At 60.3% G+C, this 67,839-nt stretch overlaps 3 protein-coding genes across 7 annotated transcripts in view; all 3 read left to right on the plus strand.

Annotated features, from left to right (window-relative positions):
* SAMD10 (sterile alpha motif domain containing 10) overlaps positions 1–3,422 on the plus strand; it is an 8,720-nt gene extending 5,298 nt beyond the window's left edge. The window contains exons 4-6 of the mRNA XM_086474602.1: positions 739–907; positions 2,022–2,162; positions 3,358–3,422. Coding sequence (XP_086330728.1) covers positions 739–907; positions 2,022–2,162; positions 3,358–3,422 — 375 coding nt within the window. The remainder of the gene's footprint in view (positions 1–738; positions 908–2,021; positions 2,163–3,357) is intronic.
* A 15,884-nt stretch (positions 3,423–19,306) lies between these two features.
* On the plus strand, positions 19,307–45,791 carry ZNF512B (zinc finger protein 512B). Of its 2 annotated transcripts, none has more exons than XM_086474574.1 (16): positions 19,307–19,427; positions 23,306–23,385; positions 24,181–24,309; positions 24,651–24,823; positions 24,989–25,242; positions 26,009–26,080; positions 27,815–27,958; positions 29,339–29,463; positions 31,939–32,031; positions 32,883–32,981; positions 33,702–33,989; positions 34,620–34,811; positions 41,546–41,647; positions 42,684–42,746; positions 45,060–45,158; positions 45,498–45,791. In XM_086474574.1, exons 1-16 carry the CDS (start codon positions 19,307–19,309, stop codon positions 45,789–45,791), a joined length of 2,328 nt encoding a protein of 775 aa, XP_086330700.1. The 2 variants fall into 2 exon arrangements, with proteins under 2 accessions (XP_086330700.1, XP_086330701.1); XM_086474575.1 differs by having other exon boundaries at positions 27,815–27,949.
* Positions 45,792–51,981: 6,190 nt separating this feature from the next.
* UCKL1 (uridine-cytidine kinase 1 like 1) overlaps positions 51,982–67,839 on the plus strand; it is a 22,875-nt gene continuing 7,017 nt past the window's right edge. Inside the window, exons 1-8 of one of the 4 annotated variants that reach the window (XM_086474581.1) lie at positions 51,982–52,031; positions 60,688–60,881; positions 61,514–61,620; positions 61,831–62,001; positions 62,234–62,305; positions 63,493–63,682; positions 64,148–64,209; positions 65,579–65,595. In XM_086474581.1, coding sequence (XP_086330707.1) covers positions 51,982–52,031; positions 60,688–60,881; positions 61,514–61,620; positions 61,831–62,001; positions 62,234–62,305; positions 63,493–63,682; positions 64,148–64,209; positions 65,579–65,595 — 863 coding nt within the window. Of the gene's footprint in view, positions 52,032–56,510; positions 56,579–60,687; positions 60,882–61,513; positions 61,621–61,830; positions 62,002–62,233; positions 62,306–63,492; positions 63,683–64,147; positions 64,210–65,578; positions 65,596–67,839 lie in introns of those variants that run through there. The other 3 variants (XM_086474582.1, XM_086474583.1, XM_086474584.1) reach the window with 3 other exon arrangements.

Genomic DNA, 67,839 nt, shown 5'->3' on the forward strand with positions numbered 1-67,839 from the left:
GTACTGGCAAGGGGTGAGGGTGTGTGGCAGAGGTCTCCAGGAGGTGGAGGGTGGCCAGGGCATGCTGGGGCACTGAGGACTGCCACCTCAGTTTATCCCAGGCGTCTCTGGGCATGGCAGCACCCCGAGAAAGGGCTGCAGGGTTCAGTGGTGGCTTTAGATGCCCGTGAGGCTGCAGGATTTTGTCATGGCCGATCAGCTCAGGGTTGAAGGAGGATGAGATGGAGAGAAAAGGAGATTCCCTCCTGCTCCAGGGCACCAGCTGGCTGCTGGCTGCCTCCCGGGGGGACTTCTGGTGGGGATGGCTTTGCCCCGGTACCTGCTGTCCCCTGGGATGTCGCTGGCCCCATCCCCACTGAGAGCTGCCAACAAGTGCCACTCTCTGCCTGGCAAGGGGTGGGGGGGGACCCTGAGGACCCCTGGGACATCTCCCAAGCCTGTGTGATGCTCTGCTGGGCTGGGAGATGCGCAGGGGAGGGGGGCTGGTGCTCTCACTGCAACAGGAGGGCCGGGGAGCTCCTGGGTGTGGGGTCTATTAGGGCAGGAACCCCATCTCGACCTCCCATCCCCGCTCCCCCCGCCTCCAGAGGGTGCAAAGCCAAAGTCTGCCAGCGTCACCACCGTCCTGTACCACCACCCAGCATCTCCCCCATCCCCGTGGGCTGACCTCCCCGCCGAGGCATCTTCCTCCTCACGTGGCCAAATCCTGCTAACCCCTTCCCCTCCCGCTTCCCGCAGGGCCGTGCCTGCGACCACTACGGCATCTACCACACCAGCCCCACGCTGGGCAGCCTGGCCAAGCCGGTGGTGCTCTGGACCCAGCAGGATGTGTGCAAATGGCTGAAGAAGCACTGCCCGCATAACTATCTCATCTACGTCGAGGCGTTCTCCCACCACGCCATCACAGGTATGGTCGACACAATTAACTCCCAGTGCTAATTGCCCTCAGCACGTGCTCCTGAGAAATAGCTGTTGGGAGGTTTGTGGCTTGCAAGGCAGATGCACCCCCTTATTTCTGCCCCCTCTCCCCACGGAGGTGCAGGTGGGGTGAGAGCTGCCCCACGGCACCAGGCACGGGGTGGGCAGGAGGCATTTGCCACCCGGGTGAGCTCCGGGACGGGCTGGAGGTTGTTTAAGATGAGCATAGGGGAGATTGTGGTTTGTAAGATGGGGAAGAGTCTTCTCCTCACCTAGACTAACATAACAGGAATATTTTAAATACTGAAAATCTGTGCAGAAGAGGAAAGATCTCTGCCCAGCTGGAGCCCAAGTTGCTTCCTTCGGGTCTGAATCCAACACCCAGTCCTTGGAGGAGGCTTACCTCTAGGACCTGCTCCCTCCCCTTTGCCCCCTGGGGACAGTGGCTTTAACCTCTACATCTGAGCATCATCCCTTTCCAACCTCGACCTATGCATGGCCAAGCAGAGCTCAGCCAGGGCCAGGAGAAAGCGGTGGGGAAGGGAGCGCCGGAGCTGCCCGGGAGGGATGCAAAGCCCTAATGCAAGAGCTCAGCCAGCCCTTGCGTGGGAAACAAAGGCAGCATTAGCAAATGTACGCTGGGAAACAAGGACAAAAGCTGGTTGTAAATCCGTCATCTAATAGCCCCCGGACTGGAGGAGAGTGGCTTGCCGGGGTCGGCGGTGGCAACGCTAATGCATTTTGATGGGTACCCCCATTTCCCCGGGACGGCCAGCCCGCGTGGGGACCGTGCGCTCGGGAAAACATCCCCTGATGCGGGAGGTGGAGCGGAGAAATGGAAAGCTGCTGCCTGCGGGGATGGGTTACGTGATGGCCGGAGCCGGTCCCTGTCCTGAGGCTGGGAACCTCGAGCTGCCACCCGGTGCTCTCCGAAAGCGGCGCCACCTGTGAGGCTTCCCCATCCCTGCGGGTCCGGGTGGTGAAAGAGCGTTTTAGGACTTCTCCCCTTTCCCCCTCCTTGTTCCCGTGTGAAGATGGGCTCCCATTGGAGTTGCACTTGTGCGGCGTCCCCGGCACGCCGCTGAGCGAAGCCGTGTTTGCAGGTCGGGCGCTGCTGCGGCTGAACGGGGAGAAGCTGCAGCGCATGGGCATCGCGCACGAGGCGCAGCGGCAGGAGGTCCTGCAGCAGGTCCTGCAGCTCCAGGTGCGCGAGGAGGTGCGAAACCTGCAGCTGCTCAGCCAAGGTAGGGCTGGAGGGAGGCCGAGCGGGGAGGGGAGGCCACAAAACCCAACCCCAGGGGAGGTCGTGCCCCTCCTGCAGCCATCCGGGCAAGCAGAGCGGTGGGTGGGTGGCCACCAAAGCCAGAGGCACCCACCTGCGCGGCGCTGGGGCGAGCGCAGCCCACGGCGTGGCTGGGATGGGGTGCGGAGCACAGGGTGGGGTGAGCGGAGAGGGGTTGGGGTGCACAGGGCTGAGTTTTGGTGCATGGGGACAGGCAGGGGTGCAGGGTTTGTGGTGCACTGGGATGGGTCGTGGTGCCCTGGGACGGGCTGCAGCGCACAGGGACAGGCTGTGGTGCACTGGTGGTGGTGCACTGGGATGGGTGGTGGTGCACTGGGATGGGTCGTGGTGCCCTGGGACGGGCTGCAGCGCACAGGGACAGGCTGTGGTGCACTGGTGGTGGTGCACTGGGATGGGTGGTGGTGCACTGGGATGGTCGTGGTGCACTGGGATGGGTCATGGTGCACAGGGACAGGCTGCAGCACACGGGCTGCGGTGCACGGGCGGTGGTGCACAGGGACGGGCTGTGGTGCACTGGTGGTGGTGCACTGGGGCGGGTTGTGGTGCACAGGCTGTGCTGCATGGGTGGTGGTGCACAGGGACGGGCTGTGGTGCACTGTTCGTGGTGCACTGGGGTGGGTCGTGGTGCACAAGGACAGGCTGCAGTGCACAGGGACAGGCTGCAGCGCACGGGCTGCGGTGCACTGACAGTGGTGCACAGGGATGGGCTGTGGTGCACTGGTGGTGGTGCACTGGGATGGGTCGAGGTGCACAGGGACAAGCTGCAGCACACAGGCTGTGGTGCACGGTTCGTGGCGCACTGGGGTGGGTCGTGGTGCACGGGTGGTGGTGCACGGGCGGTGGTGCACAGGGACAGGCTGTGGTGCAAGGGTGGTGGTGCACGGGTGGTGGTGCACAGCGGCGAGTTGTGATGCACTGGTGGTGGTGCTCAGGGCCAGGTTGTGGCGCTCAGGGCCGGGCTGTGGTGCACAGCTCAACATCCATTAGTGGCATTTTGCACGGAAAGGATGGGAGTCTCCGGGGCTGGCAGTGGGTGAGCTGGAACGTGCCACCCTGCAGGCTGTTTATTCCTTCCTCTCCCCACTTGTTCCAGCTTCTTTTGGAAATGTCTCCTAGCTGATCCGTCTGTTTGGCAGATTGCACCAACACTGTGAACCGAGCACCTCTGGGATGGGCTGTGCAGCGCCGATACGAGACCTGAACCACACGCTTGGAATACGAAGAGACAGCTTCCCAGCCACTCCGGGGCTTCTCTCCTTCTTCTTCTCTCTCTTTCTTTTTTTATGCATACATTTCTGTGCAGAGATGGGAGGTTTCCTCCAGCAGATGTGGCTCTTGGCTAGAGGAAAATTAGCAAAATGGCCACTGGAACAGATGAACTTTTGCCCACCTGAGCCTGAGGGTTCACAGGGAAAACGATGGCAAAAAGGAGACGGCGACAGGCAGGACTCAGCATCGCGGACAAATCGAGTGCTGTTACTCCCGGGACAGCTCAGAGCCATGCACAGGATGGCGAAGCCTTATGCACTTGGGTGACATCCCAGCACCCAGAGGCTCATGTCCATACCTCGGAGCTTATTTAGGGAGCTTTAGTTCTCTCTTCAGACTGGGCTGTCTTCCAGTGTCCTAGGAGGTAACGTTATCAGTAGCAAACAAGATGACCTGACCAGCCAAAAGAAATTAAAAGCGGGGCCAAGCCACCAGCACCCGGCCCTACTTGGTGAGTGAAAAAGGGAGCTGAGTCATCGGAGCTGGAAAATCCGGGAGCAAAGGCAGGGTGGACGCGCTGGGAGGATGCCGTGGCCGGGAGGAAGCTGTGCCAGGAGCTCGTCCTTCATCCGCCCTCGTTTGCAGGCAGACGGGGGAACCGATGCAGCGGCCGGGTGGGAGCAGCCAGGGATGCTGCTGGGTGGTGGCTGGGGGGAGGCTGGGGACTCCCGGGTGCCACGTGCCCCCGGTCCCGGTGCCCAGTTGTGCTCTCTGCGGCGCCTTCTGCGCTCCCACCAGCCCTTTGCAGAGCTCTGCTCCGCCGGGCGTTTGCAAACGCTCATCCCGACCTCCTGCCCCGGGGGTGGTGATGGTGCCACCGAACCCAGGCACCATCCTGGTGACCCAGCTCGTCATTAAGGTGAAGCAACTGTTACACCCCACCGCCCCCACCCGAACCCCTCCTGTCCGGAGCCACAGTCCGCTCACGCAGGCAGGTAAGGAACAACCGAGGATTTAGGGACAGGGTGGATGCTGACACCTCCCCACGTCCCCCCTGCGGTGATGAGGGCAGGACTGTGGGGCTGGAGGGGATCCCAAAACGGCAGCACCCCAAAGCCCCTGGGGCTTCGGAGCTGGCAGGGATGCCGAGGCAGGTCGCGGTGGCACCCCCGGCCGGGTGCCCACCCACCACCCCCCTGCTCCTCTGCTGGTAATAAAATAAGAGACTGTTATTTTACTTTGCTGCTCTCCTGACTCTTCCCATGCCTGAACGGGTTTAATCCCTCCAGCCCTTCCCAGGGATGCTCAGGACATGTCTCCAGCCCTAAATCCCCCGGGACAAGCACCTCCATGGGGGACAGGGGTCCCAACTGCGGGAACAAACCTCAGCCTGGGGGTTTTGCCAGTATTTAAATTCCCTCCCCCACCTCCACAGAACCACTGAGAATTAAGCAGCTGGTAATCTTTGCTGGTGGGCGGCTGGACGGGGGCGGTGGGGGGGGATTTGGGGTTGTAGGTACCACTCCAGCGCAGACAGTGGCTCGTGGCAAAGCGAAGGTCTCCGAAGCTCGTCTGTGAGTGGCATTACCGCAGCTCCCGAGCTGTGCTAAGCGGGATGGGAGGGCACGGGGCTGCCGGCAGGGTTAGGGCAGCCGGCAGCGGAGCCTGGGGCTGGCACGGGGCAGCGGCAGCCCGGTGTCATCCCTGTCCCATCGCGGCGACACTGCTCACCAGCGAAGGAGCTGGGAGATTTCCACGGGAGTGGGATCAAAGAGGAGCTGAAAACAAGTTGTTGCCCATGGCTAGCAAAAATGGGGATTGCACCCCAAGGGGTTTTTTGCCTCTCCTCTGAAATCCCCAAGGAAAGCTGTCCCCAGAGTCCTACGGGAGGTCTCAAGGTGTCAGTGGGGTAGAAGGAGGGCAAGATCCCCCCCAGGGCTTGGACCCCTGAGTGACGCCTGAGGCTGGATGCGGGGGTTTCAAGCCAGCGCCTGGCTTGGGGAAGGATGTGGCAGGGCCCGGGCGGGATGCGGGATGCGGGATGCGGGATGCATGGAGCCTCCTCAGGCTCCAGCTGCGGTGGCCGTGCTGTGCCCCTGGGGTGGGTTGTACACGGCCCAGGTGACGGAAAGGTCTCAGAAACAAAATCTCGTGCTCAAACCATTTTGGTTTGGATAACGGATTTGCCAAACGGTGCTCGGATCCAAGCAGGTGAATTCTTTCTCCTGCACCAGGGGGATTTCCATGACACCGGCATTGCCGAAGGAGTTTGTGACTCTCATCCGCCACCCTCAGAGCAGAGGTTTGGTGCTGGGCTGAAGGCAAAGCCTCCAATTCCCAAAATTCCTCCAAATTTCCCCAATCCAAATTTCCTCCAACTCAGAGAAAGGCATCACCCCGTCAGTGCCTTCAATGGAGTGACCCTGGCCGCAGCGGCCGCCCTCTCCCCTCTCTGCATGTGGGTCAGCTCTGCCAGACCCCACCAGCAGGTCATTCCCTTTGGAGCTTTGCTGTGGTGGGGGCAGAGGGAGGGCTGTGACCCCCAAGATCCATCCGCAGGGAACTGGCTTTGGGGCTTCACTGTGCACAGCCCCTGGCAGCCCGAGGACACAGAAATGGGAATTTCCTTCTCTGTCCGTACTGACCTTTTCAAAAATGCAGCAAAATTGGCTCTTCTCCCCTCGCTAGAACCTCACGAGCAACAACACTGGGGGAATTTAGTGAATTTTAAGAAAAAGAAAGAAAACAACCAGAAAAAAACCCAAACATCTCTGCAGCAGCAGCGCTCTCAGCCATGGGCTCTGCATCGACGGCCACGATGGAGCCACGCACCCATCCTGGCCGGAGCAGGATCCACCTTTGCTCCTCGTTACCCCCGTAGGTGGAGAGCAGAGCCCTGCACAGGATGAGACCCCGTCCCCTCCTGACGGAGCCACGTAGCAAACTATTGAACTTTTGATCCTGGATGGATCAGAGCTAAATAAAACCCAAGCGAGGCAACCCGTGGCCAAGCACTGGGTTGATACCCCCCACCATGGGTTTAGCCCCGGCTGTGGGTACCGGGGAGGGGCAGCAGGAGCAGTGGTGGGGACAGAGGGAGCTGTGGGGTGGCCGGGGAGCGGGCAGCACCCCCGAGAGCAGACGGTGGCTGCTGGGTGTCTGGCTGTGGGTGAGGCGCATCGTTAGAGGGAGATGCTGAGCTTCTCTCCAGAGCTTCGGAGCTGCACAGGGGAGAAACGCCTTCTCCAGGCTCCAGCTCCGGGCTGGGCTCCTGCAGCAAGTTGGGTGGTGGTTTTGCTCGAAACGCAGCCGGAGCTGCCCCTGACCCCCCTGCAAAGGCAGGGTGCCCCCCACCCAGGTCCTGTCCCGAAGCCTGGCTGCCCCTTGCTGTGCTCCCGAGGGCGTGGGTGGCCGTGGGACCCCCTCCCCGTGCCATGTCCACCCGTGCCAGGCTGTGCTCCAGCTCCTCAACCGCACAGAGGAACAGGGGCACAGAAGAAAGCAGAAACCCCCGAAGCCCGGCCCTGTTGGGGTGTCCCTGAGACCCACCTGGGCTTGGCGAGACCTGGCAGGACGGAGCTGGAGGAGACGGGTGAAACGATGTTCGTGGGGCAGGCGGGACGATGCCCTCCTGCCCCCCAGCCCCCTGCCTTCGCAGGGTCTGGGCTGCCTGCGCCTTCGTCCCGGTGAGGATGGCGACGCTGAGAGCGGAACATCCTTCCAGGCTGGCTCTGGACCGCTGCTCTGGCTCTGGATCAGTGTCTGGTGCCATCGTCCAAGGGGTGCCCAGGGCTAGACTCTGCCCAGGGCAGCAGGGACACACCTAGAGCAGCCCTGAGCGTGGCTTTGCCTTCAGTGGCTCTGGGCACGCAGCAAAATCCGTCTGCACGGCAGCACCAAGGAAGCACCGTCCTCCCCACGGGCTCCTGTGCCAGCACCTGGGCGGGTGGGTGCTGCACAGGACCCCTAGGCGCTGGAGGGAGGTGGGTGCTCGGGCTCCTCTCCGGACTGAGAGGCGGCTTGGTCACTCCTCAGCTTTTGCTGAGCAAGAAAAATACCTTATATTTGACTAGCACTTATCTGCCAGTGGTATTTCAGGCGCTGGCCCAAAACAAACAGCGCCAGACAATAAGACGCAGATGAATCGGGCGCAGATTCATGCAATATTAAAACCAGACAACAATTAAAGTAAACAGAAAACACCAGCGAGCACAAATCAATCCCATGCAGCGGGCAGGAGGATGCCGGCAGCGGCACCGGGGTGAGGGGGCAGGCGGCGGCAGCTATCGGAGAGCACGCGACTTTGCCGTCCCTGATTAACTTTTTCTGCTCGCGGCAGTATTTTGCAATAAGCAGGACAATGCACTGCTGGCATCAGAAGTGATGTTCAGCATCATCTTGTCTTATAAAGGAAGAATCCAGCAATCCCTTCCCAGCGATAGAGGCAGGTTGCAGATTATAGCAAGGTTTTCAAGGAGGAAAAAAAAAAAAAAAAAAGCCAACACAGTTGCACATAGAAAATGCGTGCCTAATTTGTCCAAGTAATTACCGAGCCCAGCTTGATGATACAGAGACCTCCAGCTCTGAAATGCTGCTGATTGCATCTCTGATTCAGGAAACGATCCCCATTCCCCCAACACTGACATTCACGCTCGGCTGTGAACACAGCCTGCGATTTCCCCGGCTGCAGGGGGTTCGAGGACACGGTTTGCTGAGCAGGGAGGGATGGCAGCGCCTGCCACGGGCTCTGCTGAACCGAGGCCGGTATGAATCTGAACACCAGTCCCCAGTAGATTACACGCTTGATGTCGTTAGGACCTTGTCCTCCCATCGGGTGTCCAGGGGGGATTACAAACCACCTCGAATCATCGCTTTTTTGGCGCTTTCAGGCAGCTCCTTATGAAGTTTCTTGCACTGGAGACCTGTGGGCACCTGAATGTGTCACAGCAGGATGGCAGGCGGGGGAAAAGGAGGGATTCCAGTCACTGGTGGCACATGCTACGTGTCAGGGCCACACAAGCCCCAGGGAAGGAGAGCAGGGTGTGGGGTGGGGGGCGCACAGCAGGCTGGTAGGGCTGCATGGGCGCTGGTATCAACCAGAGCACCTCGGGGAGGTGTGAGCTGGGGGAGACGCCGGCACGTGGCCGGGGCACAGCGAAACGGCTGCTGCTGGGATGCTCCGTCAGCCACCTCCCGGCGCTGGCAAACCTCCGGCTGCCTTGTCCCGGAGCCCTGCTGCCCATCTCGGCTGGCTGGTGCTGGAGGACAGGATGGGGCTTGGGGACACGCAGGGTCTCGCGGCGATCTCGGCATGTCCTCGCTGCACATCCAGGGCTAATCAATCTTAATTCATTGCTAATGAACTTGAGAACAGTGTTGGGATGGATCAGGTGCCGCTCAGGGTGAGATGGATAATATAATTAAGATTTCCTCAAAGGTCCCGTCTTTCTTACCTTGTTAATTAAGCTGATGCGGGGCCCTCCACGCAGAATGCATAATGAGAGGCTGCCAGTGATGGAGCTGGCTATTAGCGGGAGATGGAGCTGGGAGAAACACCGACCTTAACCACAGGGCTGGGGACATTTGGGCAACTCTTTGGGCGTTTGGTTCCCGCCAGAGCAGCCGAGAGCTGATCTCTGCTGAGAAACCACCTCGTCCTTCGCACCACAAACACGTTTGGACGGCGCAGGGCAGAGCACTGAAGCACAGGGATGCAGGTGGAGATGGAGGGGCTCATCCTTCCCTGGGACAGAGCTTATGGCTTCCTGAAGCGCTGGCCGTGGCACGAGGAGCAGGGCATCCTTTGCAGGAAGATGGGAGCAGCCCCGTGGCCTCGAGGAGCGGCTCTCGCACCGTGCTGGAGCGTGCAGCGCGGGGAGGAGGGGACCCTGCTCCGCTCCCGATGGCCCAGGCACGTTTTTGGCACTTGCACTCTGGTGGTGACTGACGACGACGAATTAATGGCCTCCTAAGAAGGGTGACATTTCCCTTAATTAGAAAGTATCAGAGCAGGGATAATTGCTTCATTTCTTTTTTTTTTTTTCCCCCCCTATATTCCATCCTTTATTTTTGGGTCCTCAACCTCAGAGCCAGAAAAACTCCCAGGTCCAGCCAGGGCGCCGTGGCGCCGGGGAGGATGGAGAGGGCTGGGTGCAGGAAGGGCTGCGGAGCCGCCGCTTTCGCTGGGGCAGCGCCACGCTTGCAGCAGCGCCAGGCACCGGCAGCGCCCGGGCAGGGTCGGAGCAGGTGCCCAGGCCCACGGGACAGCCCAGCGCAGGGGTCTGGCAGGGCTGGAGGAAGGGCAAGGTGGTGTTTGCAGGTTGGAAAGTCGCAAGCGATGACCCGAGGGAGGGCAGGCAGCGAGCGGTAGGAGAGGGGCAGCAGCGACTGCTTGAAGCCCGGCCCAGGGCGGGCAGCAGGGCTGAGATAAATAATTTGTCCTGAAATGAATATCATTGGGGTTGTCCAGCGCTGCTCCCCAGCCTGGATGCACGAGCGGCTTTGCTGCAAAAACAAGCCCTGCAGGAACAAGTGGAAACACTCGCAGCATTTCGCTTGGGTGCTTTTTGGAAAGGGAAAGTTTCGGGCTTGGTTTTGACACACTTCCAGGCTGCGTGTTTGCACGGGCCGTTAGCGGGGGAGTCCAGAAAAAAAACCTCCAAACCCCCCAACCAAAATGAGCCGCTTCGCTTTCCCATCAGAGGGGGAAACCAAGGGGGATTTGGGGGGGTTTGTAACCGCACAGCTTTGCGACCGAGCCCGCGGTCCCCCAGTCCTGTCCCACACCCCCGCATCACCCCCGCTGCCCCCATGGCACCCCAGGGACCTGACCCCCCCCCCCGGCTCAGGGCTGGCTCCCCACGGGAGATGCCCCCACACTGATACGACCCTGTAAATAATAAATACCAGCCTCAGGGCTGCTCTGGGAGCTTCATTTCTCTCTGCAGGCAGGAGCTTTTCCTCCGTTAACCTTCCCTCTTTTCACTGCAGCCATTTTGCTTTCTCGCCATATCTAAAATTAAATCTGTCAGGATTTTCTCTCTCTCTTTTTTTATTTTTTTTTTTTTTACCTTCTGCTTATATTTGCTGAGTGCATTCAAGCACAGGGAGGCGAGGGGGGGGGGAAATCGTAAAATAAAAAAAACCTATTGGCATAATTCATGGCTCGCACAGTCATCGCGGGCTCCGGTTTCCAATCAGAGGCCCGGGCTGCGGAGCCAGCGTGCCGGGGAGGAGGGCTGGGGCTGGCCCGGATGCTGCTTCACCAACCAGCTGCGATTCTCTCTTTGTTCTGGCATCGCTCTGCTCCAGCCAAACCAGCCACCGCACAGCCTGCGGGTGCGGGAGAGCTGAGGGGCTTCGGGTCCCCCCCCACTCCGAGGGTAACAGGGGATGGAGCAGCCGCTGAGCGGGTTTGCAGGCTCCAGACCCGGCTGCGATCTGGGGATAACGCCTTAGGAGAGGTGGAAGTGCCGGGACCCTCACCCCGGATCTGGTGATCGTGGTCATGTCCTTTCGCTCGCCCGTCTCTGCGCCTGGTGCAGGAGGCTCAGCAGACGTGGGCTGAAGTCTGGGCTCCCAGTCCCTCCCAGTCCCATGCGCTGAGCAACCCACCACCCCGCCCCTGCAGAGATGCTGGTGCTGGCCTCGCGCAGCCCCACGCCCACAGCGCTTAGCAGGAGTTTTTGAGATGTCTCCAGAGCCAGCAGTGTGTGGAAGAGGCTCTGCAAACCCCACATCCATTTTATTCTAACACTATTAGCGGTTTAAAAGGCGCTGCTGCAGCCCCTCGAGTGAATATATGTTTTAAAGCTCCTCATTGTGTCAGTGCCAGCCCCAGTCTGGGCCAGGGGCATGGTCCTGGCTTCAGGAATGAACAACCCACAGTCCAAAATGATCCCAACATCCCCAGGAGGATTTGCAGCCAGAAAATCAGATTATTTCCTGCTTTTCCTGTTAGAAATGGTTTTTTGCTCATTTCTGGTGGTTCTAACTCTTGCCCAAGAGTGTCTACAAGCCAGAGTTGACCCTCACTGGGGGTTCCCGAGATCAGCACTGGGTGACAGGTGGGGGTCACCACACTGGCTGCATCCCAGCAGACACAGGGGCAGCTCTGGGGAGACCCAGGGCAGCCCCAGGGAAACCTTCTGCTCGACACCAGCACGAGAGGCCGGGGAAGAGATGTTGGGAGCGCACGTAGGATGGCAGCACCTCGCTGCGCAGGCCAGGGACAGCTCGGATGGCGGCGGTGGGTGCTTCAGGAGGGCCAGGGTCTCCGGAGGGATGGAGAGCCCCATCTGTGCCTCCCTGGGGGCCGCAGGGTCCTCTTGGTGACACTCGGGTGCCCTCACTGAGCCGAGGGAAGCGGCAAGAGGAGGGAAGGGACACACGTGCTTCCCCTGGGTGACACGCCGCTGGGTCGCCCCATTTCACCCCTTGCCCATCGTGGGGGGACGAGGCCAGGGTCGCCAGCCCTGGTCAAAGCTGCCTTGAATACGCCCCAATTTTCCCTGCCCTCCTGAGAAGGCAGAGGGTCCCACCCTGCCCGCACCGCTGCCTGCAGCCCCTGCCCTCTGCTCAGCCTGCCGCGGGGACGGGGCAGAGGCCATGCAACGGAGCAGCCGCACCAAATGACACGGTGTCTGTGGGAAGCCCGATAAGGCGGTCTGCACACCAAGACTGATCTGATCCTGGCTATATAATTGCTTTTTACCCCCCTCTCCCCTTCCTTGGGTCAATATCAGTTTAATTTACATGCTCGACAGCTTGGGCTGCTTCATCCCCCGCTGCCAAACACCTTCTCTGGCGTTTATGGCCGCGGCGTGCGCCGGGCTGCCTCCGCTCTGCCTCCTCCTGCCTTGGATGGAAGGAACGGTGAGAACAGTGGCCCAGGGGCCAGAGCACCGGGGAATCACGGCTCGGCACGTGTGGCCTCATCATCCCCACAGCATCACGCCGGTCTGTGAGGACGAGCTCTCATCCGCAACCCGCCCCTGCGATGAAGGTGTAAGAGGAGACGCGATGGTTTCCCACGAACACGTGGAGAACGGCAGCATTTCTGCCCCCGCCGCTCTTCCTTCTCCTCCTCCTCCTCCTCCTGCCCTTCACAGCACAGCTCTTCCACACCGATACAACTCTACACGTGAAACAAAGCGCTCCTCAGCATCTGTTCTATATTTGCAGTTCTTTTCAAGTCCATTCCTTGGCCCCCTCCACTCAGCGGGGCCTGAAAATAGCAACAATGGTTGCCTTTATATCACATTATTTCAGAGTTTCTCTACCTCACCCAGCCCATGGCTGGCTGCTCCCCAAGCCTCTGTGTAACCCCCAGGGTGGCCGAGCTCCCTGGCACCTCCGTCTCACCCTCACCCCCCTCCTTGAGATGCAAAATTGCGCTTTGCAGATGCAGAAAACGACAGCGGTGGCACTCCTGCACGCTCGTGTGCATGCATGCACGCGTGTCCACGTCGGCCGTCGGGATGCTGCAGGGACGAGCGGAGGCAACTGGGCATCGTTTGCAGCCTTGTAGCGAGGAGGAGACTTTGAAGGTGCTGCCTGGTCCCAGCGGGCAGGTGAAGCTGCCTGACAGCCCTAAACAGGCAGCTGCCTTCCTGCCTGCTGCAGGTTAACAGCTCTCCCAGCAGGCAGCTCGCCGGCTGGGAAGCAAAGCCGCCTCGGATATGCCTCATTTTATACAAAGAAGGTGGGCTGTGCCTATCCCTCCCACCCCGCTGATCACCCTCCGCTCCGCCGATAATAATACCTGGCAATTACACAAAGCTTTCCCTGCTCTCCGCAGACATTAATACAGCTCTTTACCCGCGATGGAGACAAAGAGGGGAACCGTGAGGAAACTCCCAACTTGCGTTGGGCTTGGTTCTTTTTCCGCTTCAATGTCGCGTGGCCGCGCCACGAGGCCTCCCAATTCCCGGTGGCACCGCGTGAGCCACGCGCCGGTGATGGTGCCGCAGGGCGGCCCCCACAGCGACGGCTGCTCTGGGTTTTGCTCTCACATGGCAAAATTGGTCTGGTTTTCCTGAATTTCTGGGCTGCTGCAGCCACTCAGGTGGCGGTGCTGGATCCCGGCGTGACTGTGCATTCCCGGTGCCGGTAATCGAGGCTGGCGCTGCCTTGTAGCACCTTCCCAAGCGCCACCGGCTCTGCAGAGGTGACCCCCCGAGCCTGGGAGCTGGGAAAACCAGATTGTCCTGCAGGCACCGTGCCGGCCTCGCACTCAGCCTCAGTCCCTGGAAGTTGGGGTGGCTTCGCGAAGGGACCTGGAGCCTCCTTCCAGCTGCCTGAACCCTGGGGTTAGGGCAGGGATGAACAGGCAGGGTATCCTTGAGGGCAGGATGATGGGCAGGGCAACACGGAGGAAAGGATGATGGGCAGGACACCCTGCCTGTACCTTGGAGGAGAGGATGACAGACAGGACGCCCTGCCTGCAGCCTGGAGGGCAGGATGATGGGCAGGACACCCTGTAGGAGAGGATGACAGGCAGGACGCCCTGCCTGCAGCCTGGAGGGCAGGATGATGGGCAGGACACCCTGTAGGAGAGGATGACAGGCAGGACGCCCTGCCTGCAGCCTGGAGGGCAGGATGATGGGCAGGACACCCTGTAGGAGAGGATGACAGGCAGGACGTCCTGCCTGCAGCCTGGAGGGCAGGATGATGGGCAGGACACCCTGTAGGAGAGGATGACAGGCAGGACTCCCTGCCTGCAGCCTAGAGGGCAGGATGATGGGCAGGACAACGTGGAGGGCAGGATGACAGGCGGGGCACTCTGCCCGCACCCTGGAGGGCAGGACTACGGGCAGGACACCCTACCCGCACCCCGGGCAGGCACAGCAGCCCTTCCTGCCCGCGGGCGGAGCGGGTCGGGGAGCAGGCGGGAGCGGAGCGCTGCCCTGCCCTGCCCTGCCCTGCCCTGCCCTGCCCTGCCCTGCCCTGCCCTGCCCTGCCCTGCCCGCACCGGGGCCGGGCAGCCCCCGCCCCGGGTCAAGCCGGGCCGGGCCGGGGGGCGCTGCCCGGTCCCGCCCTTCCCGGAGCCGTGTCCCCGCCCGGCCCCGGCCCCGGCCCCGGCTCCGTCGGCGGAGCCACGCGAGATCCGCGCGGCGCGGGGCCGGCGCGGGCCGGCGGCGGTGGCGGGGCGCGGGGCGGGCCGGGCCGGGCGGGGCGGGGAGCGCGCATGAGCCGCGGCGGCGGCGGCGGCGGCGGCGGCGGCGGCGGCGACGGGCGGGCGGGAGCGCGGCAGCGGAGCGCGGCGCCGCCGCGGGTGTGGGCGCGCCGGGGAGCCCCGCACGGCGGCCCGCAGCCGGGGGCGGCGGGCGGTACCGCCTCGCCGGTCGGGGGGGGCGCCCGGCCCTGCGCTCCCCGCACCGCGGCCCGCCGCCGCCGAGGTAAGCACCGAGCTGCGGCCCGGCCCGGCCCCGCCGGCACACACCCCCCTCCCTCCCCCGCCCCAACCCCCGGCCCGCCGCGGCGGGGACCCCCCTGCGCCCCGCTCCGCTCCGCCCGCCGCCGCGTCGCCATTTTGCCGCTTGCTCTTCCCCCTCCCGGCGGCTCGGCCGGGCCGGGCCCTCCTCGCCGGCCCTCGCTGGGCCCCGGCCCGCGGGGGTGAGCCCCGACCACCTCCCGGGGATGGGGCTGCCGGGCCCGGGGAGGCGACAGGCCGCGGGACGGTCCGGCCGGCTGACAGGCGGCGAGGCGGTCCCCGCTGAGGCCCGGGGAGGTGACAGGCCCGGGGCGGCCCTGCCTGCACGGTGGCGGGTGGGAGCAGGGGTGACAGCGAGGTGGGGCTGATGAGGGGACAGGGGGGATGGCACAGCCAGGCCCCGGGAGGTGACAGCAGGACCAGGCAGGGCAGAGCTCCCCGTGTCCGCTCGCTCCCCCGGGGATGCCCGGGATAGGGGGACACCCCGGTCCCCACCTTCGGCACGGCGAGGTCTCATTGTCTGCCGGGTGTGTGTGTGCGGTTTTCCCCTTTGCTTTTGTGCCTGGGCACGGGCGAGGGAGAGGGACTGGCTAACAGGCTTCAAAGAGAAACTTTACACCATCAAAAAAACCTCACCCGTGCCCAAACCGAGCTGCTCGGCGGGAGCACGGTGACCTCACGCCCTGGGGTGAGCCGTTCCCTTCCAGGGACAGCCTCGCCGGAGACAGCCATCAGCTGCTGGGCTTCGCTTGGCGTGGGCGATGGTGAGGGGCTGCACCGCACGCCGCCGGAGCCCCCCTGGTCCCTGACGGTGCCCAAGGATGCAGGGGCTCGTGGTGCTTCCGCCCGCCACATGGTTCCCTCTCGGGGAAACCTCCAGCGAGGGCAATTCTGCTCCCTCCCGAGGAAACCTCTCTCGCCGCTTCCTCGTCTTTATTCCCGGGAAGTTTCTCCGCAGCTGCCGTTCGGCCCCGAGTTCACGGGAGGGAGCACGGCTCCTCCGGCAGCGGCAGGGACGGCAGTGCCCTTTGGCGCCCGTCATCTGCGTTGGCCTCGTCGCCTCTCTGCCTGCGTCCTGCCTCACCGGGGCGCTGCGGGCAGGGGCGGGCAGCTCGCTCGCCTTTTTGGCGTTGGCTACGTCTGGAGCCGTCGGTGAATTATTGATGATAAGTGGAGCGGATCGACGGGTGATCAGGCCGGTCGGCGTGCGGCACGGTGCGTCCGTAGCGATGGGACCGGGGCGGGAGTCCTGGCAGGAGAATTCGAGGTCAGGACGCCCGGGTGACTTTCCCCCACGGGTGACTTTCCCCCTTGTAGCCTTAAGGACGTCGTGGGGCTGAGAGGGCGCAGCCATCCCTGGCTGCGTACGTGCTCCTGCGGACCCCATCCAACGTCATGGATGGGCTTTTATACAAGGAATTCTTTCCCCTTTTCCAGTTTATGCCCGATTTCCAGGCTGTGCCCAGCCCGCAGAGCCTGACAGCTCCAGAGCAGGGATCTGTCATGGAGGGAAAGAGCCTGTCCCTGCTGGGAGTAGCTGGGATGTTGCTGTCCCTTGTCAGACCCGGCAGAGGAGCACGTGGCCGTGCCGGGCTGCGGGTGGTTTGGGAGCGCGTGGCGGCTTCCCAGGCTTTGCTCCCACCTTCCCATGGCCATGGGCTTCCTCCTCGCCCCCGCTCCTGGCACTGCTGGCTTGACCTCCACTCACCCCGTGCTGGCTCCTGTGTCAACATGGGCTTTTTTTTCCGGAGCTAGAGTGGGATGCTCTGAAAACGCTGTGGCAAACTTCGAAGAAGGTACCTGAAGCCGAGCTGGAGGCTTCACCAGCGAAGGCGCTGCCAGCCCAGACCTTCCCACACCACGTCCTAGCCCTGCTCACCGGCAGGACCTGCCGATGTCGTTTCCCGTTGCCTTTTGCAAAAGGGTTTTCACCAAAACCATAATGAAAGCATGGAAGGGCACGGGATGTTGCCCAGTTTCAGTGTGTGTTGCTCAAAAACAAGGGAGAAGTTTGGACATTACAAAAAAAAAAAAAAAAAAAAAAAAAAAAAGAAGCAACAATGGGCTGATTTTTGCTCTCTGGCTCCGGGGCAATTCCTCTGGGATCCCTGGGGTTGTATCAGTGGCCAAGGAGCAGAGTTTGGCTCTCGCTAAGTGGTTTATGGGATTTTTATTTTTCATTTAGCTAAAAAATAAGAAGGGGGGAAAAAAATTCAACGAAGCATAGAAAAACAAAAGATGTTCAAAACCTCCGAAGCTGGCCAGAAAGGATCCCTTTGAGGGGACAGATGTGTTAAGGGGAACGAGAAGCGTCCAGCTGTGGGAGCAGGGCTGAGCTGGGCACCTCCAACGTGGCGGTGGTTTCGGGAAGGGAGCATCGAGGGGTGGTGGTCAGCACCACCCCAGCTCCCGTGGTTTGGTGTGCGCTGCCACGGGGTGTGCAGGGCACGGGAGGTGGGCGCCTCGGCCACCGACGGGGTCTGCCCTGCGTGTCGCCCTTTGCGAGGCGTCCTCGAGCTGCCCAGCGAGGCAGACACGGAGGTTTTATGGTCTGTCGCCCGTCCGACGGCAGCCCTGCGTGCCTGCGCCGGGGCGTCTCGCTGCTCGGGGAGCAAGCGTGCCGGTGGGTGCCGTTTGGGGGTGGAGGGGGGGCTCCAGCGCTGGCCCTGTCCCGCTGGGATGTGCGCCGGGCCCAAGGTTGGATAAAGGCACCAGTGGTGTGGGTTTCCCCTTGGTTTTCACCCCGTTGTAAAGCACAGGGATGGTGTCTGCGGCTTCCAGTTCGCTGGGTTTTCGTGAGTCTTTTTTTTTTTTTTCTTTTTTTTTCTTTGGTTTCTTTCTTCTTCGAGCAACTTGACTGAGGATTGCTCAGAGGAGCAGCGGTGCCAGGCAGCGGCACAGGAAGGAAGGGGACTGGCACGTTCGTCCCCAGAAGGATCGGGGACAGTAGCAGTGCCCACGTGGGTGAGAGTGGAGCCATGATTTGGGAAGGGGCCGCAGGGACCCCTCCCTGTGCCTGCTCCGGAGACCAGCCATCCCCAGGAAGGAGCCGCTGGCTGTCAGGCTGCAGCTCCTACCCAGGTCTCCCACCGAAAGAGCCCGAATTAGCTGGATAAACGATCCCTGTGTTGAGCACCAAATGCCAGAGAACGTGTCTCCAAGGCTGGAATTTCTCACTTGATCCGATTAACTTTTGTGTCCACGCAAACAACCCCATGTGTGTCACCAGCCCGACGCGCGCCGGAGGCTTCTGCCAGTTCTTCTTGGAGCATCTGGGCCGCAGGCGATCCTGCACGGGAAATCCCCAGGGACACCTCGAAAAGGACTGCTGGACCCTCATGTCCCACGTGTCGGTGGCCCAACCGGTGATGTGGGCACACGGGAGACGCTCCCCCAACCTCCACCGTCCCTCTGGGCGTGAGGACGGGCGGGATGAGTCTGGATGCTCAGGGCATCGACTCCATTGAGTTAAACGATGCTGAACGTGATCTCGTGGGAGGAATTGGAGGTGACGAGTCAAATCTGTTTGAAAAACGTGTGTGTGTGTGGTGGAGAGACGTGTTGAGCGAAGGTGAAGAAGGCATCAGTTGGCACTTCCCTTAGTCACGCTGCTCGTGCCTGGCTGAGCATCAGCGTCGCTTCCCGACCAAGGTCTCCGGGCTGTGATGGTCCAGGGAATCGCCTCCCAAGGGCGTGATGCTCCCGTTGCAGAGGCTCAGAGGACTCCTTGCCCCCGGGGCCGTACGTGGCATCTCTCCCTGCAGCCCCCGTCCCTGGACGTGTCTTTGCTTGTGCTGCCGGAGGGGAAGAAGGTGCCTGAAACCAAGCGGGGGCAGAGCCAGCCGCACCGTCGGCTTCGTCCTGGCAGCGCCGAAGCGGAGGGGTGTCCTGCTGCCCGCTTCCGTCAGGAGCAAGATTGGGCCTTCTGCGATAATTCCTGATGTTCATTATTTATAGAGAAGCCAAATTGAATTATTAATACGGAAAATTCAGATAACATTAACAATTCTCAGTTTATAACAGTTTCCCATTAATAAGGAAAATTGGAAATTTATCACTACATCTGTTCATTAAAACTCACTATTTTTTTTTTCCTTTTGGTGTCTTAAATGAAAGCAGAGAAATAAACGAAGAGGAAAAGCCATTTATTCGCTACGTCTCTGGGCAAAGTCAGCCCATAATTTTTAATAAAGTCTTTGCCGTTCTATGTGGAAGGGAAACCAGCCTGTAATGAAAGCAGCTTTTCAGCCATGTCTGTGGCGTTGCTCGACCGTAGAACAAATACTCGGCAACACGTCCCGTTTCTTCTCTTTGTGGGAGCCCTTAAGCTGCGTGATAGTTGTCTGATTTCCCTCCCACCCCAGCAGATCTCCTTGCTTTCAGCATGTGTTGCTCCTGGCTCCGAGGAGTGAATTTTAACGCCTCCCCTGCTTCTTTCAGAGATGGCGGATTCCTATACCTGTAAAGCCGGAAGGAAAACCGCAGGCTCTAACAAACCCGCTGCCAGCAAAGAAAGCAGGACGGAGACGAGGATAAACCCGCCAGCAGAGCTGCCCAAGCTCGGTAAGGAGCCGGGTTTTTCTTTCTGCGGAGGTGGATGGGGCAGAAGGGACAAGCCCAGGGGTTGGGGGGCGGCTGCCAAAACGAGGGGGCGCGGGAGTGTCGGCTCTCAGCGTGCCTCTCCTCCTCGTTTCGACCCACGGCGAGAGCTGGGCTGGGCCAAAACCCAAAAAAGCCCCAGACCCTCGGGGCTGCAGAGAGCTGATCCCTGGGAGCGGGAGGGGAGGGATGGAGACGGCTTCTCCCTTTCGACAGGCGTGCGTCTGGCTTAACGAGGTGGGTGTCTCGCCGCCTCTCTGTCGTGTTGGGAGCTAAGTGTTACATCAAAGGATGGAAAGGCTTAAATGAGTTCAGACCATCTGCTGTCTCCCGTGTCGCGGCCCCCGGGATGGAGGCTTGCGAGCGTACGAGCCCCGGGGGACCCGCTTGCTCAGGGCTGTCACTCTGATGGATAGCTGATTTCTCTATCCGGGAATCTCCAGGCTCGAGGAGATTTTTTTTCCTCCTGTCTGTTTACGCTGGGCAGATCCCTTCTGCGGGCCCGGCGAGGCTCTCGCTGCCTTTACCTTGCTCACGGCAGCCCTGGACACCGAAGGCTGCCTGTACCCCTGCAAGGGTCGGGCTCCAGAGATGTGTCTCTGACCAGGCATCCAAAATCAGTGGCCTCGTGGGGGAAATGCATGTGCCCTAAATCTTTCCCAAATGCCCCTCTTCCCTTGAGGGGCTTGAAGCCGTAATTGCTAGCAGAGGGGTGTAACTTATTGCTAAGGGGAATGAACTCCAGCTGTCTGCAGTATGAACATACCTCTGTTCAGGAGAACGTTTTTCCCTGCGCCACATCTTCTCAGCACCTTCGAAAGTAGAAAAGCCCTTTTTTTTTTAAGCCCTTCCTTCTGGTTTAGATGGACTGAAAGCAATAAAGTGGAGTGAAGGACACTCCACGGTGAAGGTGTTTCGTTGCTCTCCCTGGGAAAGTGCTGGAGGTGGACGTGCCTGTCGGGGTTCACTTCATTGGGGTGAATTAGGCTTGATGTGGACTGGAAAGATGGGGGCCTCTCCTGCAGTCACTTTGCTCCCTCCAGTGCAGCAGCGTGGTTGGCGCAGGGAGCATCCTTTCCAAGCCAGGTCTTGGTCCAGAGAAGCCTCGAGTCCATCAGCAGGCCATCCTTGGTCCCCGTTTCTAAAAAGCACGACTTTCCACCCAGCTGACTTATCCCAAAACTGCTGCCGGGCGCACAGCCATGGTGCCAGTAACACTGGGCAAAACCAGTGGGTTCGTGTCTCCTGCCAGCACCTGTAAGGGTCAGGGTTTAGCCCAGCTGGTGGCTTGGTAGCCAGGAGTGAGATGTTGGGAGAGGAGACATGTTTTCTGCTTCTCCCATCCCTGTCCTCGCTGTCCCCAGCCAGCAGCTGATCAGCGAGGGCGTTGCAGGGCAGCCAGGCTGGGAGCTCTTGTGTTTGACGTGAAATGCCCCCCAAAAGTTTGGAAACTTGTGGAAGTTGTGAAAAGGAGAGGAGAGCTTTCACCCGAGCTTCTGCACGAAGGTGTGCAACCCTGGGTGTGCTGGGCAGAGCCACCTGGAGGGGCAGGGACGTGCTGCTGTGGGACAGGTTGAATTTGGAATATTTCGGAGTGTTGAGGAGAGAAAGCGAAAAACAGGGAGAGCAATAAGCAGGTAATTGCAATGTTGGGAGCTTTTGCTGCAAATCCTGTATCATTTGGTGGTTTTTCATGAACTCCCAGCTCGTGGAGTCCCTTGATGTGCAAGAAACGTAGCTCTGTTCCACGTGTAGGTGAGGCCGTGGCTTCCAGGAGGAAAAGCCTGGTCTAAGTGTGCACTTAGGAGCCTTGGAGAAAACACAGCATGCCGAGGGCAGCTGCGAGGCACAGACATCCTTCTTGGGCTCTCAGCAGGAATTTCGAAAGGAAGCCTGCGCCGTTGCTCCAGAACTAGCACGGTTTGGGGCCAAGCTTGCAAAACCCTCTCCTTTCCCTAGGGCCACGAGCCATTTGGGGCAGGAGCCAGGCAGGTAGGAGTCCAAACCGAATGGGGTGTTTTCGGGACAGTTTAGAGGCTGCCTTGCAGCGGGGGGCAGGTAAGTGGCTTTTTAGGGACTTGTTCTTATAGTCCATAAAGACTATATATAGTCACCACCTCCTGCAGACGAGGCCTTCTGGGCTGGAGGGATTCCCAAGGGATGCTACATCACCAAGGGATGCTTTTACGCGTATCGGAGTGGAGTGAACCAGCTGGCCTGACTTCAGGGGACTGAAAGTAAATGTGCCAACTGTCTTGTTTGCTATTTTACCCCTGGCTGCTGGGGGCAGAAGGCATGAAAAGGGAGAGAGTGTGTGGTTTTGGCAGTGCCTTTGTAGGTAACTGCTTGGCTTTCTGCTTGATCTCTCTCCCTTGTTCCAAAAAAATCCTGGATTGGCTCGAGTACAGCCAGTGCCAGGCTTGGAGCTGACCTCCAGTTTCTCAGGAGCTGGAGGGATTGCTGGCTCGACTTCCTCAACTTCCAGCCTCTTCTTCTTACCTGATTTTCACCAGGTTCAGTTTAGTTTGTTTTAATCTCCTAGCTGTTCTGGGGTTTCCTTCTTGGGGATGCTTTTTGGCTTGTTTCTGTTCTAGTAACAAATGGCTTTTATTCCATTGTTAAATGGAATAAACATTTATTTATTTGTCCCATTCAAAATAAATGTCCATTTACTAATTCCTCCCGTTCACTAAGCCCTCCCAGATCTCAGCCTCAGTTTTCTGTACACGATGTTTCCCGTTGGCCGCTCACATCTGTCCATTTTGTCTTTGGGTTACACTGACTCCCAGCATTACTTAAAATTATGGGTTAGCCCTCAAAACGCAGCTTAAGGCCTGCTGGAGTGCAGAGCCAGGGGGGGACGGCATGAAGGGAGCGGGGTGACGGGAGGTTGGCTGTGAAAGCAGATTGATTTGGTGAACTGCCCTCACCCCTTGCGTACCAACCCCCGTGAAAGCTGTCGTGGTGTCTGTACTGCTTTGCTCAATGCATTTTGGGTGCAAAGTAGGTGAAATCAGGGAGTTGGTTGCTGTTGTGAGCTGGAGCGTCTGGTCTGGGGCTTGGCAGTTGAAGGTGCTTGTATTTGGCGTGCCCCGTCACGCAACGCTGGAGACTTCGGAGTCTCCCCTGGTTGCAGTGTCTGGTTGAACCGGGCGCCTTTCTGCCCCGCTGCCATTCAGCTCGTGCTCAGGATGCCCCGAGAGTCTGCTCTGAGCACATGCAGAGCCGTGACCCCTCACAAAGGTGTCCCCACAGCTTCTCCTCCCCACCCGAGTCCTCCCCAAGCACTGCCTTGCCCTGTCCTCGCCCCCTGGCCATCCCCATCCCCGCTGCTCCCCGTCTGCTTGTCGCATCCCCTGGGCCGGTGTCCTCCTGCAGCCCTGGGGCTGCTCAGCCGCTCTGGCCGTGCAAAGGGGATGGGGGATTGCTGTGCTCCACAGCCTGCCCAGGGCCCAGCGCGCTGGCCTCGGTGGAGATTTCTTTTGCTGACTAGCACAGTCGTTGAAGGATTTCTTCCAACAGCAGTGGAACGATGATTTCCCAAAGCAAGCCCTACCTGGGCTGAAACTGCTCTGTGCGAATGAACGGGGCCGGCAAACACCAGCAGAAGCCGCCGTCTCCCGTGCAGGCGTAGGGGCTGTGCCCTGAACTGCAGGGGAGCTGCCGTTGCCTTCCAAAGGGGAATCTCCATCCTTGCCGGGGCTGGGATGCAGCAGCCCAGCGCCGAGGCAGACCCCGTGCGGAGCCTGGCTGGGGCTGGGCAGCAGGATTGCCGGGACGGCGGCTCCTCCTCGGCCCGGCTGGCCGGACAGCGCGTGACTTGTGCTGCGTCTTGTTTGCAGGAAATGCAACCAGTGACAAAACCGAAGGCAGGAAGAAAGGACGACCCAAGGCTGAGAACCAGGCGCTGAAAGACATCCCTGTAAGACCCCCCCCCCGTGCTCTGGTCCCCGATGCCCTCCCTGCCTCGCTCCCTCTCACTTGCCCTCCGCATCTTGCTGCGCTGCCCGCCCCAGCCAGCCCCACTCGGGGGTTAAACCCACCTTCCCGGTGGTTTAGTCTTCCGAGCAGCCTTGTCTTGGGCTCGGCAAGATCCTGGCCCCACAGTCCCCTCCGTGCAGGCTTCCAGCATCTTCCAAAGCTCTGGTTAGGGAATAGTATCCCCCTCCAGCCTGCCCTTCCTGGGGCCAGGCGCAGATTAACTGGATTCTTGTGCAGGCGCATCAGGTTTGGCTAATGATCCGGCAGCACCAGCAAAGGGGTGATTTATTCCCCGCAGAATTGTGCAGTTTAATTCCCGCATGGTAGCGTGGACAACACACAGAGCAGTTTGTCATGACGGCATGGGCATGGGGTGATTTACTGACTAGATGAAATGTGGGGGTGCTTAAATCACCCGGGTGACTTCTGGCCTGATTTATTCCCCAGCCTGGCCTGGAGCGTACATGTGCTCTGGGAGGCCCAGCAAGGTAAATTCTCAGGAGGAATCATTAGCCCATAGAGCCTGCAGCATCTCTCCCAGCAGCTCTTGCTGGAGGGAGCACCGCTGCGCTGAAACACAGCCCTGGGGTCCGCTTTGTGGCTGTGTGGTGGGAAGGGGTGGACAGAAAGGACTGGAGGTCCCATGTGCCCCCCGGCCCCCTCGGAATGCACTGGCACGCACCTGGGCATGCGATGCTCTCTGCTCAGCGATGTCTCTTGTCTCTCCTGTTCCCAGCTCCCCCTGATGAACCAGTGGAAGGACGAATTCAAAGCCCACTCCAGGGTGAAATGTCCTAATTCAGGCTGCTGGCTGGAGTTCCCCAGCATTTATGGCTTGAAGTACCACTATCAGCGCTGCCAAGGGGTAAGCAGACCGGAGGGCTGTCTGTCCTTTCCAATGGCCGGCTCTTATATATACCATCCACAGGGTAAAGCCCCTCTCAGGTCTTGGAAAACCCCAGGAGATTACAATGGGGAGGGCACAGATGGGCCAGGGGCAGTTTGTGAGGTGTGTACGAGAGGGACTGGGACTGGGGTCCCTCCAGCTCAGTGCGAGGTCTGGCCTTGGGGGGGATCATGGGCCATTGCTAACCATTTGGAGGGGCAGAAGGGTGTTACACAAGATTGGTGTTCATGCCTGTGTCAGAAAAGGCTTGTCCCTTTATGGTCTAACATCTGTGCTCACCTGTTTCTCCGTGCTCACAGGGTGCGATCTCCGAGAAGCTGACGTATTCGTGCTCGTACTGCGAAGCTGCCTTCACCTCCAAAACCCAGCTAGAAAAGCATCGGCTCTGGAATCACTTGGACCGGCCAGTGCCAACCAGCAAACCAGAAAACAAAGTGCCGAAGGCCATTGGGAAGAGCAGTGGCAAGAAAAGGTACCGAGCTGCGGCTGGGTTGCATGGCGGTGGCGTAGGGACGGCTGGGAGAAGGGGAACGTGCCCGCCTCCATTCCCATGATCTGGGCTGGGCGAGGGGGGAGAGGCGTCAGGACATTGGTCTAACAACCCCTCTTTAAACAAGCCCTCTGTGCTTTGCCCTAGAGCTGCTGAGAGTTCAGCTTGCCCCACCATCCATCCCAAACAGGCAAAGACGGAAAAAGCCGTGGCCCAGGACCACGCCGAGAATGGCGAGTGCCTGGCGGAGAGCCGCGAGAGCAAGGAGTTTCAGATCGCGGCGGCTGAGGCCATGGCAGCAGCCACCCCCACGGCGAAGTCCTCGAGCGGCAAGGATGCCGTGCAGCAGGGGGGCAGCCAGGCCTCGCTGCAGGAGGAAGACCCCGAGAGGATGAAGCACAGTAAGATTAGAGCCCGGGGCTACGCTGGTTCAGGAGCCCAGAGGGGGGTGTCCCGCGGGAAGGGGCTCTGCTCCAGCCAATACTGCTGCGAGTGTCTCTCTGAATGTGTCCGAGCCTTGTTTCAGCATCCTGATAATTTGCCCACCCAGTTCCTTGCAGCTCCACTGGGAGTTAAAAACCAGTTGCAGCTGGGGTAGAGGTATTTCTGTAGGACCTGTAGGATGGGAAATGGGTTGAATTCCCTGCAGCACAACAAGCTGCCGTGTCAGCCCGCCTGTCCTCCCTGAATGTGGCAGTTTAAACCAGGGTGGTTCTGGCAAACCCATTTTCCTGAAGTATTGGGACAGGGTAAGGAGGCTCACTCTGCCCGTTACCACTGCGGGGCCGTGGTTATGCCTGTCATGGCATGGGTTTACCCTGCTTGCAGCACCAAAGTGAGCCACCCCCAGCCACCGTAGCTGCTGAGGCTGTGGAAACCACGTGGCTTTTGGCCCTAGACAGAGCCACCACTTCCACTCGTTGAATGAGCCCTGGATACCGTTGGTTCTCCTGGTTTTGTGGGGTGGGAAGCAGAGTCCTGGTATTGTTTGGTGGGTGGGTGCTTCGTTCCACAGCCCCTGTATTTCACAGTGGTAAAGGCCTCCTCAAGGTGATCCACTCTTGACATGGAGTGTGTGCCCGCCCCATGCCCTGGGACTGCTGAAGCCCCCCTGGCAGTACAGTTATTTGACCAAATCTCTCTCTCTGTTTCTCTCTTTTGAGTCAGGAAGGAAACAGAAAACTCCTAAGAAATTTACGGGGGAGCAGCCGTCCATCTCGGGGACGTTTGGGCTGAAAGGTAATACAGGGACGACTCTGGTCGGCTGTAGGGTTCTAGCTTCTCCCTGGGGCATATCAGGGAAGCCCCTTCCCCAAGAGCCCTCCCTGTGGTGGAGATACGTGACAGCCACCCGGAGCCCGGGGGGTATCATGCTGGAGGAGCTGGTGCCTTTCACCAGAAGAGTGTGGTAAAGGGGAGGAAAGGCGGCAGCAGAGCTGGCACTGGTAACAGCTCTGTCTGCTCTGCTTGGGAGTCTGTCGCTGGGAAGTGGGGGAAGAGAGGAAAGGATCTGGGTACGTCCAGCTGTCACACGAGAGCAGCAAGGTGCTGACACAAGCCAGATCTGAGAAACATCATCTCATCATCGTCCCACCGTCCTGGGATGTCACAGTATTTCCAGTGGCGTCAAGAAGGATTTCTGCTGCGTAGAAAGGCTGGGTGATGCATCCGTCCCTCAGACTTTGTCTCTAGTGCTGGTCGCCCACGTTCAAGAAAATGAATTTAAGGGGGAAGAGACACGTTACCGGGATGTTTTCTGAGAGGAGGCTCAGGAGCTGGCTGCTTCAGCCTCACAAACCAAGAGCGAGCAGGGCTCTGCTTGTACTCCGTAAATATACCCAACTGGGCTGGAAAGGTGGGAGGAAACCTGGAGCATCCCTGAGAGGAGAGCAGCTGAATTCAGACTGGCTATGAAATACGTTCAATCAGGGAAATAAGAAGCGGATTTCCAGGCACTGCAGGAGGCAGCACCTTCCAGTACAAGAGGCACTCGGGGGAGAGGCACTAATGGCTTTGAAGGAATTAAACACTTGCCAAAGAGCAGGCTGGATGTGGTCTCTGCAGTTTCCTTTCCCCTGGCTCCTGGGAAGCCTGGGGTTGTTTCCCTTAACTTCCCCATGGAGGCACTGCTGTAGACTGAAACGTCTGCTGTGCGTTCCTGGAGAATAAGCTGGTCCCCCCGGTGACCTGCTGCCTCAAACGGCGAGTGAAGACGGGGCAGGCGTTTGCCTGCATCCCCCGGCTCCAACGTGGCCCTTCGCTCCCCAAAGACAAGGGTGCCACCAGCCCGTCGGGGGGTGCTGTCCCCGTTCGGACACTGGGTTTGCAAGAGTCACAACCCACGAGTTCAGGGGGGCGTGGACCCTCATGGGGCAGGTGTGGATCTGACCCTGACACTCGCGCTGTTGCCTCCAGCACCGCCTGTGGAAGCCCAGGGCTGAACTGCGTGTGGGTCTGGGGGGGTCGACCCAGGGGAGAGCCCCCCTCCTCTCTTCACCAGCCTTTCGGGAACGTCGTTGACAAGTCACGTTCTCCGTTTCTTACGTCAGCCCAGGCGTTCCTTGGCATAAGCTGTTAGGCAGCCTTTCTAGTGCAGGAGCATCAACAGGAACATCACTTTCATGTCCCAAATTCCTGTTCCAATTCCCTCTTTCACTTTCTTGCGGAATGCCCTTTTGCCTCCTCCCCAGCCGGCCTTCCCCACAGCCTGCCTTGCTAGAAGCATCCTACTGCGCTTTGCCGTGGTGTTTCCGTGTCTGGGTTGGGGGAAATGATTCTGTTTATAAACCACCACGAGCTGTTATAATTAATATTGTTTGTCATAATTATGGACCTGATCCTACACATGCAGCCTTGGCAGACCTACAGCCAGCTCGGCGTCCCGGGGTTAGAAGGAGAGATTTATTACCTGCTAAATGCGAGTTGGTCTGAGGGTATTAAAGCAAGTATTGGATAAAAATCCTCTCTCTACAGGTCTTGTAAAAGCAGAGGACAAAGCCAAAGCCCATCGAGCCAAGAAGCTGGAGGGGAACACCAACATGGAGGAGCTGAAAAAGAAACCTCCAGGAGCTGGTGTGAAGAAGGAAACGTCTGTGCATCTACCAGCAGGTGAGGCTGGTGGAGGCAAAGCACAGGCAGCAGCTCTGTGTGCAGTTTAGCTGCTTATCCTGTGCTCTGCTCCAAGCCTGCACGGTCCCCACCTTCACGCCACGATCCCCACCTTCGCCCGCAGGTAGCGGGTGGTCCCCGCACCCCTTCTGGCCCGGTGGGCGGTTTGCTGGGTGAGTTTTCTGGCAGGTTAGCGAGCAGCAGTAGCACAAAATCAGAAATAGGAGCACGTAGCTCCTGCCCTTTTGAGCTGTAGCACGGATGTGGGAACAGCCACTGCTCCTAAAATGTTGGTGCAGCCGCAGTTGGCATCCTGAGAGGGACACCGTGGCTTCCCTGCCAGGACAGACCGCTGCAAGTGGTGGGAGTTGATAGCCAAATCCTCGTTCCACCTGGCGTCATTGTGACCACAATTTGGGTCAGCATTTGGGCTGATGGCATCTTTCTGTCATCATCTCCGTGAATGGTGCCAGTGCATAACTCTGGGCATGAGTATGTCTTCCCCAAACCTCCGAGGTGCAGCCTGCACCCTAGCGCAGGTTGCTGACTTTCCCGGGGAGCTCTGACAGCAGGAGGAACGCAGGATGTGCGAGATAAACACAGCTGCAATGCCTTGCACTGCTTTCAAATTCAAATAAACGACGCTCCGATCTCACAGTCATGCAAAAGCATCCAAATAAACAGACTTGGTGGCTTTTATTCAGACCAGGCTTCCCTTGCTGGAAGCCCAGCGCTCTTCTGCTGAGAACACGGCATGAACTCTGGACCCGGGAGCGGGTTTTGGCCTCGTGAATCTCTTATTTTCGGGTGTTTTTTAAGCTGGTCACAACCATTGGAATAAACAGATGCCTGGAAGCTCGCACTCCCCTAGCTGCCGGCGTGTCTGCCGGGAAGAGGATTGGCAGAGAAGCATTTCCAGGCCCATGGCCGGATGGAGCCGAGGTGCTCACCTTTGTTTCACTCCCGCTAATTGTTCCCTTTGGCAAGGGGCAGTTATTCCACACAGTACAAGATGAGGTGGCCGAGGGCATCGCGGTGTTTTAACTCCCAGTGTGCAGGATACCAGCGGGGCTGGAAAGGTGAACCTCCTTTTCCCCGTGAAATGCCGGCAGGTCCAGTAACACCACGTAAAATGGCCCAGTGACCCAGTTTGCAGCTGCAGGAGGTGTGGGGCAGGCAGAGCTGCAAGAGCCTGCGTGGTTTGTGTCTGGCTTTGCCCATACCTGGGGGAGTATTTATCTTTTTTTTGAACAGCGGGAACTTTTCCCAATTCCGTGCTTTTCAACGTAGCAAATCGAGGCTCATGACAGCGCTGTCCTCGGCCGAGCAGCCCGGGCAGGTTGTGGTCTCTGCAGCTGGGTGTAACGCCTCTCTCCTCTTCCTCACCAGCAAACCCCGAGGACCAGTGGCAGCGGGAGATCAGCGAGAAGGGAGAAGTCTCCTGTCCAACCTGCAGCGTTATAACCAGGAAAACTGTTGTGGGGCTCAAAAAGCACATGGATGTCTGCCAGAAAGTAAGAACTTGCTTTATTCAATCACGCACAGAGGGATTTTGGAGGGGAATGGGTGTGTGCGTGTGCCACTCATAAATGTGTATTGGTGCTCCTAAAACCAGTTCTGGGCTGTGTTTGGTAGAACACTTGCTGATCATCTTCAGATTGCTGGCTGCCTCACGTCGATTCAGAGGGATTTGGACATCTAATTCTCAGTGATTCTGAATCCCTTTGTGGTCTGGGCCCCTTGCCCCGGTGTCTCCAGCAGAGTCGGGTATTTCTAGCAGCTAAATGAATAGTTTTAAGGCTGGAGAGATTGTTGGGGTTGTCTCTAGTCTGGGCTCCTCCAGAGTTCTGGCTGTGGGCTTTCACTGCGTGCCATGCCTTGCATCGGGCCAGATAAATTGTGGTTGACTGAGAGCGCGTCTCGGGGAGACACCGATGCGCTCAGGCAGGCTGTCAGGATGCCGGAGTCCAGTAATGGTGCAGTGCAAAATTGTCTCTCTGCCACACTGCCATCAGAGCACAGGATTTTGTCTTCACCTGGCGTGGGGCAGAGCCATCGCCACAGAAAGCCGACGCGGGATCGATGCCTCCCGCTTCGAAAATGCTTGGCTCGGCTTTGATTCCACATCCATTTGCTGTAAAGGCCTCCTCAACCTTTGCCTCGCTATTTCTACAGCAGTGGGAGGCTACTCTCCCTCTCCAACCCTGGACTGCATCCATGGGGGGCAGAATCCTGCCTCCTCTGGCGTCCTCCTGGCTTCGGTGGAGTGGGGGTCGTGGCCGTTACTCATATCTCCTGCGCTTTGGAGCATCTCCCAAGCCAGGCAGGCTCCACGCGGGCTGCACGGCCAGCCGGCCTGCCGAGCGTGACTCTGCCCCAGCAGTCAGGCCTGTCTTCCCCGCCAGAAAGGCCAGTGGGTGTTCAGCTGAGGAATCGGGGCTCCAGCCCAAGGAGCGGGTGTTTTGTCACCCTTCCTTGGGAGGGACGCTCCTTCCCAGGGCTGGCTGTGCCGCTCCAGGAGCTGGGATGCTTCGCAGAATCCCTGCCCGAGCAGGAGGACAGTCCTTAAGCTCTGGGGGTGTGACCACAGGTCCAGCTCTCAGCATTTCATCTCTGAGATGAACATCCTTAGGGCGGTCCCGCTACTACGGGCACGTGGTGTCCCCCTCAGATGTGACGCCGGAGTGCAGGCGCCCTCCCAGCTTGCTCTCTGCTTTAACGACCGAAGTATTTCTTAGCTGGACAATGGGAAAAGGATGTGCAGGCTCCCACGACTCATAAACCAACTGAAGTTGGTTTCTCCTTTCCTTGCTTGTCACTAAACAGTCTGCTCTGTTTCCTTTTGCTTTGGAAAGGAAATAAGGGATGGGGATGGTTGCAACACGCTTGGGCCTGCAGGAGATGGGGGTAGGTATATCCTCCCAGCGTCCCGGGTGGGAGGGCTTGTTAGAATACACACACGGCCTGTTCTTCAGTGTTGACCCGAGGAGTAAACCCCAAATTGGCTGGCATTGGTGTCTGATGAGTCAAGGAGCTTTTAGCCACCCCCCTTGTTAGGATCAAGCACTTGGGTCTGGAGCAAGATGAGCCTACGGGAGCACAGGTACGAGGGAGTCATTCCCAGCCGGCTGCAGTGGGTTTATTCTTCGTTTCCTCAGAACTCCAGGATGAGGGGGGATTTGCAGCTCCATCCTCATTCCATCTCCAGCATCTAGTCCAGGCTTGATTGAAGGGGAAGTGGTGAAGGTGGAGCATCAGCCAGACAGGAGGAGCAGGAACAGCCACGGCCGTCCAGGCACCGGCTGCCTGTCGAGACATCCTGTCTGTTGGTAACCCAGAGCATTCACCTCCTGAGTCAATACGTTCTGGTGCCTGCCCCGGCAAAAGTCATGATTTGCTTCCTCACGTTCCAAGTTGCCCCTGGTCGCCGGTGTGTGCATTTAATGCACCTCCCCAGTCGCTCAGGAGGCCAAGTCAGGTCAAACAGCAGAGCAGCATGAGGCGGGAGGTATTCTGCTGTGGTGGTGTCCAGCAGCATCTTAATTTTAAACAGCCCAGGCGCCCAGAAAGTGTGTTGTGCGCCAGCATCTGTCACAGTTAATAGGGCTGCAGAGCACAGCCCGTTAACATATTGGTAGATCAAAGCATCTTCTCTTTCCTAACCCTTTAACAGGAAGACTAAGACACCAGGTCCAGATGTTTCCAGCCAGTGGGGCTTTAAATCTACATCGAAAATGGAATGTTTTCCAAAAATTGGGGCATGTGGGTTTGATAACAGTATCCAGGACAGCAGAGAGAAAACGCTGAGCTGCAGGCTGGGATTGGGATTGGGCTGGGGGACAGGGAGGCTGCACTGCCTGCTGAGTCCCGCCGTGGGGTCCTGCCGCAGCAGCAGCTGCCCGTGGGGCTTCTTGACAAGCGGCAGCAGCCCTTGGAAAAATGGACAGTGGGCTGTGGCCTCCACGGTGACGTGCCTCTAATTCCTTCAGCTGCAGGATGCCTTGAAGTGTCAGCACTGCAAAAAGCAGTTCAAGTCCAAAGCGGGGCTGAATTACCACACCATGGCTGAACACGTCAGCAAGGTAAGAGAGCTGGGCTGCTCTCGTCTCTCGATGCGGATGCAGAAGACGAGGCACAGTCCTCTCTGCTTTGTCTTGGTGAGGGAGGGATTCACGACACCGTCTCTGCAGCGTTTCACATACCACTCAGTCCAGACAGTGGCCTTCCCCCTTCCCTGCCGGGCAAAGCCATTCCTGCCCAGGCAGCTAGTTAGGCTCACGTTGAGCCTGGGGAGCAGAGCAGAAGACTGGAAAAATAAAACAGGGTTTCAAATCCCAGAACAGGGGCGGGTTCAGGGAGTACAGCGAGGCGGATTTTGCGTGGCAAAGCTCTGCCTCCAAAACTGGGCCCGCTAGTCCGGGACTGATGGGTTCTGCCTTGCACGAATCTCAAAATCCAGTCTTTAGCTCTCCACCGCGCATCTGAGAAGCAGCCACAAAATTTATCCTCAATAAAATCTGGCAGGTACCAATTTAGATGCTGTTCTTAAAAATCTATTTGTGTACATCCCTGAGATACCAGGGCAAGGCACAACCGCATATCCACGTGTCCCGGGCTTACCAGTTGTGACTTGTCTTTTACCTGTGCATTAATCTCCTGCTCTTCAGTCTGGCTGGTGAATCCTCTGTGCAGGAACTGCTCCTGGGTTTCTCAGCTGGCCCTTGGGGTGCAAACACAGGAAAGGCGTGAGCAGGTCTGGCACCTAACGGTGAAGGCGTTGGCATGCGGTAAAGCAGTGGGAGATCCAACTCTTCTAATGAGAGGTTCCCCCCGGCCGAGGGCAGCTCCTGCGAAGCAGAGGTTTACCACCCACTCCTGGCACAGAGGACATGAGTAAATGGTTGACTCTGTTGCTTCTGTTACTTGTTTCCAGCCTGTTCCTGTGGAAACCGCTGGACTTGGTGAACAGGAGGAGCGGGAAAGGCTGAGGAAGGTGCTAAAGCAGATGGGAAAACTGAAATGCCCCAATGAGGTACGAGGACCATTCCTGTTTCTCGTTCTGTGAAAAGGTGGAAGGAGTGAGTCCTGATGCCGAGGGGGACGTGCCCTCTCCAGGCATCCCTCGGCACGCGCTTGACTTTTCTGCCTTGGCTCAGCCACCCCGGTCCCTGTCCCGCTGGCTCCCTGTGCTGGGGCGATGGGCCGCCCCGGCAAGAGGGTGGGCATAGTAGGGCAGGTCGAGGAGGGCTGGAGGGCAGGTTCTGCCTCCTGACTGGGAAGGGGCACAGCCGGTGCTGTCCTGGGTACGACCTAAAACTAAACCAAACCGCACCGAAAAACGGTCACGAGCCGGTGGCAGACAAGTCACGAACAGGTCACGGGGGCGTGGGGCAGAGGTTTGTCCCCACGGATGCTTTGCTCTCCCCACAGGCAGCGCCTCCCCAGCGCCTTCCCCTCCCGCTGCCTGCCGTGCGTCTGTCTGGGGAGCTGTGTCACGGTGGGGGGGGGGCGGGTAGCGCCGCGGATGGGGGCTGCCCCCACCCCCCCATCCCTCCGTGGCACTGTTGTGCCTGTGTGTAGGAGAGGGGCTGGCCAGCGATCCCCCATCACTTGGAGGGGAGGGGTTGGAGGAGCTGCTCTGCAGTGGGAGCACCTCGGGATGTGTTCCTCCCTGGAGCAACGGCACCCTGACTGTTTTGACATGGGCGTGTGAAGCCCTAGCCCTCCTTGACCCTCCTCCTCATCTCCGTAGGGCTGCGTGGCCAACTTCTCCAGCCTCATGGGCTACCAGTACCACCAGAAGCGGTGTGGGAAGCAGCTGGCCGAGGCCGACAAGCCTGTCTTTAGCTGTCCACACTGCAGCAAGAAGTACAAATCCAAGGCCGGCCACGACTACCATGTGCGGTCAGAACACACGGCTTCGGTGAGCCCCCCGGACGCCTCCACAGCCCGAGGAGCGGGGCCGTCCCCCGCCGGGGGTGACTGCAGAGCTGCAGAGCCCGTGGGCAGGACCGAGCCGGGCAGGGCCGGGCCGGGCAAGGCAGGTGCAGACGTCGAACCGATGTTGTTTTTCTCCCTCGCGTCACCACGCGCGTGCGTTGTACCATCGGGAGCGGGGAAACAGGCTCCAGCCCTCTCCACCCCTCCAAAAAGAGCGGGATGCTGCGGTTACGGGAGCGGAGCGGTCAGCAGCGTTGCCCTTCCCTGGTGCCCGCGGCGCTGTGCTCCAGCCCACCTTGCCTCCGTGCTCTGCAGGGGAAAAGAAACAGAGCTCGGGCCGCTCCCTCGGCAGCAACCGAGCACCGGCTGCTTGCCAGGCCTGGGGGGGCAGGATCCATCCCTGGGGAGCATCCTTTTCTGTTCCATTGATCCCTGCTGACAGTGCATCCAACGCTAATAACTCCCTAACTCTAATAAACAGAGACATTTATACACGTGGGAGCGCGGCAGGATGAAATCCATCTAACGCAGGGCTGGCTGCTGGGGCTGAGGGAGGCAGGGGTGCTCCCTGGGTTCCCGTGCTCCGGGCCATGGGGTTTCCTGCAGCCCCTGCCTGCACAAAGCAGGTCTGCAAACACACAGCCCAAACCCCAACATCTCCATCCCGGAGCTGGGGAGATCGCTGCTTCTCCCCTCGTCGTGCCCTTCCTGACTCTTGTTTCTCTTGCAGCCTCCGGAGGAGCCAGAGGTGAAGCCAGAGCCTGGCCCCACAGAAGATTTCGAAAGGACCCCGAGCGGCCGCATCCGTCGGACGTCGGCCCAGGTAGCTGTCTTCCACCTTCAGGAGATAGCGGAGGATGAGCTCGCCAAGGATTGGACCAAGCGGAGGATGAAGGACGACCTGGTGCCTGAAACGAAGCGGGTGAGAAGCCTTTATTTCTCCTATTTTTTTGTTTTTGCACAGAGATCCTGGGATGCTAGCGTGGCCCCAGCTGGCTGAGGGCTCACGTGTCTCGTTTTCTGTGCCTTAAATCAATTAGCTGTGATGGCAAATTTATTGCGAAAGAGCCCACCCGGCGCAGGCTGAGCCCCAGTGGTCTGGAGGCTCTGTACAAGCCTGGCACCTTTCTGCTACTAGGACCCAAATCTAAACGGAGCAAAACGGGGTGTTTTGTGGGCAGTGGAGAGATCAGAATCCGGCCCAGAGGGTGTTGTGGAGGGAGGTCGGTTCTGGTCCGTGCTCAGCAGTGAAGTAGGGGCTGGCAGCCAAGAGCAGCGCGTGAAGAGAGCAGAGGTCAGATCTGAAACGATCTCCCTTGCACTGTCGGAGAGCAAAGATGCCCCAGGTGGAATTTCCTCCCTTCCATGTCTCTTCCTTAATTTCTGGGAGATGCTTCCCCAGAGACGAAGGGCCTGCAGCATCGCCGAAGCAGCAGAGAAAGCGGGAGCATGGAGGCAGGGCTGAGCCCTGCAGTCTCCAGCAGCGAAAGTCGGTGCCCTGGCGGTCTCGAGCTTCGTGGAGGCATTGGAGGAACGTGTTAAATCAAACATCTCTCCTGGCTGTGGGAGGAGGTGATTCCTGGGAATGTCCCAAAGCTGAAATTCCCTCCAGGAACGCTCCTTCTGGACCGTAAAAGGAATGAAGCAGCGGAAAAGCATAAAAGCATAAACCTTTTCAGTGTAAAAGGGGAAAAAAAGAGAGGGAGTCGGAGTTGTTTCATCCTGTGGTCAGTACCTTTTGGCCAGCGCCAGGACTCAACGCAGAGCCATCCTGCAAGTCTCAGCACCAGCTGCAGCCTGTTTCCCGAGCAAGTAACTCTGCAGTTAGGTGCTGGATCTTTTCCTTGCTCTGGACAGTTGGGCCTCGCTTGTCCAGCGCTCTGAAATTCATCCTGGGCAGGATACTGGGCACGTTGCAAAGATGGGAGTGAGGAGCAGAGGGCAGCAGGTTAAAGCTGTGCCGCAGCGGAAGAGTGTGGTGGAGCCTTTGCCATGAGCGTGCAGAGCCCAGGACAGCCCCGAAGGACCTGCCTCAAGCCGGGAAAACAGCCCCAGGTCCCAGAGCCAGCCTGGAGAAGCGACACGGCTCACCCCAGGAAAACGGGTGGCGCCACGGCAGAGCTTCGGCCGACGTGCCTTCAGCACGCAGCCTCTCCCGCGCTGTCCTGGCACGCGTGTGCTCTCGGCAGAAGTGCCCCCATCCTCCTGCAGAGGACCTGGAGGAGCTCAGTCGGCCTCAGCTCCCGGTCTGCGCGCGGTGGGCGGGTGGAAAGCCGGCACACGAACCGACCAGCATCTTCCTTCCCCGCTGTGGCGCCCCAGCGAGGCGGCTGGTGCAGAAGGGATCTGGCCACGGTGCCGCCGTCCACCTTGGAGCAGAGCTTGGGGGGTTTAGGGCCAGAACAGGTCACAAACTTTTTGTTTCCCCAGTGCTTGGTGTCGTCATTGGTTTCCAGATGACTTCAGCTGCGCTGTGTTTATAACGTAATAATAATCAAGCCCAAAGTAGCTGTTGGCTTTCACCTACTGTGGGAGGAGAGGTGTGGTGCTCTCTTCTCCCCCTTCCAGCCTCAGCACTTGCATTCCTCTCTTTCCTCCTTGAATTTCTGCTCTTGCTCTTGACTTTGGGTATTTTCTGTTGGAATTGAGGGAGCAACCAGGAGTCCAGGCCTGGACAAAGGGGGCCATGTGCAAACTGACATACAAAGGCGTCGTAAAGGTCTCAGCCACTGGCATAATTGCTCCGTGAAATGCTGTTTGTGGCAGTGGGTTTTTTTTTTATAAGACATTTCTTGTGTTCAGAATGGAATTGTTTAAGTTTAATTGAGCCCCACCTCGGCGCTAAAAACCAAAGAGAATGGCTGGGAGGTTGGCGGAAGCAGGTTTGCATTGAAGATGAGCAAGGCGGGAGCTGGACCAGCTCCCAGGTGGCAAAACAAGGCTCTTGGGCTGGAAGATTGAGATCTCGGGCCCTGCACGGGCTGCTCTCCCCGGCTGTGCTGGCCCTGTGTCACCCAGATGGATTTCAGAGGAGGTCAGCGCAGCGGGCGAATACCTCCGTAGCTGTGAGTGCGCCGGCCGGTACGTCTTGCAGTGACTCTCACGTTCCCTTGACAACGCTCTAATCTGTTCAGTCTACGACACTTTTTCTCACAAGCGATGCTGGAAGGAGGTGGGAGGCAGGTTCTACCCCGGGGAGGCTGGTGGGAGCTTGCTGACTTCAGCACGCTTCGTGCTGCTCTGCTGAGCCGCGTCTTGCGTCGCTCGGGACTGATCTGTGTTTACAAGTTGTTTCAGTTCAGGATGTGGAGAAAAAAAGAAACAACTCCAAGCGACTCAAACACACCGGCAAGCGCCCAGTTTGACCCTGTTACAGCCCCCAAAATAGCCCTTCCCTCAGAACTGGCTTCAGCCGTGCTGGCAGGACAGCTCTGTGGCGGGTCCAGCCCTAGGCAGTGCGGGAGGCTTGGAGGAGCGGGCGGCATCCCCACGTCGTGTGCCGCCACCCCATCCAGCGTGCGTGGTGGCTGTCCCCCCCAAGGGATCTGACAGCCCAGTGACACCAGAGTGGCAGAAGGACAAACACCAGTTAACCAGGACCGGGACCGTAGGATGATGGTTCCCAGAAGAGCCACCAGGCCGCCGCCTCTTCTTCCAGCCGTTGGGAGTACGCTGCCGGGCCCACAGACCCACTTGCTGGCTTGGACCCGGAGAGGGGTGGGGTGGCAGGGGTCGATGGCAGATTTCAACTGCTCCTGCCCCGTTTCAGCAAGACCTGGGGATTTCCAGGGTCCCGGAGGGACAGACCCTTCCCAGCTCCAGTCTGTAACCAGTGCCAGCTGGATGCACCCGGACTTGCTGCAGCGCAGGACCCGCTCTGTCCCCAGGCTCTCCAGTTACCCACCGCGGTCCCAGCAGTCAAGGTGGACTTCAAGGGAGCCGATGAAGAAAGCCACCCCTCCTCTCCATCCCTTTTCCAGGCAGCAAAGCTTTTCCCCAGGGGAAGGCAAGCAGCTCCTCAGCAAACCGATGGGGTACGGGGGTCCGCGGCCTCCCAGCGGGCACGGCCCCCCGCTGCAGCCCCTGCGCCGTGGCCTGCCCTCGTGGCCACGTGGCAGCCGGTCCCAGCCAGGGAGAAGGACGTCGGGTTTGGATCCCGTTGGTGGCCCGTGGTGGGATGCGTTCGCCTTTTCCCCAGGAGGACGGATTCCTTCGCACCAAAGCAATGGCATTAGAAGAAACGATTGCTGCTCGGTCCCAGGCCCCGCGCTGCCTTCCTTCTGCACTAACCAAATCCAGCATTTCTAAATATACACTGGAGTCTTATTTTCTCGCTCCGATCTTTATTTGCCTCTGGATAAGCTGAAACAGATGGGGTGTTTCACAACGGCTGCTTGCTGGGGATGTCAGATGGGGAAGGGCACACCCCTGCTGCTTTTCTGGGAAAAAAATCCCCTTTCCAGAAGCTCCGTGGAGATGATGCCGGTCCTCTGACCTTCCTCTGGCCTTTGCTGGGGCCATCGCCTGCCCCTGAGCAGTCTCGGGGCTGCCGCAGGAGGAGCGAGAGGCTGGCAGGTTCCCAGCTCAGTGGCACGGGCAGGCGGTGGTGGGCTCCGGGGTCTGGTGGGGGACGATGCTCTTACCTGTTATGGAGGCCAGACGGAGAGAAACAGCCTCCTCGAGCCGAGGAAAGAGGCATCTGAGAGGCGAGAGGGGAGAACACGCTGTGGGAATCCCACGGTTTCATGGTGTGATGCTTTCCCTGTAGAGCTCGAGGGGGGGTTGCTCGTTTCAAGGCGCCACAAGCTTTGTGCCGGAGGTGGGGGTGGGCTCCTGCAGCCCAGGCAGCCCCCGGGAGGGATGCAGAGCTCCTCCGTGGGGTGTTGCTGCAGGGCTGGGGGGCAGCCACGGAGGCTGCACGTCCCCGTGGAGCCTGGGTGCCGTGTGGTGGGGTGACGGGGGCACAGAGCGAAGGGCTGCCGTAGGCCAGTCGTAAAGCTAAAGGGGAAGAGTCATCTCCAGGCCTGAGTTTTTAAGAAAACCCTACCCTGGAGCCAGGATAAATTCCAGAGCAGAAGAGCCTGGCTCAGGTTTGTCCCCCAAAACAGTGGCTCCGGGAGCCAGGCTGAGCCCTGTGGACTCATGTCACTGGTGGGCCAAACTGGATCCCAGCTCCAGCTGCGGAGCCAGAGCTTGGTGGGGGCAAGTCCGTCCTTCTTCCAGTCGCTCGGCAGCACCGGCGTGGTGTGACCCAGCCCCCTGGAGCCGCGTATGGGCCCCGGCTGCTGGCCAGCACCCCTGGGTGTTTTGGCTTCGCCTCCCGGGCGCCATCGGCCGCAGTTTCCACGGGGCGAGGGGAGAGCTGTGCCTCGCGGTGGGGACCTCGGTGAGGCTTCCAGGGGAGCTTGTTGGCTGGGGCCGAGGCAGCCCACACGGTTTTCATTTACTGCGATATATTTTGGGGAAGGGGAGAGCTGTCTAGGGAGCAGAGAGGATTGAAATATGAAAGTTTAATGAAATAAAACCGTCAGTCAAAGAAAACAAGCCTTCCCAACCCCAGCATCCTTCGACTGTTCAGAAGAGATGGGCTGCGGCCAAAACCAGTTGTAGTCGTTTAACGATTTGGCCATGAAGATTTTCACTTACGGGGTGTTTGAGGAAAATAAGTGGGAAAAATAAAATAAAATAAAATATTCCATGCCTGGGGCTCCCTCTTAATAGAGACATAAAGATGACTTTGACATTCCCAGAACCGCAGCGCCCCGGGAAGACATGGGATTTGCATGTTATTGTGCAGGGCTGTTGGAAGAGAGCGGGGAGGGATTTTTCTCTGGAGTGGGAAGCTGGAGCAGCAGAGGCCGCGTCTCTGAACATCCCCCCTCGTCTCCTCCCCGGGGATGCGCGGAGGGCGAGGTTGTTGCTGGGGCTGTGTGCGGTTGCCGTTAATGTTTGCTCATTCATGGGATTGATTGGTTTTTAATTAAGGAGGCCATTTGGCATCCTGGCTCTCAGTATCAATGACAAAAAGGGACTCCTGTGTTCTCCCCCGGAGGTGGCATTGCCTTCCCCGGGCGGGGGGACGAAGCGGTTGGTAGATGCACCATCCCAGAGCTTCAAAGAGCTCTGCTGGCATCTCCCCCGGCCGCAAAGCACGACAGAATAGCAGCACGCTGGGGCTCGGGGGATTTTTCCACATCCGTCCTTACCGGCGTTCGTAGCGCCGTTTCGCAAGGCCCTTCGCCCCTGCCCCTCGCCCGGAGCCCAGCTCTCCCCGGGCTCCCTTCTCCTCTGGCCGTGCCCCGCCACGTGCCGAGGTGGTGGGGGCTGCAGGGGCTGGGGGGTTGCTTCAGCTTGAGTGGAAACGAGCGGTTGGGGTCCGAGCCCTCGGTGGGAGCTCCCCTTTGCAGGGAGGTTCGGGAGCAGCTTGTTCGGGGCGGGGGGGGGCGCTGGGCAAAGGCGGATCCGCAGCTTTATCAGCACGTTCAGGAAAAACCACGGCTGGAAAAGAAAGCCAGCCGCCTCCCCGCCGCGTCGGAACCACGAGCTCGAGGTCTTAGGGGCGCGTTTCAACAGCAGAGCCGGGGTTTGCACCTCTCCGCGGGCGCCCCTCGTCTGTGCATCGGCCTCTTCGGCCAGCGCGGATGCGTCGGTGCAGCCGTGCCCCGCGCTCGGAGAGCAACCCGTGTCCGGCTGCCCACGCCTCTGCTGTGCCACGTGCGAGCCCACCCGGCCCCGCTCCCACTCGGGGCAAATTGGGGGCTTGGGAGCCAAGCAACGTCCGTCAGAGCTCGCTGAGTTGGGCTGGGAGCGGTGCAGCGGGCAGGCAGGCAGCTCAGACGGCCGGCCGAGCAGCCCTGCAGCGGCCCGGTGGCGGGTAGGGACAGGCCGAGCAGCCCTGCGGCGGCCCGGTGGCGGGTAGGGACAGGCCGAGCAGCCCTGCGGCGGCCCGGTGGCGGGTAGGGACCGGCCGAGCAGCCCTGCGGCGGCCCGGTGGCGGGTAGGGACCGGTCCCGCAGGTCGGGAGATGCTGCAGCCGCGTTGGCTTGTGCTGAACATGCAGAACTGGAGCGGGGAAAGGCCGGCCCGCGAGGCTCAACCTCAAAAGTCGCTAATAAAGCGGTAATTAAAAGCACTTGGAAAGAGCAGCCCTGCCAGAAGGAGAGGCAGAGACACCAGAGCCTTTCATTGTTTAACGGGCTGTGCCCATTCCTCGGTGGAAAGCGGCCACGGAGGCTCTTGGCGCCCGTCCCCTCTGCCCAGCGCGCGGGGTTGTTGATTCTCCCGGCTATGAAATGTGGCAGAAGGGTCGCGCCGAAAACACCGGGGCCGGGCCTGGCCCCGCGACGGGTCACGGACCTGGAAGCAGGAGCGGGAGCCTCCCCTCTCCCGTTTGCTGCTGCCCCGCTCCTCGCCCGCAGCTGCGCCCCCCGTCCCAGCCCAGCTGCCACCCTGCCGGGGGAGCGGGGGGCAAAGCCACCCTCCTGCTGCGCGGTGCCCGGCGAGGGAGATGTCATCTCTGGGGGAAGCCTCCCAACTAGTTTTCAGCCCCGATTCGCTTCTCCTGGGTAGGGGGCAAGACCCGTGTGAAGAGCGAGGACTCCACCAAGGAGCGGACTGGTGTGTGCCGCTCTGCTAATCGTCTTCTATTGTTTGCAGCTCAATTACACCCGACCGGGGCTTCCAAAGCTCAATCCGAGGCTGCTGGAAAACTGGAAGAATGAAGTGAAGGAGAAGGGCCGCATCAACTGTCCCAACAACGTAAGGACCCTCTCTGTTCTTCTCTGGGACGGCCGGTCTCAGTCCGGAGGAGGAAAGGGGGAGGTTTTGGGGCAGAAACCCACCAAAGCGAGGTTCTTGTTGGGCCCCAGATGAAGCTAGCAGTGGTGCTCAGAGCCTTGTCTCACCCCCTCTCCCTGGGGTTGCTGCCGTGCCTGGTTGAAGCGTGTCACACCTTTGGGACCCTCCTGGTGTGCTCAAGCCACCGGGTTTGGGGACCGGGCCGCCCTCTCCCCTGGTGCCTTTGGGCTGACGGTTCAGCGTTGCCTGATGCGGGCTCTGGAGCTGCCTTTGGGGAGCTCCCGAGATCCGGACAGGGCGAAGGCTGCACGCTCTGCGCTCGAGAGCCTTTTTATGCAGAGAACCTGCTCTCCCCAGAGGAAAGCCGGGGCTGGATTTAAGCCGTTCTTTTTAAGGCCCTGGGACAGACAGAGACCTCGGGGACGTGGTGCGTGCGCTTCAACTCGCTGTGAAACGCAGCCTGGGCCTGAGCTGGCGGGGAGGTGAACCCCACCCTCGTGCTGGGCCGTTGATTTATCATCTGAAACAAAGCCTCGCTGATGGGGGTTTTGAACGAGGCTGTTACCGCAGGGCCGGGGGAGAGACACGCTGGCTAATTAATGTCATACACGGGCGCTTTGAAAAGACGTTGCTCAGAAACTGGTCATGCTGCTGCCCGGGTGATTTCTCTTCTCCGTCAAGCGTCTGCTGTGGCTCCAAGAACTCCTGTAGCCCAGCGGGACCTCCCGGCTGCTCACAAATGTACGTTTTCCACGGAGACGTTCAGGGGAGACATTTTTCGGCCCGTCGCAGAGAGATGTGGCCACATGACTCCCATTAGCGCTAATAGGAAACGTGTGACCAGAGCCCTCCGCGTCTCGCAGAGCATTAACCTCACGCTGCTTAGCCTGGACCGGTGGCCTTGCTGGCACAGCGGGCTCCTGGCCCCGGCACAGAGGAAGGCAGGGAGACGTGGCGGGGGAATTGTGGCCAACACGGCTTTTGTTTCCTCCCGCAGTGCTGTGAAGCCATTTACTCCAGCGTCTCGGGGCTGAAGGCTCACCTGGCCAACTGCAACAAGGTAGGTCCCTCCTTCTACAGCCTCGGCTCAGAGGTGGGGTTGGGTTTGGGGGTTTTCCCCAACCCCCCCGGCTCATTTGGAAACAACAGGCCGAGGGCCAGCAGCATGGGTTAAAGGCTCGCGACCGCCGGGAGGGCTGGCCGAGCCGTGCCGCTGCCCGTTGAGTTGTCGCCGCTCAGCCCGTTGTTTCACCATCCCGGTCGAGCTGCTCGCCCTCAGCACCATCCTCCTGCGCAGGATCAACCCCACAGCCACGGGCAGATGATGGCAGAGAGGCTCGAGCTTGAGCAGATGCGAGGGAGGGGGTTGAGCGGCTGCCCCAGCCTTGGAGGAGAGGCCTTGCAGCGCGGCTGTCGCACCTGAGAGCCCAGACCCCTGACACGCCGAGTGCCTCCGAGACGGGGCAGCGGGAGCGAGCCCGCCGGCCTCGCGTCCTCCTGCCTCAGCATCCCCCTCCTGGCCTGGTTGCTGCAGCCCCCCGAGTCATTCACTAGCCCTCGGCTACTCAGCGTGGCCAGCACCTCACACGCAGCCGTGCATCCACCGCAGCAGCTCCGTGCAGGGGGGCTGGGCCTTGGAAGCTGAACGTTTCCCCAGGCAGGTGGCATTCGGGAGTCTTTCTCCGTTGATTTGGGCCGTCCTGCAGCCCCCCTTGGACACCCAGCGGCTTCCCCAGCTGGAGGGGTGCTGGTGCGGTGCCTCCTGGGGATGGAGCTGAGGCTGGAAGAGAGAGACCGGTGCCCTCTCGCCCGATAGAGCAGCACCGCTGCCGGCTGCAGCGAGCTCCGGTGGGCTGCAGCTGCCACGGGGGAGGGATCGGGAGCTCAGCGTAGGTCCCTCGAATTTGGAACTGAGTAAGAGCTGGTAAAGCTTTATACTCTCAACCATTTCCAGCTGCAGCTTCCATTGAATGGAGCTTCCAGGAGGCAGCTCCAGTCCATACCCCGTGGTTATTAAAAAAACACCAACTCCAGCGCTCCTCCAGCGCTAGCTGGAACATCAGCCCTTAATGAGATCATTTAGGAAATGGGCTGCAGAGATCCGGCAGAAGCAGCTGCATTTATGCAGGATGAAAAGTGCCAACGCAGGAGACTCAGGGCAGTTCCTTTGCTAGCCTGCAGCCCTGGGCAGCCCACCAGTCTCCGAGAGAAAACGGGAGCCATTCGCTGGCTGGTTCCGTGCCCCCGAAAGCAGCCGGGCGTTTGCACGAGCGTTGTCTTGGGCGGCAGAGCTGCACCCTCCAGGTCTGGCGAGTCTGGTGTAGCCAGAGCCGGATCGTTGGGGCTCAGCGCTGGGGGAGTTTGCTGCTTCGTGTCCCCCGCACGCTGCCGTCGGCGGGGCTCTCGCCCTTCCGGGGGATTTAGTTGGGCCGTGGATACCTGCGCCCCAAATGTGGCGTAAATCACAGCCCCTCCAGAGCTGGCCTGCGCTTTCTGCTGTAAAATCCTGCAGAATTGGTTGAAATACATCAAGCCTTACCGAGAGCAGAGGCTGCTCCCGGGCAGCACCCTATCCTCAGCGGGGACTGATGCAGCGAGGTGGGTTTTGGCATATTTCCGAAGCCAGCCTGCAGCAGGGCCAGGCCTGCCCGTGTCCTGCCTGTCCCCGAAATGAAAGACCTGTCTAACTCCGGATTTACAGCACGGAGCCAGCTATGGAGAAATTCCCAGGGAGCTTATATATTGCCTGGAGGGGCCCATCCATAAACCCCTCGTCAGTAGGGAGCACATTATCTCCCCTGTGCCATGAACTGCGGCAGAGCCGGGAGATCAGTCATCCCCACAAGGGCTGTAATGACAGAAATCCAGCAGTCGCTGCGTCTCTGACAGCGTGAAAGGAAAATGAGGTGAGTCTGTTGGACATAAATTAGACGGTGGTTCAGTCCTGGGAGATCACAGACCCGCTGACAGGGAGGAAACGGAGCGATCGATCGGCCCCGTCAGCCCCCCGCGCGCCCAGGGCCGCACGCGGTGTCGGGGATCCCGTAACAACCACCGGGGGGGATGCACGAGCAGCGAAACCTGCCGCTCGCCGCCCTCCGAGCTCGTAGGACCCGGTGCTTTGACGCCAGGAGAGCCGGCACCACCGCTGCTGCTTGTGGCACGACCAGCCCGGCCTGGATTTCAGAGCGGAGACGTGGTTGTGAGCTCCTGGCCTGGAACCGAGGGCTGGTGTTTCAGAAACGAGCCTTTGTTTTCCGTTGCTTCCAAGTTCAAGCTTCAGCCTCCCTTCACGGAGAGGAGCAGCCACCTCTCGGGGGGGGGGGGGTTTCAGCTCTGGTTGGGGCTGCAGGAGGATGCTCTGTCTTTGCAGGGGGACCACTCGGTGGGCAAGTACCGCTGCCTCCTGTGCCAGAAGGAGTTCAGCTCCGAGAGCGGGGTCAAGTACCACATCATCAAGGCTCACTCGGAGGTAAGGAAACGGCCGGGGCTGGTCCCTGCTCCAACCCCCCCGCCCTCGGGCTGCCCCGCTCCATCCCGCCGTGTCTGCCAAGAGCAGAGCCCAGCGGCTCCCCAGCAGCATCAGCACTGCTGTGACGGTCTGGGGGGGGACACCTTCCTGTCCCCTTTTGGGTCCCTGACACCCCCAGGCTGGTTGTGGCTGCTCAGCGCTGGCCACCTTGTCCTCAGGGAGGTGATGCCGGCGGGGCGTGGGGTGGTCCAGGCTTGGGCAGGCGAGGCGTGGGCTGTGCCGGCGCCGGTGCCCGGCCCCAGGGTGGTCACTAACCCCCGTGTCACCCCGCGGACACAGAACTGGTTCCGAACCTCCGCCGAGGCCAGCCGGAAAAAGAAAAGCAGGGAACAGCTTTCTTCCAGCAAAGAGGAGAAAAAGAAAAGCACAAGTGGGAAGAAAAGGGGGAGAAAACCCAAGGAGAGGCCTCCAGAACCGTCCCCGAAGGGCAGAGAGAGCGTGGCAGCAAAGACTAATCACAAGAAAACCCTCGAGCACTGGGAAGGCTCCCGAGGCAGCCCCGACGGGGACGAGCGTGTCCCCAAGCCCCCGAGCCAGCGCAAGGGGGGAGCCAGTAAGATGCCCGAGAAGTGAGCAGCTCAGAGACTCGTCTCCGAGGATTCGTTTACAGCCCAGGGTAACAGGGTGGGGGTCTCTCCCGGTTTTCTGTCCCCCTCCCACCCCCATCCCACCTTCCCCCCCCCCCCCCCCCCGCCCCCACCCTCCACTCACCCCCTTTTTACAAAAAAAAAAAAAACAAACAAAAAACCAACAAGGAAAAAAAAAAGACAAAAAAAAAAGAGACAGAAAATACCAATTAACCACTTTAAATACGTCACGGACCTTGTTTCACACTGGAAAACAAACAGGATCAAGCAAGCTGGACCGTTCGCCCCCCCCCTCCCCATGTACATACCCCTCTGCCCGCACCCCTGCCCGGCAGGACCCTGCTGCCTCTCCCCCCCGCCAGCCCTGCCCGTGACTTCCCTCCTTACTCCCTGCGCCAAACTGGTGACTCTTGAGCGAAAGAAAAGTGCAATAGCAGCGGGGGTCCCCTCGGATGGGGTCTCTCTGCGGGGCCGGGGGGCTGCCTGCCTGTCCGGGCAGCCTCCGGTGGGCTCCAGCCTCCCGCTGCGGGCGGCGTCCGCATCCCTGCCCCCAGGATGGTGTTTCCAAAGAGGTTTGACCCGTGCTAAGCGGCCGGGCAGGGGTAGAGGGAGGGCAGGGTCTGGCAGCGGACGCTGCGGGGGTCCTGGGGGCCGGCAGAGCATCGTCCCCAGATGGCTGCGGCTGCGGGAGGGGCGAGCAGTTGCTGTGGGACGGGGCCGGGTTGGAGGGTTTCGCCGAAAGTTGTGGGAATGCCGTGAGCGCCGTGGGGAGACCACGGAGCGGGGGTGATGGCGGGGAGCTGCGCCCCGGGGCTCACGTTGGCTTTACACCCGTAACCGGACGGGGGGAGCTGCAGCGGCGACGGCAGCGCCGGGATCGGGCTGAGCCGGCTGCCGTCGAGCCGCCCGACGGGTGTGGGGGCGTCCAGCTGGCAGAAAGGGCGATTCAGGGTCCCCATCCCAAAGGTGCTTTGAGTGCCCAGGAAGGAGGAATGGGGCTTCGGTCCCCGGGAGGTGCGCAATGGGGACAGGGGGACGGGGGCAGCATCGAGTGACAATCATGGGTCCTGCTTTCGGGCGTGTTGCACTCGCCTGGTCCGTCCGGGCTGGGACCCGCCGTGGGGTGAGTCTCGGCTCCCCCAAGATGCACCCGAGCCCCAGACCATCTTCCTCGGGGACAGGGGGTCCCCGCGCAGCGCGCTGTCCCTTGCTTGTCCTCTTTCCCTGGCCTTCGCTGCGTCCTTACTACGATACCCTCGGAACACCTCGCTCCAGCCTGGAGGGAACCGTCCCCGGACCGGGATGTGTCTGTCTCCAGACAAAAACCAGGCTACCTCGGTCCTTGGGAAACGGGCACGTTTTCTCTCGGTAACAGAACAGAAAAACCTTAATTTGATTTTTTTTTTTCCCCCCTGTGCAGAGCCGGGAAGGTGGCGTCGGGGGGAGGAAAGCTTCTGCTTTTACTTTAATCAATTCAAACCTCAACCCTCCGTTTCCTTCACCAGAGGCTCGGTGTCGTTTCCCTGCTCCGAGGAGCTGCTCAGTGATAATTAACGTCCTTCTCCACGGGCAGGTGATTACAGCCACGGAGGGAGGGAAGGGACGGTGGTGTCTGAAGCCGGGGCAGCTTCTCGGTGCTCCTGCTCCGGCCGCTGGATGCCACCATCTCCATCGCCCTGCGGGCGAGGGAACGTGCCTGAGCGCTGCTGGTTGTGCTGGGCCTCGAAGCAATTAGTGAGGAAGCTTAATTAGTCACTGCGGCTCCGCCCGTTCGCTGCTCGCCCGTCTTCCCATCTTGGTTTTGACGGTGTCGCCGGTACAAATCCTGCCTCGCCGGGGAAGGGAGAGCTCCAGGAGCCGTCGGGGCCGCGCTCTCGGGGCCGGCTCGGTCTTTGTCACGACGCCGGGACGCCGTCCTGGGCGATGGCCTTCTGCTGGGCTGAGCCCAAGGGGCGCCGCCGGCTGCCCGCAGAGCCCCGCGCCCGCTCGCCGAAGCAATAACCGCTGGCAGGGCCGGCGAGGAGGGACCCCCGCCCCCGAGGAAGGTGCTCGGGCGGTGCTGGGGGGGCGCGCCAGGGCTGCCGGGGGGGGTGTAGGCGAGCAGAGTTGGGGACGTGGCACGGCGTTCGGCCCTGAAATCTCCGCTGGATCCCAAAATCATGTCCCACCTTGGGGGAAAGCCCCCGGGAAAGCCCCGTGCCCTGACTCGGGGAGGACCCCAGCGGCCCAGGCTGCTGGTTTGGACATTCACGTTATCATCCCCACCGCCTCCCATGGGGGATAGCGCGGGGCTGGGATCTCGTTAACAGGCAATTAGTCGGCTTCTCGTTGATGAAGTGGACAGGCAGCAGTGTGCTCCGTGCTGGGGGCAAGCGCCGGTGCGGGAGCTCGGGGTGGGGGAGTCCTGGGAAAGGGCCAGTTTGGGGGGGGGTCGTTGTGGGGTCCGTCTCGAAACCCATCCCGCCGCTTCAGTAACGAGAGTGTCTGCAAACGGGCGAGGGGCAGGAGCGGGGACCTCGGGGTGGGGGAACACACCGTCCCGGAGGGGACCCCGGGGATGCGCTGGGGTGTCAGGGCGGGTGGTGGGCTCAGGGCGGCAGGGGCGGCGGTCCCGGTGCTGGGGCTGTCACCCGCGGAGCTGGGAGATGCTCTTCACGGCCCCGGTGACAGCAGCGCCTTGGTCACGTGGAAATTTTTATGAGAAAGTGAAATCTTCAGGGTCTTTTTTTTTTTTCCCCCCCTTAAAAGGTATTTTTCCCCCACTCGTTATCACTCAGAGAGGAATATGTTCTCCTGCCACCGCCTTCTCCATGAGACATCTTTTAGTCTCCTGCTTGTCCAGGGAAGGCTCCGGAGCGGTACCGGGAATTCCGGCAGCTGCCCACCCCGTGGCACACACGACCTGGCGGGGACGAGCCGCGGTGGCATCGCCGGAGCCCGGCGGGTTGTGCCGGTTGGATTGCGCCCGCTCGGGTGCTCCCGGCGAGGCAGCAGCCCCGGGGAGGGGAGAAACTCGCAAGATGGGGGACGAGCGCATCCTCTCCCCTTGGGGGTTGGGGACCCCCCGGGCCTGGCACCCCCCTGCCCTCTGTGCGCTGGGCAGGGGCCTGAGCCACCGGGTCGTCCCCTGCGGCGGCGGGGAGTCACCTGCAGTGAACGTAGGTGCCTCTGAGCACCCTGGGGACCGTGACACTGCGGCCCCCCGGCTCCTGCGCCCCCACCGCTGCAGAGACCCCCCCGTCCCGTCGCCCACGTCCCCGAGGAAAGGGCTAAACCTCCGTGGGGTCGGGGACGGGCGGGCTGCGACCCCTGCGGGGGAACCTCGCCTTCCCGGAGAGCGTCGATCGCGGGGGGCTGCGACGGGTGGGAAACCCTCGGCACCGAGAGGGCGCGCGGCGGGGTCAGCTGTGCCACGCGGCGCGGGAAACCCCTCGTCACCGAGAGGGCACGCGGCGGGGTCGGCTGTGCCACGCGGCGCGGGAAACCCTCGGCACCGAGAGGGCACGCGGCGGGGTCGGCTGTGCCACGCGGCGCGGGAAACCCTCGGCACCGAGAGGGCACACGGTGGGGTCGACCGTGCCACGCGGCGCGGGCACCCCCGGGCGGGCGGCGAGGGGCCGAGTGCGGCCGCGGTGGAGCTGCCCCGGCCCGGAGCGTCGCCCGCGCCCGTGAGCGTTGGGAGCGTTTTGTTCTTTTCTTTCTCTCCTCGTGACACCCATCCCACGGCATATCCGAATGTTTCTCGTCGATGCCAGTTATTAGTGCATAAGTGTATTTTGGGGAAAAAAAAAAAGAAAACGGAAAAAAAAGAAAAAAAAAAAAAAAAAAGAATTTTCAATTTATCACTTGTAACCATATATATAAATATATAAATATATATATTAAAAAGTGTTTATTTGCAAAAAATAAAATTGTTTTAACAGTAAACTATCTTATAATAAACTCCCGATTTGTGACGATCTGTTCTTTTGTTAATCATTGACAAATCCTCAGTTGGAGAGTACTGTAACAGCAGCTCTTAACAGCCGCGCCGCCGAGCACCGCGGAGGGGTAACTCGATGTACTGTATGTATTAAAAACAGCTGTATCGAATAAATGTTTATTGATTTTTTATTATTACTATGATCATCGTTATTTTGCAGTTCGGTCGGAGAGTTTGATGCGGGATCCCCTGGGTTTGTCCTTCCTCCGGGGGCGGCTGGTGGTGGCCGAGGAAACCCCCCCCGGGACGGGGATGGAGCGCGTGGTCTTCATCCCAGCGGTGCCCCCAAAACCAGGGTGGGGGGAGCCGGGGTGAGGACTGGTGGCACTGCCCCACGCAGCTGGCAGTGCCCAGTGCCAGGAGGTGCCCAAAAATGCCCCCCCCAAAAGCTGCCCCCGATCCGCCCGCTCTCCCGTTAGCAGCACCCAGCGTCTCCCAGCACCAGGGGCCGCATCCAGAACGGGACCTCTGCTCCCCGGGGGGCTCTGTGGGACTTGGGACACCCCCCCCGGTCACCCCAGCGTGGGAACGAATCCTCTTCCTCATGTCATTTTTGGCACCGAACCCAAACAAACACCAGATTTAGGCCAATCTCCCCGTTGCTGACCGTTAACCCTGCGTTTCCCGACAGACAGTGATGGGGGACCCCCCCGAAACACGCGGCACCGCGATCCCCAGCCCCGGGGGACCCCAGGTGCAAGGAGGGTGCTCCCAGCTCTCACCTTATCAGAGCCCGGGGCCACCCGGTTCTGCTGGCAGCTGCGGGGGGCTGGTGGCAGGGGGGGGTGCTGTGTGTTGCACCCCTCAGCTGCTCGGGCATGGGCGCTCCTGCACAGCTGCCCCCCCAGCACCCACCTGTGCCCACAGCGCCACTATGAGCCCCCCCCCCCCCAGCACCCATTAACCCCCCAAACCACCCACCTGCCCCCCAAACCACCCACTTGCCCCCCACAGCCCCCACCTGCCCCCCACAGCACCCACCCATGCCCAAACCACCCACCTGCCCCCCGCAGCACCCATTTACCCCCCAAACCACCCACTTACCCCCCCACACCACCCACTTACCCTCCACACCACCCATCAAACCCCAAACCACCCATCTGCCCCCCCAAACCACCCACTTGCCCCCCACAGCACCCATTTACCCTCCAAACCACCCACTTACCCCCCCAAACCACCCACTTGCCCCCCCACACCACCCACTTGCCCCCCCCAGCACCCATTTACCCCCCAAACCACCCACTTACCCCCCCACACTACCCACTTACCCTCCACACCACCCATCAGCCCCCCAAACCACCCACCTACCCCCCCCAACCACCCACTTGCCCCCCCCCCCCACCCACTTGCCCCCCACAGCACCCATTTACCCCCCAAACCACCCACTTACCCTCCCACACCACCCATCAACCCCCCAAACCACCCATCTGCCCCCCCAAACCACCCACTTGACCCCCACGGCACCCATTGACCCCCCAAACCACCCACTTACCCCCCCACACACCACCCACTTACCCTCCACACCACTCATCAACCCCCCAAACCACCCATCAACCCCCCAAACCACCCATCTGCCCCCCCACACCACCCACTTACCCTCCCACACCACCCATCAACCCCCCCAAACCACCCATCTGCCCCCCCACACCACCCACTTACCCTCCCACACCACCCATCAACCCCCCAAACCACCCATCTGCCCCCCCACACCACCCACTTACCCTCCCACACCACCCATCAACCCCCCAAACCACCCACTTACCCCCCCCCCACCCATCGACCCCCCAAACCACCCACTTGCCCCCCCCCCACCACCCACTTGCCCCCCACAGCACCCATTTACCCTCCAAAACACCCACCTACCCCCCCAAACCACCCACTTACCCCCCCAAACCACCCACTTACCCCCCCCCACACCACCCACTTACCCTTCACACCACCCATCAACCCCCCAAACCACCCACCTGCCCCCCCAAACCACCCACTTGCCCCCCCCCAGCACCCATTGACACCCCCCCCCACCCACTCACCCTCCCCCACCACCCATCGACCCCCCAAACCACCCCCCTACCCCTTACCCCCCCCCCCCCCCCCCCCCCCCCCCAGCCCCGCACTACAAGTCCCGGGGAGCCCCGCGGCAGCACCGCCCCCCGCCCGGCTCCCCGCCCGCTCCCGCCTCTTCCCCGGCAGCACCATGGCCGCGGCCCCGGTGGCCGAGGGGGCTCCGGAGGAGCCACACGACAGGTAAGAATCCTCCGGTTTTTCCCTTAAAACACCCCCCCCACCCCCCCACCCCCCCCTCCAAGCGACGGCACCGGCATCGCAACGCCCCGGAGCCGCCGGTCCCGGCGGCTCCGGGGCGTTGCGATGCCGGTGCCGTCCCACGATGCCTCTTCCGCGACTGGGCCCTCCCCGCTCTCATCCCTCCTTCCCCTTTTTTTTTTTTTGTTTTGACCCCCTTTCCCCCCAAAAACCCCCCCCCACCCCCCTACCCCTTTGCCTTTTTCCCAGCCCACCGAGCAACGCCATCGTTTATCCACTCTTTTCCCCCCAAACTGGCCTTATTCGTTTCGGGGGGGGGGGGGGGGGTTTCCACTTTGTTTTGATGTTTTGGTTTTTTTTTTTCCCATTTTTTTTCCTCGTTTTTTTCTTTTCTTTTGACCTCACTAGCACGCTACAGCTGGCACATGCGCCAGCGAGCGCAAGGTGCTGGCAGAGCGGGAAAACCTGCAAATTTACTACCAAAAAAAAACCCAACGTGGGATGAGTTTCGGCGATATCCCCCCCCCCCCGCCCTTCAGTTTTTCTCCTTGTTTTCCACCCGGGTTTGGGTTTTTTTTTTTTTCCCCCCCCAATTCAGGTTTTCCACTCCCTTTTTCACCACAATCCTCAAGCGCCGAGAAGCACAACCGCTCCCAAACACCAAACACCCAGGAATTGGCTCTGGAGTATCACCAGAGCGGAGACAAACCTGGTGACAGGGACACGAGAGTCGCTGGTTGTACGGCACCGCCACCCCCAACCGACCCTGGCACCGCCCGAGTCAGCGCCAAACCAGCCGGTGTGTTTCGGCACTTAAATACGGACCCGGCGTTGCCTTTGCCCTTCCTGTGAGTCAGCGGCGGGGAGGATGAGGATGAGCAGGGGAGGAAGGAGCTGCCCCGAGCAGCACCGGCGAGGCGGTGGGTGAGGAACCGGGTTGGATAACCGAGCCCCGTCCAGCGCGGAGCGAGATAATCGGGGTTGAAGAGGGGGATGTTTGGCCTCTTGTCGTGAGGAATCGGCGTCCTCAGCGGAGCTGGAGGAGAGCGTGCGTGGGCTGAGCTGCCTGGGGATGCCCCGGCCCGCTCCGGGGTGGCTCTGGCCAGGGCAGAGCTGGGGAAGAGCGGGTGTGATGTTCGGCGGGTTTGCAGGAGGGGCACGGCATGGGCACGGCACGGCAGGGCTGCCCGGCAGCGTCTCGGCATCCCTGGAGGCACTGGCATCGGGGTGGCAGGGGGGTCCCGCCATCCTTTGAGTAGGTTTCTCCGTCCCTTGGGCAGGTTCCTCCATCCCATGGCTGGGTTGCTTCATCCATTGGTCGCATCCTTGGGCAAGTTCCTTCATCCCTTGAGCAGGTCCCTCCATTCCTTGGGTAGGTTCCTCCATCCCATGGCTGGGTTCTTCCATTTGTTGCACTCATCCTCCCATCCCTTGGGCAGGTTCCTCCATCCTATGGCCGGGTTCTTCCTTGGGTAGGTTCTTCCATCGCATGGCTGGGTTCCTCCATCTGTTGGATGCATCCTTGGGCAAGTTCCTTCATCCCTTGGGCAGGTCACTCCATCCCTTGAGTAGGTTCCTCTATCCTATGGGCAGCTTCCTCCATCCCATGGCTGGGTTCCTCCATCCGTTGGGGCAGGTTCCTCTATCCCAGGGGCAGGTTCCTCCATCCCATGGGCGGGTTCCTCCATCCCAACTCTTAGGCCTTCCCGAAGCCTTTCCTGGTGCACTCCCTGAACAAAACTCATCCTCTGGCCTGGCTCACTCGCAGGGTGGTGGGACCCAGCCCCATCTCACCCTGCTCCCTGGACGGGGCGGGTTCCTGGTGTGGGACCCCAGGGTTTTGCACCGGCCTGTCGCAATGCAACCGCTTTTGGCTTGACTTTACGATGCCGTAGGACACGAAAGGCCCAGCTCAGGCCCGGCCTGCGTGGGTCGGGCCCAGCAAAGCCCACACTCAAAGATGGAGGGAAGCAGGTTTGGCCTCCCCACACCCACGGGTGCTGCTCGCAGGGGTGGGTGCTGGGAGAGCGACCCCTCCGCTGTGGGTCTGGCGTGTCCTGAGCTTTGACACGGATCCAGTGATGGTATTTGGGTTACGGTGACCACACCAGGAAAAGCCACGTCCAATTCTGTCCCCAAATCCCAAGGACACCCCACCAAGCAGCTGGAAGGAGAAGGGGACCCCAGCCTGCGCAGGGTCTGTCATTTTTCCCGATTTTAAGTCCAGCTCCTGGAGGATGCCGTTACAGAGGAGGGCTCTGTGCTTACAAACCATCTAGAAGGTGCAAAAGTCCAAAATCCAGGAGTTTCGGGCTACGCAAGGGCTCAGAAACCAGGAAGGGAGGCGACTGGCGGAGGAGCGTGTGCCGGGAGGAAGGCTGGGTCGCTGCCGGGGTTCGGAGCCGGTGCGGGCGATTCCCGTCCCACCTGGGATGAGGCGTGGGAGAGCCGCTCCCGTCGCTTGGGCGCGTTCAACAAAGGCAGGAAAAAAAGGCACCGGGGAGCGTGCGATAAGGGACAATGGGGCCTTGGCGAGGGCGAGGGCTCCTCACCGCCCGGTTCCTTGTCCCTTTTCTTTTTTTTCGCTTCTTTAATGAGAAAGAATAGAAATTGCTGCGGAAGAGGATTTTATTTTTAAACTTCTCAAAGAGCTTTTACAGAGAAAGGGGAGTCCGTGCTGAAATCACAGGGCGGGAGAAGTTCCTTTGATCATCGCTGGCTTCGCTGGGGCGGCAGCCGCGGGGGGAGCTGGGGCCAGGTTCCCTCTGAAGCCCTCCCGTCCCCATCCCGCTCCTCCCGCAGCCCCCGTTTGGGGACCAGTCCCTTGTCCCTGGTTTCCAGCAGCGCTGTAGTCATCGAGACGTGTTTCGGGGTGATGGTCTTCTCTGCGGGTCCTGTTGCTGGACGGGAGCAGGAGGCAGCCGGTGTGGCCGTGCCCGGTGCCCCCCATGTTCAGCGGGGGGGTTGCTCAGGACACCGGGGTGCAGCGTGTGTCCCCCGCCTCGGGAATAGCCCCGGTGCTTCGGGGAGGAGGAGGAAGGGGTCTTCTCCCCGTCTCTGACCCCATCTCCAGACGTTCAGCCCTGCTAAGCGTGGGGGGAGCATCCCCGTGCCCCCTCGCAGGGGGGTTGTGCCGAAGCCCAGCACCTCGTCTCGCCGTGCCGGGGGGGGGCTCATTCGGTGACTGCCCTGCCCGCCGCTGCCTGCCCGGCGTTTTGGTGGCACCTCCGCCACCTCCCCCCCCTTTCTCAGCGCCCAGTGCTGCGCGGTGGGTGCTGCTCTGCCCCAGCCCCTGTGCTCCAGGGCCACCCGGGACCCCTTCTGCCGCGGCGCCCGGCCATCTCCCACCCCTTGCTGGCCGTCCTGCCCTTCAGCTCCTGCTCAGCTTCCCCCAAGAGCCGCTGGGCGCTGGGTGCCCGGGCTCCCTGCCCTCCCTGGGGAGGCTGGCACTGGGAGAGGAGCCGAAATGGCCGGGGCCGGGGGGGGGGGGGCTGTGCAAGGGGCAGCTGGCAGGGGGAAGGCTGAGGGAGCAGATTGCAGGGCCCGGGCAGCCAAGCGGGACGTTATTCTTAGCCCGGAGTGTTGAGTTTCACCCACTTGTTTACTCCGGGGCCGAGGGGACGGTGAGGGGCAGCTCTTCCCCAGGGTGGGGGGCTCGCAGCCAGACCTCCCACCTCTGGGAGCTACGGGAAGGGGGACAGATCCTGCACCGCCAGCCCCGGCATGGCCAGCAGTACCCCAGCCCCAGCCAGCTCCATCGGCTGGAAGCGGGGTGCTGGCTGCGTACCCCCTGCCCTGGCACCGTCGCCTCCTGCCCACCCCCCACCCCACCCCCCCCATAACCTCCTCCCCACCGATGCCAGGAGCTCACCGGGAGCTCACCGGTGCCCGCGGCCGCGCACTTACCGGGTGGGCGACCGAGCTGCCCTCCCCGGCGAGCCCCCACCGTCCGAGGCGGCCGAGCGAGCCCCGCTCCCAGGGAGAAGAGGCGCGGGGGGGGGGGGGGGGGCAGTGTTTATTGCCTGTGCCGGGGGCGGTGAGGGGAGGTGTCACTTCACCCCCCCCCTGCTTTTTCTTTAATCAAGCCAGTGCTATTAATATCAGGTAATGAACGTAATCTCTAGGTTAAGCTATCCTCTTAGGCGCGCTGACCGCTCCACAGCTCCCAGCAAAAGACACTCCCCCAGCACCGCTCTTTCCTCCTTCCTCCATCTTCCAGTCCTGAGCCCCCCCAGATCTGCTGGGCAGGGGGTGTCCGCGTCGCCCCCGCCCCTTGGGAGCCCGCGGTCCCCACGCCGGAGCACACTCCCGTGCATGGCTCCTCGCGCCGAGCTTTGCCCCGCTGGCACGGCCGCCCCCTCGCCACGGTAGCGCCGGGGGGTTGGGGGACAGGAGCCGAAGCGCGGGCAGGGACGGGGGGTGACACCCTCTGCCCGGCATCACCTCCTGCTGCGGGTGGAGATGAGCAGTCCCCCGGCCTTCTCCAGCGTCCGCATCTCGGGCTGCTGGGCGCTCGGCCCGGATGGCGGGTGAGTTCCTTGTTTTCCTTTGGCTTTGGGGGGGTTTTTACTTTTTTTTCTTCACCTATTCGCTTTCAGTCCCTTCTTGCTGGAGCAAACCCTGGGTGATCCGGGTCCCCGGCTCCCAGCCGGCTGTGAAAGCGCAGGGAGCAGCTGGGGGAAAGATCAGCTTCCCACGGGACAGGGGATGAAGCTCCAGCCCGGCGCCGCTCGGCAGGCTGCCGGGGACTCGGCGGGGGGATTCGGAGGGCTGAGCGCTTGGTTGGGTTGGCTACGGGGTGCCGAGGACGAGCTCTCCCCTTTGCTCACAAGCTCAGGTTTGGGGTTTTGCCAGTTTTCCTTGCTGGCTGCGGGAGCTGATGGGAACGGCTGCCTTTCCCCTCGCCGCCCAGCACGGATCCGGGACGGTCAGGGGGCTCGGAGGGCGGCGGGATGCTTAGCACGGCGGGCAGAGGGGTGGGAGCAGCAGTGGGGAAGGCAGAGGGGTGCCCCTCTCACCCCAGTAAATCCCCACTTGGGGTCAGCAGGAGCAAAACGCCTCCTTCGTTTGTGGCAGGGCGTCAGCAGGGCTGGAGAGCCCTTTTGGGGAGCAGACCCCACCACCGGGCATCTCTGCAGGGTTGGGCTCCCTCCTGGCGTGCGGGCAGACTCCAGCGAGGCTGGACCGGTTACAGGGAAGGCGAAGCGTCCCCAAAAGCTGGGGACAGTCTGCAGAGCGCCGGTGGCAGCTGAGTCCTCCAGGAAAGCTTTGTAGGAGAAGATTTACCACGCCCTGGGCGACGTTTCCCTTCCTATGTGCCTTGGTATGGCGTCGTGCCGCTGAAACCCAAGGGGTACGCTCTGCTTGGGAGGGCTGGGGAGGGTCTGCGCGGGACAAGGACCATCCTTTGGTGACAGGAGCGGCATTAACCTCAGCTATAAATAGAGTCCCCTTCCTCTGGGGGCTTTGCCTTGCGGGTAGGGGCGTTACATGGGCTTTGTCGCTGCCGCAGGGAGTTTTTAAAAAGTCATTGGAAGAAATGGCCGAGCGAGATGGCTGCGCGATGGCTGGGATCAGCCGTTCCTCTGGAGGGGAGGGGAGCCCCTTCCTGGCAAAGGGAGCTGCAGAAAACATCTACAAAACTTGACGTGTAACATTAGGAGAAAGTGCGTGACCTTTGCAGAACTCCAGGGCAGTCCCATAGCCTTCCCTGCGGCCCCACTTATCTCAGATAAACCACGGGAAACGTTGATTTAAGAGGTAGAGAATATCTGCCTCTGGTGTAGATACAGACGGTATCGATAGGTGTCGATCAAAACCGAACTTAGGTGGAAGTCCTGAAGTATCTGGCTGAGAAAAGGCAAAGCAGGCCGGCTCTTGGAACGGGATGAAGGTGCTGGAAGAGCAGCCCCAGGCGTGCGGGGGGAGGACGGCTGCTCTTCTCACACGTGTCCCTGTGTCCCGCAGCGATGCCCCCAAGCGTGGAGCTGCTGGGTGGGTCCCCTGTGTGCCAGCACCCTTGGGGTGCTGCGGGCACCTCGGGGAGCAGAGGGCTGGGACACGGGGAAGCGGGGTGTCAGCTCTGCCGCAGCCTGTAATCGTGGCACAGCCGGAGCTGTCGGGGTGCCAACCTCCGTGTCCCTGCCAGGACCTGGGTGATGTTGGCGCTGAGGGAAAGCGCCGGTAGCAGACCTTGCAGGGCTCAGCCTCTCGCTTGGGCTCCAGCTCCAAAATCCAGAGGTTTGCCCCACTCGGGAGCCTCTTCGGGAATCGCGGCCCCGGTCACCATCGCAGCGCGCGGGTCGCGGTGTCGGCCGCGGTGCCTGCGGGCCGAGGTTGGCGCAGGAGAGCTTGGGTGCTGCCTGAACGCCAAAGAGCAGAGCATCCCGAAACGCTCGCCTGACATCTCGGTGGGCATCCCCGGAGGAAAACCGGCCGAGCGGCCCTCGGCGGCACGGCTCCTGAGTAACCGCAGTCCCAGGAGAGGGGCTGGGACGCAGATGAAAGGAGCCGTTTTATTTTCTGGTAAACAACTGTGTCTTTGTCATCTCTTGATTTTATCAAGCCAAAATGGCTTTGTTTATGCACCGGCATCGTCGGCTGATGTCAGCGCCGCTCTGGGAATAGCGCACGGTGGCTAATTGCTGCTGCAGCGTCGCTGGTGGGAGAGGAGACCGAAATACCCCGTCTGGATTTGCTCCTCCTGCCTCTCTGGTGGAAGGAGCCATCTTTTTCATTCGTCTTCACTGAGAGAAACCCCAGACGGCTTTCCCAGCGGGTCTCACCTCCTCTCGTTGCTTTTTAAAAGCGATGCTTGGGGTGTTTTACAGCTCCTGGGTGAGCCAGAGGCCGGCGGTGCTCGATGCTGGCCGTGCGTGCCGATGGGCTCATGGAAGGGACGTTGGTGGCTTCAGGCTCTTACGGTGGGGACTCGGTGGGTGCCCCCTTGTAGGGTCGGCGTCGGTGTGAGATGTCCTGGTGCGGGATCAGGAGCGGCGGCAGGGGTTCAGCAAAGCCGGGCGCAGCGCCGTCCCCTTGCCCGCTCCGCCGGGATGTGCCGGTGCGGGGGGGTAGGGATGGATGTGCCGGGGGTGGATCCCGCCGTGCTCAGGGGGGGTTTGCCAGGTCGCTTTACGCACAGATGGCCGGTCTCAAATTTTGATCTTTTATCTAAAATTGTTCTAAAAAAAGAGCTGGGGGAGGGAAGGGAATTAATCTTCATACCAAAACAGCTTAAAATCGAACCAAAATCTGTAAAGCCCTGCGGTTTAAGCCCTTTCAAGAGCAAAAAATAACAGAGAGGCAGCAAAGCCCCTCCGGCTCGGCTGGGCTGGACCAAACGGTGCCGGGTTTGGAGCGTTTGGAGCTCCCTGACCTTGCAGAGGTTTCGTTTCCAGCCCGGTGACGGGTTGGGAGAGGAGCAAGCGTGAGCAGGGAGAGCCCTTTGCACCTTCTCGCAGGGAGGAGCCGTCCCTCCAGAGGCAGCAAAACAGCGAGCGGGGAGGAGCGGGAGCTGGTATAAATAATCCTCGCCATCGCCGTGCTGGCCGGGCAGCGCGGCTGCAGCTTATCGGCTGGCCAGAGGCCACTTCTCGCCTCCCAGCCGCTGCTCTCCCGCTGCCAAGCTCAAAAGGGCTCCGGAGGGTGGTCTGTTCCTCTCCCTCCCCAGGGAGGAGGCAGGAGGGGAGATAAGAGAGAGGCATTTAGCAGCTCCGGGGCTCCGGCCACGCTCGGTAAAGCAGATGTGAACAACGCAGATGTGAACGGCTTGGCAGCCCCGGCTCTGGCCAGCTCACAGGCTTGTTCCCAGGGGTTTCAGGACTAAAGAGTGGGAGAACTAGAGGTTTGGGTGGGAGTGGAGCACTCAGCGTGGGGAGAGGGATTGTGTGGGGGGGGGGGGGTGTGAGGCCGGTCGAGCTGTAACCCGTGTGTTTGGCTTCCATCCCCCAGAAGGGTCCCTCAGCACATCGGGACAGGTTATTGCCTCAGGACAGGTAATAACCCCCCTTGGTGCTTTTGAGAGCTCACTGGGGGGGTTATTTCACGTAGATGTTCCCCAGGCTTGTGCTTCTCCACATCAAGCCAACTAGGATTAATAATAGTAGCTATCGGACTAAACCTCCCACAACTAGCCTTTCTCCACATCTCAACCCATGCCTTCTTCAAAGCCATACTATTCCTGTGCTCCGGATCAATCATCCACAGCCTCAACGGAGAACAAACATCCGAAAAATAGGAGGCCTCCAAAAGATCCTCCCAACAACTACCTCTTGCCTAACCATCGGAAGCCTCGCCCTGATAGGCACCCCATTCCTAGCCGGATTCTACTCAAAAGACCTCATCATTGAACACCTAAACACCTCTTACCTAAACTCCTGGGCCCTACTACTAACACTATTAGCCACAGCCACACCACTCTTCCAGGTGTGAGAATTCCTGGTGTTGGCCGTGGCCTGGGCTGGCAGAGGCGTGGGTGCTGGTGGTGCTGCAGCAGGGCTGTGGTTGCCTCTCGCCCTCTTCCATGGCATCCCTCACCCGTCCAGCGTGGGATGCCCCCGGAGACCCCGCTCCCACACACCGGGAAGGCGGGTCCTTCCCCACCACCGGTAACCGAGCTCCTTCCTCTCTCCATCTCCAGCAACAGCAGTGCCGAATCCTTGGACCGGCTGTACCCCGCGGTGGGCTCCACCAAGCCACCCCGAAAGCGGACCACTAGCCAGTGCAAGTCTGAGCCACCCCTGCTGCGGACCAGCAAGAGGACCATCTACACAGCTGGCCGGCCACCGTGGTACAATGAGCACGGGACACAGTCCAAAGAGGCCTTTGTGATAGGTAGGCGAAGGCGACACGTGCCCGGGCTCTGTCCCCCCTCTGCGCTTCAGCCGGGGCAGGCTAGCACGGGCAGCGTTGGCCCTGCCTGCCCAGTGGCTCTCCAGGAGATCTTGGTCGGATTCCTGCCCCACAACTTCCTTGGAAACTTGAGGTTGGCTCCAGGCTCCAGGCTGTGAGCTGCTCAGCCCGAGCAGGAGCCGTGAGAGTCCCCATGGTTCAGTCCAGCGTTGACTGGGTGAGCCGTAGGATTGGGCAGGGGCTGAGAGCTGGCAGATGGGGGTGATGGATTATAGCAGGCACTGGGCTGACCACAGTCTTTGCTTGTTGTTCCCTCAACTGTTGTTGCCTGGGTTGTCACGAGTTCCCAGGGATTTAGTCTAGGCTGGTTCTGATGCCAGCTCTCCCCTGGTTACACAACCACCTAACGAAGGGTTTCCCAGCTCTTGCTGTTGCTGGCAGTTGTAGTACGTACCACTTGACATTTCCAAGGATAATCCTCTCCTGTAGTGCCTATCGACCTCCCTCTTCGGAGGTTCCTCCAGCTTAGTGCCACAGAGCAGGACCTGGGCTCTAGCCGGCGGTTGGAAAGGCAGACTGCGGGGCTGGTGGCTTCATCCCCTTTTCCCTGGCAGGCCTGGGAGGAGGCAGCGCCTCTGGGAAGACCACGGTGGCCACCATGATCATTGAGGCTCTTGATGTCCCTTGGGTGGTTCTGCTGTCCATGGACTCCTTCTACAAGGTGAGGCTGCGCATCATCCTGGCCAGGCTCCTTGGGCCGCCGTGGATGGCCCTTGGCGTAACGCCCTGATGGGGAAACGCGGTGTGGATTTAGTGGCAGCCTCGTGGTTTCCCCTTCAGATGGTTCCTGGGGCAGGGGGCGAGGTTGGTGGGCACGGCGGTGGGGAGGGAAGGCCGCTGGTGGGGACTGCAGCCTCTTCTCTGCGGGCAGGTGTTGACCAAGCAGCAGCAGGAGCAGGCAGCCAGCAACGACTTCAACTTTGACCACCCCGATGCCTTTGACTTTGACCTCATCATCGCCACCCTGAAGAAGCTGAAGCAAGGCAAGAGCGTGAAGATCCCCATCTACGACTTCACCACCCACAGCCGGAAGAAGGAATGGGTATGAGACACTGAGGAGGAAGGTGGGACAAGGTGGGGGAGGCTGCTAAGACAGGAGAAAGGGGTGCCCATTGGACCCCCCGCCCGGCTTCTGCCTTTTGTGGTCAGACTCTGCTCTGCGGCTGGTGCAGGGCGTGTTTTTCGGCCGAGCTGTCGCAGCCACCGACAGCCCAGAGTGGATTCCCCGGAATGAGGCCTCCGTGTGTCTAACCACAGCCATTTTGCCTCCACAGAAAACCCTCTATGGCGCCAACGTGATTATCTTTGAAGGCATCATGGCGTTCGCCGACAAGGAGCTCCTGAAGGTGAGGAAGGGTTTAGGATCGGTTCTGGGGAAGCCCGACAGGCGCAAGGGCTGCAGCTCCCTTTTCTGCAGCCTCCTGTCACAGCACAAAGAGAGTCCCAGGTGCCCCGGGGCCGCTGCGCACCGCTGGATGGGACCCCGTCCTCCTGCAGGGCTTCAGCATCACCCCTACAAACCAGCCCTCCAGCCCACAGCCAGCTGGGGGGAGATGGTGGGAGCCTGCTTTCTCCTGAGGTTCAGCAGCAGGGAGATGACCTTCTCTTCCAGGTTACCCCCGCTGCTGCGACACCTCACTGCGCAGGAGAAATAAGCCTCGACTCTGGCAGGGGAAGAGCCCCCGGCAGAGGTCAGGCGTTTCAGGAGAGGTCTTGATCTCCCAGGAACTGGGAGCCGAGTGGTGAGGTGGTCCCTGGCGGTGGTGGTGCATAAATACCACTAGGGATAGCCCACCTCCGCGCGGCGTGCGGCAGCTTGCACGGTCTGCTGTACTTGTACGGCGCAATGCTTGGTGTTCCGAGGGTGGACTCATCCAGCACTTCAGGCTTTCTCGGGAATTATTTGGATACATGGAAAATGCTGTAGGAGGGAGCGAGCCGTGCACCAACTTAGCCAAGCTCAGGCTAGAAACTTTCCTTCCCTGCCAAGAGAGCTGGGTTGGACTTTTCCTGGAGCAAGGATGACCTCCAGTGGACAGCTGGGTAAGTCCCCCAGGAGTTTCCTCTGAGCATCCCGGCTCTTGTCTCTCCAGTTCAGGGCAGTGTCATGAGCTGACCTGCTGTGCTTGGCGCCCTTCCAGCACGAACAAGCCAACGCTCCTGGCTTAAGCCTGTTGGTCCCTGTCGTGGGCATTAACTTCTCCTCCTCGCTCTTGAATAACATCCAGCCAAAGCGTCGGAGCTGCTTCGAGTGGAAATAGGGTTTGGAGCAGGACAGGTCTCAGGGAGTGTGAGAGTAAGGGGCAGGTGGGAGCAAGGGACTCGCTGGAGCATCTGCACGGCCAGCCGGGTTCGAGGTCAGGGGCTGCAGAAGCAAAGCTGCCTCCAGGGCGGAGCAGAGCTGAGCCGAGCGCTGTTAAACTGGCGGTGCGCTGCGCAGAGGGCTCAGCCTTCTGCTTGTGGCTGGTGGAGAAGGTCGATTCGAGGGACCCACCTCACCCGGTGGGGTTTGTTCCTTCCCCTCTCATTTCAGCTCCTTGACCTGAAGATATTTGTGGACACGGACTCGGACATCCGCTTGGTGCGTCGCCTGCGCAGGGACATCAGCGAGCGTGGCCGTGACATCGAGGGTGTCATCAAGCAGTACAACAAGTTTGTCAAGCCCGCCTTCGACCAGTACATCCAGCCCACCATGCGGCTGGCCGACATCGTCGTCCCCCGAGGTACCTGCTCAGGGCTGCTGCGTGGCTCAGTCCTGAGCGGGACCTGAGAGACCCCCCGTCCCTCTGCCCTCGGCTCTGCTGGCCAGTCCCACCGCTGGGGAGGACGGAAGAGTGGCCCTCCTATGCCAAAGTGGTCCCTCCCATTGAGTGTCTCCAAACACTGCCCGAAAGCAGGTTCCTAGGGGAAAGGCTGAGCTTTTCCCTCAACCAGTCTCCTGCCCTACCAGCTCCTGCAGCTTAGAGATTTCAAAGCTAGAGGTGGATATTCAATAATGGATTAGTAAATAAGAATTTACTGACAGCAGAAATGTCTCCTGCTGGGTGATGCTTTGCTAGGGGAGGGATGTTTGAGGTATGGTGGTTTTTTTAACATCGTGGGGAGCTTGGGGAAGAAACATTTTTCAGGCGCTGCCAGCACTCTGGTCCTGACCAGGCTGTCTCTCTTCTGCTTTTGGTTCACTCCAGGGAGTGGAAACACGGTGGCCATCGACCTGATCGTTCAGCACGTCCACAGCCAGCTGGAAGAGGTGAGAGCTGCCTGGTCCCCTGGGTGTTAACAGCAGGGTCAGCCTTGCCTGCGCAGTGGTGGCATTGCAGGGAGCTGTGCTCTGGGTGCCGAGGTGGACGTGGCCTGGCTCCCCTCCGTGCTCCAGGCGGGTCGGGGCTGTCCCCGTGAATTCCTCCCAGCCCTGCTCCCTCCATTTCAGCGAAGGAGACCGCCTCGTCCCTGCGCTCTCGTTAGTGCAAGGCTCCTCTGCGAGCTGTGGTCCAGCAGCAGCTTCCTTCCCTCCCTGGGAGAGCCAGCCCTCTGGGGACAAACCACTTGTCCTCGAGTGGTCTGAGGGATGTGTCCTCCCTGCCTGCAGCCCTCCCGGGGCCAGCATCGCCCCAGACCCCACAATACTTTGTCATTCTGGCTCTGGCTTCTCTTTCCCCTCCCCTTGCAGACACCGCTGCGCAGTCTTTCCAGTCAAGAGCCCACTTGTCCACCTCTACGTTGGGCGCAGCCCACGGGTTTCCAAACCCAAAGTCTTGTCGTGTCTGACACCCAGCCTGAGCCCCGATCCAGACACATGCTCCGTCCCTGCCTTTAGCAAGTCTTTTGTGTGTCCTGGGCCAGCCCTGGCCAGTGGTTTGAGCCTGGGACCCTTCGGTCAGATGACGCTGTTGTGTGTTGCTGTTCCCCGAGCGGCACAGCCACGTTCGTAGCGTTGATGTTTAAGCTGTGGAGATGCTCAGAGCGATGTCCCGGGAGGTGGAAGGAGCGTGACCTGGAGATGGCTGCGCCTGAAAGGAAAGGGCTCGCTTCCCCCAGGCCTTTCTGAGCTCCCAGAGGGCAGGAGCCGCTCGGCCCCTGGAGGCGAGCCGGCAGGCGACAGCATCGTGCCTCCCGCGCCCGCTCGGGAGGGACCGCCCCGATGCAAAGGCATCTGGGCAGGTTCCCCGCTCCCGGGGCACCCCGCTCTCCGCAGGGCTGCAGGTGGAGCTTTCTGGCTGCCCGGCTTTTACAACGCTGAGCTCTGGCACGTCGGGAAGTTGGTTTCTAAACCCTCGGTCACAGGAGCAAGGATCAGAGCCCGGCATCATCGCTAGCGCCGGGCTGAGGAGGGCTCGCAGCCGCGGGGCGCAGGCCAGGAGGAGGGAAAGGGCTGTTCCTCGCAGCCCCTGGGATCTGGCCAGGAAAGCTCGTGGCTGGATGCTGCAAGCCAGGCGAGGGGTTGGCTTTTGCCGTGGGGAGGGGAGGCTTTCATTTACCTGGGGAGGGGAAGAAGGGGAAAAGGCTACATGTGAATGCAGGAAAATATTCCTATTTTTCCTTTTCTTTTATCTTGAAACGACCCTGGTGTTGACAATGCTTAATACCGGTTGCATTGTGTCTTTGTGTTGCTGCCGCAGCGTGAACTCAGTGTCAGGTAAGAGCCCCTCACTCTGTCCTGTCTGTGCAGCCCGAGGCATTTCCAATGCCAGGCACTGCTTGGCCTAACCCTGCCCTGCGGTCGGGACCGACAGCTCGCACAGCGCACGGCCTCGTGCCCTTGGCCGCCTTGTCCTTGGCTTTGGGACCACGAGGGACAGGGCTGCCCCCCCAGGGATGTATTCATCCCACGAGGGTACCACCAGCTTGACCGCAGACCCCTGAAGCTGAAGCAGGGCCAGGTTTGTTAGCTGGGGACCTCCGGTCTCTGCAAGAGGGGAGGCTTTGGGGTTCTCTTTGATTTCCCTTCTTCATCCTCTAAGATGAACGGTTGTTCAGAGCCGCTCTCCAACCCTGATGATTAAATATCATTAAACATCAATTATTAGATTAACCAAAGCGACTCGAGGGTGGCAGGAGCCCCGGCTCCCTCGCCACGTGCAGAGGCTCTCGGCCACAAGCCTGATGGCGCTGGGAAGGAGCGTAGCAGCTCCGGCGTGGCGAGAGGCACCCGCCTTCCCGCAGTACCTAAAGACCAACAGCAGCTCCCTGGGACTAAGGAAATCCTCGTGCCCTAATCCAGCAGGATTTCTGATTTCTCAGTGGCTGCAGGTGGGTGCTGTCAAGTGTCCATTGGTTTGCTTAACCTCTCAGCGTGTGGATCCAGGTGGGGCTTTCGCTCTCTTGGTTCCACCAGGCACCAGCCGAGGTTCCAGGTACCTTTGCAGGAAGCAGAGGGCGTGAGTTCCTGCAGGTGGGTTTCCATTTAGATCTCCATCGTTGCATGGAGACACTTAGCTCAGGTGGCCCTAAAATTTACATTTGGCGTACGACAAGCTTTTAAAATACTTCAGATGAACAGGAAAAAGACTTGGCTTTAGTTATTTCTGCTTAAGCCATTCGTTTCGTAGACTTTTATTTTCTTCCTGTTTGTGCTTGTTTAACACCATGGGGCCTGACATTTCCATACAGACAGTGTAAGCTTCCCTGTGCATCTGGAGGTCCAGGTGGGAAGGTGCTCTTTAGCGTGGAGAGACGTCTGTTGCTTTAAAACATTGCAGGAATAACATTCGAGAGTAGATTAGTGCGTGTGTCGGTGTGTCTGTATGGTGGCCGTGTGTGTGTGTATATATATACACACACATGTATAAAATTCCCTTTCTTCCCAGTGATTCTGCTCTTTAATCAAAGTGGCACTCAGTGCAGGTGATCTTTTTGTGCACATTAGAAATCAAGTATTTAATCGTACGTCAAGACAGTATGAGTAGTTTTATGATAGCAAGTTTGGAAAGGTACCTCTGACCCCCAGAAATAACTCCGTGATAAGCACAGCCACAGACACGTTTATGTTCTGTTTAAGGCTCGTGGTTTCTGTTTATGCCTTTGCCAGAAAGTCTGGAATAAATTTCCTGCAAACAAAAAAAAACCCGAACGGTTTCCACTCCAGGGGTCCCGGTGCTTTTCCTGCAGCTGCGGTTTCCCCTCCGCTCCGCTGCGGCTCTGCCGGAGGAGCGAAGTGGATGGAGAGCCGTGCGTCCAGCGAGGTGCGCTTGGCAAAACCAGGGCTTTTCACCTAAAACAACTCCCTGTCCTCTTGTCTTGAACGGCTTCATCGCAATGTCACGGTCGGTGTCTTGATGCCACCGCCTTTTGGCAGCCGTGGGGGCGCAGCGGGGCCTTAGTGGCTGGTAGAATAAAACCTGGATCCTTAGCTCTGGCCCCAGACCAAGGTCCTTCGCTGCTCCCCGTGCTCCAGCCTGGCCCTGGGCTGCCTCTCCTGACCCGGAGGGTGACGGGGGCGGGCAGGGGGTGCCTCTTCCCAACTCTCAGCTGATCAAATGGCTGAATTCTGAGAAGTTTAAAGAAAGCGGTGCCATTCCCTGGACCTGCAAGCTCTGTTCTCCTCCCGTGGCTGCTGAGGAGCATCGGTGCTTTCCTCTATTCCCTCGGAGCGCAGGTCAGACCTCAGCGTCCTCGCAGTTGGGATATTTCTTGGGCAGCTTCCCACATGTTTAACCATACGTGTGCCGGAGGCGTAATGACGTACAGGCGCTCCCAGGTGAGTATTTCTCCTGGAGCCCAGCAGCAGGAGCCGAACCGGCGATGCCATGCCTGCCGAGGCACGGTGCCCTCAGCCGAGCCCGTTCTCCATCCCTTCCGCCGCACCATTTCGGCCACCAGCCCGGCTCTCGGAGCCAGTGCTCTTTTCAGCCCAATTCCCCTCGCCAATCAATATTCCCCA

This window comes from Leptosomus discolor, chromosome 17 (genome assembly GCF_034619465.1).
Source record: "Leptosomus discolor isolate bLepDis1 chromosome 17, bLepDis1.hap2, whole genome shotgun sequence".
Lineage (NCBI taxonomy): Eukaryota > Metazoa > Chordata > Aves > Leptosomiformes > Leptosomidae > Leptosomus > Leptosomus discolor.

Bases quoted from the DNA above. Each gene is read 5' to 3' on its own strand.
- ZNF512B (XM_086474574.1), top strand. From the start codon at position 19,307: ATGGCGGATTCCTATACCTGTAAAGCCGGAAGGAAAACCGCAGGCTCT. The intron at 24,310-24,650 runs GTAAGCAGACCG...CCGTGCTCACAG, and splicing joins ACTATCAGCGCTGCCAAGGG to GGTGCGATCTCCGAGAAGCT. The intron at 45,159-45,497 runs GTAAGGAAACGG...CCGCGGACACAG, and splicing joins TCATCAAGGCTCACTCGGAG to AACTGGTTCCGAACCTCCGC.